This window comes from Prunus avium, chromosome 2 (assembly GCF_965620075.1).
Source record: "Prunus avium chromosome 2, drPruAviu1.hap1.1, whole genome shotgun sequence".
In the NCBI taxonomy this organism is placed as follows: Eukaryota; Viridiplantae; Streptophyta; class Magnoliopsida; order Rosales; family Rosaceae; genus Prunus; species Prunus avium.
In genome coordinates this window covers 29353673-29424261 of record NC_142285.1, presented here as the reverse complement: position 1 = coordinate 29424261, position 70589 = coordinate 29353673, and the positions used below count along the sequence as shown (strand labels likewise).

The following is a 70589-nucleotide window of genomic DNA, read 5'->3' as shown; positions in this document are numbered from 1 at the left end:
AAACCAACAGAACATAACATTATTATGTGACTCTGAAAATATGCCAACATCCCCAAAATCAAGAACAAGAAAATCCATGGTCCATAGTGTCAGCTTACTCTTAGCTGGTGTAGTGGGCGTTCTTGTGTCGGAAGTCACGGAGGCAGATTGAGAAGTTGGAGCCTTTGGAACAGTTCGTGTGCTTCTCTGAGGGGCTGATGCATCAGTAGTCCTGGGAGCTGCGGTTGCAACCAGTGCATCAGAGCCTCCTACATTAAAATAATCGGAAGAAAAAGTTGCAGGAAATCAAAATCAAGCCAAATGAGGAAAACATATTGTAAAAGAGAACTTTGAATTATCACATAAATTTCTGGACTGAAAGAAAATTGGAACTTTGAATTCTGTACCGTGCAATTGGGGCTGTACATGAGCTCCATTCTGTACACCACCACGTTGTGTAGAAGCAATACCAGAATCCAGAGGATTTACAGTGGTTACACTTCCCCTGGATTGCCCTCCTTGTGCATTGTTATTATTCTTCTTATAACTGGATATTTAAAATAAAAATTAGCAAACCCTAATTTCCAACAAGCTCATTATTAAAAAAACACAGAAAAAAATAAAACAAACCCAAATTAAGAATCACAGTCCAAAGCAATTCAATTTGCAAAGATTATTAAAAGTAAACTGAAACTGATCAGAAACAAACAAACCCTACACATATACATATATATAACTCCATATAATACACCTATAAGCACCTGCGGTTGGAGGAGATGGAAGGGGCGGGCCCACCGGCGCCGGCGGCGGTGCCCTTAGGGTACGCGGGTGAGTATCCCCTGTGCTGCTGATTAGAGCTTGCGGATCGCCCTGTTTTCCGATACTGCGTCTCGTTCTTATCCGACCTTGATTGATTGAAGGACATATATTCCTATCCTTAATTCCCAATTTCTCGTTCAAATTTCAGTCCTTTTTGTTCTCTGCAACACACCACGCAGATCCACAAAACCCAAATCAAATCAAACAAACCCTAAAAGGCCAGAAATATACAAACACATAGATATTTATCGTGTTTACATAATAACCCATTTGAATATAGGAGTGGTTAGGGTTTGATTAGTGTACCTGCGGAGAGAGTAAGAGTAAAGATTAGGGTTTTATTGGGACACCATGAGAAAGCGCAGAGAGTGATGAAAACTTAAAACAGAGAAAGAGAAAGAGAGAGAGAGAGAGAGAGAAGCAAAAAATGGGGTGTTTTGGTGTTTTGGTAAGAGAGAAGGGGGAGGAGGAGAGAGAAAGCGTGGGTGATTGTGGTAACAAACTGACCCGTCAGGTGGTCAAAAGGTAGGTTTTTTAGGAGATCAGAAATCACAAAATCGAATGGGTCTTGTTCTTTTTACCCCTCTTTTCGTAATTTAATTATTTTATTATTATTTACTTCTTTTTAGTTACCGTTCAATTTCTCCTTTTTCAAAATATTTCTTTACTACTCAATTTTACCATTCTTTTCTTTCCTATTCTTTTCTTTCCCATTAGGTATCCCCTCTCTCTCACTAAAGTGTTATAACCCACCTCACTAAGCAACCCAAAAATAAAGCTCAAGAAAAAAGGAAATAAATTGAAGAGATTAGTGCATGGAGCCCATGTGCCAATTTAATTCACACGTGTCGCTAATTTTCTATTATATATACGCACACGTAAATCTAACGAGCCTTTATTCTTTTTTATCCTTCTCTTTTATAATTAATTAATTATATTTATTATTTATGTAGTTAACATTGAATTTCTCCATTTCAAAATTCGTTTTTTCTATTCATTCTTACCACTCAATTTCTTTAATATTTTCATCTTCTTCTTTTTTTTCCTAGAGTGTTAGCCTACTGCGCTAAGCAACCCAAAAATAGAGTTAAAAAGAAAAAGAAAAATCACAAACGATTAGAGCATGGAGCCCACATACCAATGTCGCTAATTTTCTATTATACGTACACGTAAATCTAATAAATCTTGATATTTTTTACCCATGTCTTTTTATAATGTAAATGTTTATATTTATTATTTTTCCATTAACATTCAATTTCTTCTTTTTTAAACTACTTTATTTTTTTCTATTCATTCTTACCATTCAATATTTATTTATTTTTTCTATTCATTATTTTGTTCTCTCTCTCTTTCTAACATGTGCGGCAATTTCTTTGGCACCACGCTTTCTCACGTCGACTAACTGGAAGTTGTCGATGGCAGCGATCTCCAAGCCTGCGTTTCTTTTCGATTGTGCTTCTGGTGTTGTTCCTGCGACCATGGAGGAAGGGTCACCAGGAATATCCCTTAAGAACCATCGTGTGATAAAAAGGTGCGAACTTCTCAAGAACGCGATACCGATTATGGGACTGAACATGACGATGGTACGGCGTCAATGAATGAACCTCTAATGGAGTCTGCTATTAACCAGATACCTTCCTTGAATCTTGAGACTGTGAGTTTTAGAGACAAACTCATGAACAAGGTAAACTTGGTTCAAAACGTGGTTATTGATATTCAACAACCAGACTCAGAGTATGATGATCATAATGATGATGATGATACGATACTCTCTTACGGGGATCGAGGGCCAAGCATTAAATTCTCTGAGCGGGTTATGGATTGCTTTGCAAACCATGGCAAAATGCCTTGATTATCAAGCTATTGGGTCGCTCTCATACACATAATTATCTCCATGCTTGCCTACAACAAAAATGGAGTTTGAAGGGAGGTTGGAAATTGGTGGACCTAGTCAATGAGTATTTTTGTGCTTAAATTCCACTTAGATGAGGATTTGATTTGATTTTGACTAGTGGTCCTTGGATCATTGCTGGACAATACTTTGTGATGCAAAAGTGGAGACTTGGATTTTGCCGTGCTACTACACATATCACACGCATGGTGGCGTGGATCTTGGTTTCTGCTATTCAACTGGAATGCTTTGATGTGTGGTCCCTGAAACTCATTGGGAACCTGTTGGGGAAGCTGCTGAAAATTGATGCTTTTACCACCTCTGAAAATCGTGGTAAACTTGCCCGCCTATGTGTGGAGTTGGATTTAACTAGGCCTTTGAATGCGTTTGTTCAAATTAATGATAATTGGTATTGTTTGGATATGGTCACCAAATTCCAGCCAAGTCAAGTGGTACTTAACTCCACTAGGCCTAGCCAATAAACAAATGGCAAAAAATAGATAAAATCCAACTAGTTGGATTTGGAATAAATGACCAGCTAAGTAAATTCAGGATTTGGAGTTGTCTCACCAGCCACTTGCGAGACCTCTTTGTCAAATGATTTTCCAACCAAGTCTCGCAGACCAATTGGGTTTCCAGCCAACTCTTGCAAACCAGCTTGGTTTCCAGCCAACTTCTGCAAACCAGATGGGTTTCCACTCTTGCAATCTAGGCCTTCTCCTCGCGATAGCCCTCTGGGTTTTCCAGCCAAGGCAAGGCCAGGCGGCTGGAGGTTTTCCTCCTTGCACAGCTGGGTTGGGTTTCCAGCCAACCTCAAGAAGTGGCCACGGCGGTCTGCCGGATCTCCACCTTGCAAAGCCAGGCATTCTCTTTGTAAAAATTCTAGCCAGATCTTCTCCTATTAGGCATCTAAGATTTTTCAAGGTCGGATTGCTGCTTCACAAGCTGGCCGGGATCTCTTCTCAGGGACAAGCAGTTAGAGTTCTAGCACGGCTGGAGTTTTGGTACGACTGAAGTTCTGGCGTGGCTGGGGTTTTGAGTTGGCTGGAGAATGAAGGCGTTGGCTGAGGTGTTTGAAGACTTTGGTTTGGCATAAGAGCTCACGTGGGCTCACTTTGCTATTTTTAAAGTTGGGCAAGAGTTTGGAAGCCAAAATGGTCCTTAATGGCCCAAATGTTATTCTTGAATTAATAACATAATATATATATATATATATATATATATATATATATATAAAATATAATAAATTGAAGGCCTATGGACTGGGAGGTTGGAGACAAGAATGAAAGGCCAACTAAGTGGCCTACGAACTCCCTTTCTCTATCTAAATATATGAATGTATTGAAATATATATATATATATATAATTTATATATGGAAATATTGGCATCTTAATGTATAACTATTTTGTCATATATATGTATATGTATCAATATTGAAAACCAAGAAATCATGTAGACCTTGGCCAAGTTTCTTGGATAGACTCATTGAAATTCCAAGTCACCCAACATCGATGGATTATGTCCAGTCAAAATTAGAGACTCCGGAAGCCACATCGTCTCACCAGATGCTAAGCCCAAGTCCTCGGAGGTCCAAGCCCAACCCGTGAAAGTAGGCCCAAAACCTCCGAATGTTTTTATGCACGTGACGAGATCCATCCAAGGAAAGCAATCAAAGAGAGTGGTGTCAATCTGGAACATTCCTAAGGATGAGAGAATCAAGTGATCAGATTTGCAATACAATGATCTCATTCGAATCAATTCCGTGAATTTAGAAAGCCACACAAGGAAAGATTTTGAACGAAGTTGACCTTTGGCCATTTAATGGCCAGCCCATGGGCTGACGAATGCCCCTATATAAACTACATCAAACAAAGAGCAAAAGGACCCCGATATCAGATACAAAAACCTACTTTGTGTAAGTTTAATTTCTTGCATTTTCCTTTACGTTGTTTTAAGATTCAAGTTTATCGCTTTATTTTTAATTGTTATCGAATTCTCTTTAAGTTTAATTTAATTTCAAATTGCTTTATTTTATTGTCTTTATCGTTTATATCGTTCTTATTTCGTTCTTCGTTTAATTTACGTTTATCTATCGCTTTGATTTACTTTATTGCACTTTAATTCTTGTTTTTAAGTTCAATCGCATCTTTTAATTTAATTTGCATAATTATCATTAAAAATAACTCATATGAATCAGAGCTTGTTGGCTAAGATTGGGTGGAGGCTTCATAATAAAGATAGTGGATTTTGGGCTAAAATTTATAAAGCTAAGTATCTGCAAGGTAAGGACATCATGGATCCCTCACAAATTTCAAGGCCTAACTCTTCTTCTACATGGAGAGGTATCCTCCATGGTGCAAATCTATGAGTGAAGGGTATGGGGCAGAGAATTGGCAATGGAGATCAAGTGAAGTTTTGGCAAGATAAATGGTTGAATGATCATCCTCTGCTTAAGCACCATGGTAATGCTTTTGTCGCTGATTTGAATTGTCATGTATCTCACTTCTTTGAGGGAGGTTGGTGGGATATTGACAAACTCAGAATGGTGCTTGCTGAAGAGGTTGTGTAGCAAATTATTAGTATTCTTGTTGATTTTTTTGGCATTACTCCAAACTCTCATATATGGAATCCTACTGCTAATGGGGTCTTCTTAGTGAAGCTTGCTTATAGTCTATTTTTTAAACCATTTCAGTGGCCTGATAGTCCTTGGAAGTTCGCATGGGATATCAATATTCCTCCCAAGTTGCAAATTTTTTTTCTAGCTTGTATTTCAAGGTAAATTCTTTCTAATGAGCAATGCGCCAAAAGGAAACTAACTGTTGATCCTTCCTACAGTTTGTGTGGTTGGCTTATTAAATATGTCTTGCATATCCTACGTGATTGTGCGAAGGCTAAAAGTGTTTGGAGCTTATTTCTTCCAAACAATCTAAGTTCACAATTTTTTCAATTGGATTTTAAGCCTTGGTTAAGGGTTAATTTGTTAACTTAAGTCTCATTGCCAATCTGGAATTTCGTGGAACATCGCTTTTGCTTTTACATGTTGGTATATCTGGAAATGGCGCAATAACAAAGTGTTTGGCGAAGAAGAGGATTTGACTTTTGATATCAGAAATATTATTTTTACTGCTACTCGGGAATGGGTGAAGGCCAGTTCTACTGTTCATACGCCAATTAACACAACTCAAACTTTTCTTGTTTGGGATCCTCCTGATACTAGTCAATTCAAGTTTAATGTTGATAGGTCGTGCAAATGTGCATCTAGAGTCATTGGTGCTAGGGGAGTAACCCATGATGATATAGGGAATTGGATTGGTGGTTTTGTGGCCAATCTGGGGAGCAGTGACATCCTAGCAGCTGAAATATGATGGTTTTTCTTTAGTTATGAAACTTTCTATCCAAAGGGGCAGCTCGAATTTGCGTATTGAAATGGACTTTGCAACTGAAATGGACACGCAATTGCAGTCATACTTCTCCAAAAATCTTCTCTCTTTGTTCTACATCTGATGGCATCTTTGTTGTCCAGTTGCTATGCTCTTATGGGACAAGTGGGTAATTTTGTGATTAACCACAACTACAGGGAGAAAAACAGGGTCGCTAACTGTTTAGTGAAATGAGGCTATAATTTTGATTTGGGATTCGTTGTGCTTGATAAGATTCCTAGCTGGGTTGAGGCTACCTTTGATGATGATTTGTTAAGAGTTCCTAGAACTCGTACTGTCTCTGTCATTTAGTTTTTATGTGTTTAGGGATTAATCTCCTCCCCCCCACCCCCTTCTTTCCCATTTTTCCAAAAAAAAAAGTGTTAACCCACCTTACTAAGCAACCCCCAAAAAGAAGTTCATAAGAAGCAAAAGGCTTAAGTGCTACAGTGCCGCCTGAAACATTGGTCAATTCCTACTAAACCCTCTTAAAGTTAAAGTGACCCACTTTGCCCCCTTGACCAAGGTTTCGTGTGTCACTTAACCACTTTCCGTTAACGCCATCCCAAGTTCCATTAAAATGATGACGTGGTAGGGGTATATTGGTCAATTCAACTGAGCTGACATTTTTCTCACTAATATGAGGTTGTGACGTTTCCTTGTGGACCCTACCTCTAACAACGGAGAAGATAAAACCTCAAATTCATCTGAGATGCCTGGCGCGAACAAAAAAAACTCCAAATTCGCTTCTTCCCTATAGAAGAAGATAAAACCCTAGAAATCAGAGGTTGGGTTTCCACAAAAATTGAAGATCATGCCTGAAATAATTGATGAAGGGGAAGAGTTGGATGTGGTGGCACCACGTTGCTTTTGTGGGAAGATAGCTCGCTTACAAACTTCGTGGACTGAGGCTAACCCACTTCGAAGATTCCATGTTTGTCCAAAATCATAAGGGGTAAGTTTTGTTGTTCAAAGTCTGTGAATTGTGTTATAATTTTTTATTAATTGTTATTAATGGTTGATGCAGAGGACTAAAAAAGGATGTGGGTTTTTTGTTTGGGTGGAGTTGAATTTCCACCTAGAGAGAAGGCTTTGGTGACTTGGCAAAGGGTCATCGTCGTCGAGTCACGTCGCTTCTTCGTTGCCTTCAAGATTTCAAAACCAACTCATAGCGCTCTCCCTCTCTAGATTGTATGCTCAAACCCTAGATCTAAAATCCCCAAATCTCAATTTTCCCTCTCCCAAGCAGATTTCCTCTTTTCAATTTTGAGTTTTCAGAGATTCCTTTTAGATATTGGCTGTTTTGTTAGAGGTGAGGTCCACAAATCCACATAAGCATGCCAAACAATCTCTCAAACGACCGTTGTTAGAGATAGGGTCCACAAGGAAACGTCACAACCTCAGATTGGTGAGAAAATTGCCAACTCAGCTGAATTGACCAATATACCCCTGCCACGTCATCATTTTAACGAAACTTGGGATGACGTTGACGGAAAGTTGTTAAGTGACACATGAAACCTTGGTCAAAGGGGGCAAAGTGGGTCACTTTAACTTTAAGGGGGTTTAGTAGGAATTGACAAATGTTTCAAGAGGCACTGTAGCACTTAGGCCTTGTTTGGTTCATGGGAAAGGAATCTTGAGAATGAGAAATCAATTGCTTTCCCATGTTTGGTAAGTCAGGAATGGGAAATCGTTGTCTGGCACATGGGAAAGTAGGAGGGAAAGTGAAGCCTTCCTTCCTCCTTGGGTTTTACTTTCCCTTCCCATGGGAAAGTAAGGCTAGCATTAAATACACTTTTTTTTGACTAATTTGTCCTTACTAACAATTCATAATTACAGTTTTTATCCAACAACTATTGGTATTCTTTTTTATTTTTTTTATTCATATTTCTTTAATAGGGGTACAATTGGGAAACTAAACAAAATTTGTTTTCCATTCCTACTCAAAACAAATATGGGAAAGGAAATAAAGTGATATTTCCGGGTTGCTTTCCCGGCATTACCAAACATGGGAAATGAATCACCATTTCCCATCCCTTAGGAAATGACATGGGAAATGATTTCCCATCAAATCCATTCCGTGAACCAAATGGGGCCTTAAGCCAAAGAAAAATTATGAGAAGATGGATAGTGCATGGAGCCCACATGCCAATTTAATTGCCGAGTGTCGCCAATTTTCTATTAATTGCACAACAATCAATACTTAATTTTCTATAATCCCCCTCTTTGTTTAATTTTTTTTAAAAATTCTCATGCAATATGTATATATTAAACTAGGAAAACTTTAAAATTAAAAAAAAATTACAAATGATAGTCTAAACTACAAGGGGTGAGAGAATTTCTTCCCCAATTACTTGTACTGAAATTTTTTTTTTTTTCAAGTTATCGATCCCATACCCTTTTGGTTTGTCCCTTATTCTTGATTTCATGAATTCTCCTTTTCAAGCATGGTTTTGAAAACGAATTGGGCTTATATAACACAAAGAAAAGAGGCCCATAGTTTAGTGAAAGGGAGGAAGATACAAATAGTCCAAAAGCATTCGTTGGTCTTATTTTGTTGGGCCTTATTTTGATATACTTAAAAAATGAAAATAAATAAATAAATTATTTTCCTATACAAGTTTACACACTATTTTGGTGCTTTCACACATGCAAACCAAAATTCGGAGAACTACTCAATTACTTGTTAATGAAATTTTTATTATAAGTTAATTTGAGAATTTCATAAACAAATATAAAGGATGGAAAAAGAACTCCTCCACCATGACATAGGCCACCACTTGCACAGGTATAGAAGGTTAAGGGGGACGAAAAGGAGGAAGATGAATAGGAAAAGAGAGCACTTGGTCAATTTCAACTGTGTTTAATGTAAAAAAGTTGGCACTCCAAACGGTATTCAGATTGATACCGTTTATAGATTGCTGAAAATGACCAAAATTAGTGATACATTCCTCGATCTTTTCTTTGAGTTTTTATCACAAATAGTTTCTGAATTTTTCAAAAGTCTTCATTTGAGTTCTTAAACTTTCAAATCAATCAATGTGGTCCTTTAATCTTTTGGTGTACACATAAGTTTGATCCCTCTCATCACATTCGGGAAAAATAGTTGTTAAAACTGTTCATGTGATGAAACTTATAACTTACTTTAAAATGATATTTTCGTCATAATATAACCTATCTACATATGAAAAAAAAAGTAAATCTCAAGTATTTTGTCAATAATGTTATCTACTCTCCTTTATGTAACCTAAATGTAAAACAATAAACGGAACGAAGATGACCTTGTTGAGCAAAAATGTGAGTTTTATGAATAAAAAGAGCTATACTTTGGTGAAAGTACCCCTTTAAGTTAGTCACGCAACTAAATTTAACGAAAGTTTTGTCGAAATGTGGTAACATGGACCAAATTGGTGTGTAGACCAAAAGATAAAGAACCACATTTATTGATTTGGAAGCTTAAGGACTAAAATAAGGACTTTTAAAAATAAGGACCGCTTGTGATAAAAATCCAATTTCTTTTTATCCTTTGTAATTTCAATAGACAATTATATTGATTCAATGAAAATTAGCAAAGAGAAAAATAAACCCTAGCCGCATACAGTCTCCTCCCCCTTCTCTCTCTCTTCTTCCCTCTCCTTTATCAGTTCATTCCTAGTGGAATCATCTCATCGTACGAATAAACCGGGTTATCTCCCCCGTATTTGTGGAGGGCATTTTTCCCTAGCCGATTTCGTGCTAGACTTTTGTTTCCCTTGTGTATTGCCAGGTTTGTCTCACCCCTAGTTGTTCTAGGGTCTTCCTACCAACATGTTGGTTGGATATTTGCAAATTTGTGTAGATCAATCTTTTTTGGCTTATGTTGTGTTGTTCTTGCAATTTTGGGGTTGATGAGGTAGATCTCCATCCAAATCTTTGTGTTGAGGAGTGGCATTGTTGATTTTTTTGTGTCTACTATCAATTGGTGCTTTGGGTTTAGGGGTATTTGGGAGACGATATGACCAAGTGTCCTGGTTGGAAGTTGAGTGCGAGTTTCTTTTCCACTTGCAGGTGTTTCCTATCCCTAACTCCAAAACTGTAGAGAGTTCTCACCTCTCATATGGATCCTCTTATATCTTTTTAAGTTCATGGTGAGTTAGGTCTTCAAGATGTGAAATTGTTTTGCTCATTGTCTTGCAATAGTTGTGTTTTATTGTATGTATCTTTCTATTGTGTGTAAGAGCCCTTTGAGGTCTCTGTTCTTGTATTGCCCTTTCATTAATGAAATTAATGCGGCTGTCAAAAAATTTGTTTTTTTTAAAACTGGCAAAGTTAATTGAGACAACACACAAGAGAGAAACTATAGTAGAAGTTACTGTTGTAATATGAGAATATGAAGAGAGAGTGGCAAGAGAAATGTGGAGTAGTTTTATTTTTAATCTTTCTAATTACTATTATACCATTACTATATTAATTTTTATTTATTTTGATTTCATATAAATAAAGGCATAACTGGAATTTTGTTAAAAATGGCTTAACAAGATGAACATAGAAATTTCTAGAGTGGCTAAAAAATAACATGTGGGAGAGAAAGTGGACAAGGTTATTTGTAATTGTAAAAGATATTATTAATCTTCTTCATTATATAAAGGACGCAAATGTCATTTCATTCTGTGTAGTTCTAATTTCATTCTCTCAATGTAAAATATATGGCGGACGGGTGCATAAACCCTTGGGCTTGGGCTATTTTTGCACTGATTCACCACACACGCGCTTGTACTTCATGGACCCTTGACATCGAAGTATGCAAATTTCAGGATATGCGCATTCAGGAGGTCGTTTTGCCTTTTCCTCCATTATTGTGTCTCTGGCTTCATCACTTTCTTTTGAAAAACCTGCATCCAACATTTTTTCCATTGTTCAAGCACTATTGTTTCTAAAATACTGCAAGATATGCAACTCCTCTTTTCTTCACTTACACTCCCGTTTGTTTTTAAATATTTTTTAATCAATTTTATTCTTTTTTTTCTTCCACTTTCCTATTTTACCCTTGATGACGTGGCAAGTGAGATACTCACTTTGGAGCGGCACTAATGTGTGAAAAAAAATATATTTTTAAACCAAAAATATATATCCCAAACCCCACCCGCCCTCTGTCGCTTCTCCCCTACGCACCCACCCTTCCATCTTCATGTAGCACAGACACTCCATCAAGTTGAAGTGTCGGAGTGTCTGACACTCGGACACGCCTTGGACACGGGTCAACGGTCAAGACACGTGTTGGACACAATCAACTGAAGTCAAGACACGGCATGGACTATTTTTTGAAATCCTAGTCTCCCCTTGGGATTTTGGTGGATTTCAAATATGTCCATGGTGCACCCAACCACCCAGCCCACCGATACCCCTTCTCCTACCCACCACCACCACAATCACCACCGTCACAACCACCCCTTCCCCACCCCTACCTCCACCGATACAATCATCACACCCCATACGTTGAAAAAATTCTCCAAAGTTTGTAGTAAAAAGTCTATACAAATCCATACAAGTCTTTAAAAATCCATCAAAATCAGTGATAAAAGTTGATACAAATCCATGAAAAAAGTCTATAGTAGGAGTCTATAAGATTATCTCGAAGTCCATGTGGAATCTACAAGAGTCAATAGAAATCCATGAAATCTATCACTTAATAAATGTCTATCAAACTGACCAAAAAAAATTAAAAGTCTTTCAAAATCCTATGAAATCCTAATTAAATACACCCAAGTATTTCAAAAATCTAAAGGACAATTTGTGATAAAAACCATAACTTATATCATATTGCAATTAAGCCCCAAACCTTAAAAATGATACTCTTTTTTTTGGCCATCTAAAAGAGATACTCTTTCATTATGTTTTTTATTTTATGTTTTGGGATATATGCTTCATTTAAAACAAAAGAAGCATCATAAGATTGAGGTATTGTATTCTGAATATGGCGTTTTATCTTAATGTGATATTGTTGTACTTAAAAAATGTCAAGCGTCTTTTGCATAATTTATGTTATAAAACTTGAAAAAAAGTGATCTTTTGTAGGAGTTGGGCTTGATATAACTGCAATTGTTTCAAACTACGTCTTTACAGGCATTGTGCCTCTAAATCACAATGCTTTTGTTTGTCAGAGCATCTGCAATGGTTAGAATTAATGCAATTTTATTGCATGAAATTGAACTAAAACAATAAAATCTCACTTGCAATGGTGTGCTTTAGTTCATTGCAATAGATGCAATTGCAATAGAAGGTACTATGTGAGAGCATCTACAATGGTTGTTCAATTTCATTGAACTATTTTGGCATTTATTGAATTGAACTGCATTTTTACTTGCAATGGTACAGTTCAATAGTTTCATATTAGTAGTTATATCTTCTTACATGTTTTTTTTTTCATACTCAAATAAAATTAAATGGATAAATTTAATAACACTAAAAATTGTACCAGTGAAATATTCTCAAATAGATCTTTAAAATGAGACCAATTTTGAATATATTTGAAAAGAAAAAAAATTCAATTTCATGCCAAATTTGCATATTTGGATTTTTTAGAGATGTGGGTCCCATGGTTAGCCTATTGCAATGCATTAACGGCATAATGCATTAAATTTTTTTTTTCTATTTTAATTGGCATCTAGGTCTCATGGTTAGTATATTGCAATGAACTAAATCAAACCATTGAAAGTGACATTTTACTATTTTAGTTCAATTTCATGCAATAAAATTCCATTAATCCTCCTAACCATTGCAACTGCTCTAATGAACCCTCAATTGAATTGAAATAGGCTAACCATGGGACTCACATGCCAATAAATTGAAGTTATTGAACTGTACCATTGCAAGTAAAACTGCAGTTCAATTCAATAGATGCCAAAATAATTGAACTATTGAACAACCATTGTGGATGTTCTCAAGCACCATGTTGCTGCAATAATTTTACCCATTTGCAGCAAACAAATGTTGAAGATTTTACATATAAGATTTTGCCCCTCCGTGTCAACTTAGGGCATCCCAATCATAGTCTCTAAATGAGGCTCTAAAAATGGTGGATAGAGACCCATTTAGAGCTCTGTGGAATATTCTGGGCTATAAAAGTATCTTTCCCACAATGGGGGGCTCTACATCCAAGGCTCCATATGAATTTTTTTTATGATGTAATTTGTTTTATGTGTTAAATTTTGTTGTTATTAACTTAGTTTGTTTTATTGTATGTTTATGTTATGTTAGCTTTTTTTAATGAATATTTCTACCAAAAAAATCAAAATTTGGAGTAGTAATTCTAAAGGTAAATTATAATTAAAAAAAACCAAAAATCAACATTTCTACCCTATTTACAATTTTAAAAAAATTAAAAGAAAGATAGAAAAATTGAAGTAGTAATTCTAAAAGTAAATTAGAACAATTGAAAGCAAAAAATAAGGGAAAAAAAAAAGAGAGAAGGAAATATCAAACCAAAAAGAAAAAAAGAAAAAAAAGAGAGAAGAAAATAGAAAACCAAAAACAAAAGGGGTAGTAAAACATTAAACAAAGCCTTTTATTTGGTTGATGTTAGAAAATAAAACATTAAACAAAGCCTTACATATGCTGCAGCTTTTCAAAATGTGGGACCAGCTTGGGCTCTAGGGGCTCTATCAAAGCCCACAGATTTATAGACATCTCCGGTGGGGCTTTATGATATAAGGCTCAAATATCTTCCATTAGGCCATCCTCAATGATTGGGGCTCTAAAAGGAGTTGATAGAGCCCCATTTAGAGTTCCGATGGAATCTTTTAGGCTCTAAAGGCATCTTTCCGATAATGGGAGGCCCTATATTCATGGTGGACTCTATATTTTTTTTATGATGTAAGTTGATTTATGTGGTTTTTATTTTTTATTTTTTTTAAAAAAACTATTTTACTTTAATGTTTGTTCATGTTACGTTAGTTTTTTTTGTGTGAACATTTCAACCAAAAAAATATCAAAATTTGGACAAGATTTGGAAATCAACATTTTATTTCAACTTTGGAAATCAACACAGCTTTTGAAAGAAAAAAGTGGGTCAGCATGGTGGCAAACATGCTGTTGACAAAAGAAAAAAAGGCAAGTATGGCTTGTTAATACCACTTTGCAAAACCCAAGGGAAGGTATCGTATAGTAGTGTAGCTCGAAAATTCGAGTGTCATATCCACAGAGAGCAGTGTAAAGAAAATAACAGATATGAAAAAGAACAAGTGTGATTGAGAGGTAGATTTATGCAAGATTTGATTTAGAGAAAATTTAATTGATTAAAATACTAAGGCATTGGGGTTCCACTTTTAACATAAGCATGCAACTCTTATTAATTTGATCCACAAAATATTTTCCAATGTAGTTGTTCAAAATAATTAAAGCTCTTTCTAATTTCCTTTAGAAGTATTCTAAGCATAACTTGTATCATTGGCAACAAACTATCAAAAAATAATCTTCATCAAAATTCTATTAATCTAAGTAATTCTCTTCTCTTTTTAAAAGCATGAAAGTTTTTACTACACAATGGGAAAAACATGATTGAACCCATGAAATAGATTATCAAACATTCATCAATTAATTAAAAAGAAAACTACAAGTTCACATTAAAGCTTAAGTTTAGATCAAACTAATAAAAATTACATACTCATATTAAAAGCTTTCTCCCTAGCCTTAGCTACGGAGTTAGTTCCCCATAAAATAAAACTAAAATAGAAATTTAGAACTAGAAGAATTGGAGGAAGGAGAGAGAGCTCAAGAGAAGATTGTGAGCTTGGTGTGTCTTTTTGAAGCTTAAAGACTTCTCTATTTATAGGTCTAAGAGGGAGGAACATCATGATGAATTTCAACACCACCATTCCTCTTTTAATACAATCCATAACTCCCATTTCATCTTGTCTATGTTAGTGTGGTTGGAACATCCCATACTTCTTTTGCTGCTGCACCTCAAGCTTTCTTCACATGGGTTTTCAAAAGTGTTCAATTATGGCTGCCTTTTGATGCCAACTCATGTGGGTTTTCTTTTGGTTACTGGAAAAAAAGATTCTTCTGAACCAGACTTGGTGTAGGAAGGCCTGAGGTTTCAATATGTATCCAATGGGGTTCAAATTTGGATATGTTATAATAGACACCCATTGGAACAACTTTTATGAAGAATGTATTCCTATCTGAGTAGTACAAGTGTACGTTTTGGGCCTTACAAGTTGACTGCCGAAAATAGACTGGAATTGACTTCATTTCTTTTCTTTCATTTCTTTTTGCTTCACATGCATGCACATTCCTTTTCTTTAATAGCTCCAGCATGTACCTATATAAAATCATGATATTAGAATGTAACAATTATTGTCCAATTGATAAGAGTTTGGGTGCCACTTCAAAGAGAGATAACTAAAATAGAGAATTCAAATGAATTAGCCTATATTTCAATGAAGTGCAAATGGATTCGTAAAATGCAATGGAACATTCTAATTGGTGCAAAAATCAATAAAACAAAGTACTAACAACTATAGATTAGGGATAGAAATTGTAATAATTATGTGGTTATCATGGCTTCGTACAATTGCAAGGCAAGTTAGAGACTAAAAAATGTGGGCTGCAACTTTTCTCCTTGCAGGATCCACTTGGTTTCAAGGGCTTCAACCAAGCATATAGATTTAGGTAGTGCTCCGGTTGGGCTTCAAGTTTTAGAGCCTTGAATTTGCACCATTGGGGATGCTTTTTAAGGAGAGTTTGTATTTATGGGAGCCTTATGGTGGTTGAGCCCAAATAGAGCCCCCATTGGGGATGGCCTTAGGGATACTATTTTGTACATGAGCTCTACATTATAGAGCCCCCAAAGAAGTTGAGCCCCATTTAAGGCCCCCATTGAAGATGGCCTTAGAGAACTTTCGTCAAACACTTTCCACACCCACCCTGGAATTTTTTAATTAAAACTTTAATCAAGAGTCACCGTCCAATATCCTTAAAACAACCCCAACTATGCAATTTTTGGGTAAAACACTTGCAGACTAATCAAAGCACCCGATTTCCTTTCTTCCCTTATGTTCTAATGAGTCGTCCTTTATGTACATGATTTTTGTTTACACCAAGTTGGCCTCACCAATGGTAGAAAAAACTTATGTGACGAAAATATCACTGTTTTGCTATTCCCGACCAATCATAATTTGCTATGTGAAATATTTATTCCCCTACACACCATATGGTGATTGGCTGCGAGGATAGCACTACACAAGTGTTTCTCCACCAATGGAGGACCATGTCTTTCCTATATTTATAGTTTTGGTAAGTTGTAAAACGAAGGCCCACCCTGGTTATGTGCAAGTAGTGTGTGATGACAGAGGAGCTGGTGCTGATAATAGCGGCTCAAAATGCAGTGGAAATGAGGCAAATAACGTTTGACTTGGAATTGTTGGATGCTTAAACGTGAAGATTATGTGTTCAAGATGCTCAAGTGTCTAGCGGTTTTCTTAAATGTGTTAGCTTTATTTTGATTTGATGACTTGTTCAAGTAGATTTAGGGTTTATGAGAGCATATATATCCTTGTAGCCTCCGGTGAGCATTTCGTCCTACGAGAGAAACCTTGAGGTTGAGTTATTATGAGTTTCTTGGGTATATTGAAGGTATCTCTGTTTCCTTGTAACATTGGCTATGGACAAATGCCCCTAGTTTACTACACGTCCTCTTAAGTCCATGCCTACTAACTTTAGTACCAAAATTAGAGAAGTCGAACGTCAAATAAATGGTAACGGGTATTGGTGTCCTCAAGAGGAGTTTATATTGTGGCACTTTTGGTGTCAAATATATTAAAACAGTGCTTCTTAGCTATGTTGCACGGACACTCTACTAAGCCCAAGTGTCGGAATGTTGGACACTCGGACACTCCTCAGAAACCCGTGTCCAACGATCAACGCCGTGTTCATGGTCAAGACACTCCACATAGATAGTCAAGACACTCTCAGGACACGGGTCAACTCATACTCAGGATCATCTAATGTGTTAATTCAATTATAATTCATATCAAATTAATAAACTACATTTTGAATTTCACTGTATTGTATTGTAAAATTGGAGTATGACCATCAATATTTGTTTTAATATATATATATATATATATATATATATATATATAAGTATTATTATAATTTTAATTGTCGTGTCCCCGTGTCCTAATTCTTTGAGATTTGCCTTTTCCCCGTGTCTCAGTCCAAACCCCTTTTATGAGCATCAATACCCATACCCATGTATTTTTTTTTTTTCTTTCATTTTAGTAGTGTGTACATAGGAGATTATTAATGAAAACAATAGTCCGTAAGCTATATATCTTCAAGGAATCATCTCTCTTCTCACTATCCTCTCATTTGTCCTTTTTTCACCTTTAATTAAAATTTTAAAGTAAAAAACAAAAACACAAAGAAATGTCACCAAAAGGGGCTAATTAAGTTTTGAAAAGTGTTTGAAGTGGTTAGTGGCGGATCCAGGATTCTTAGGTCATGAGCTCGTAGTGTAAAAATTCTGAATTTTTTTTAAAAACAAAAATAACTTTGAAAAATTGAACGATAGCACTTTCAACTAATCAAACGCACAAAACCTACCTTCCAGTGTTAGAAACGACTTGGACGGAACTTTTCTAGCCAAGTCAAGTTGTTCTCTCTCTGTTTCAATAAACAACAAGAACAAGTATACTGAAAGAATGAACTTCACAGGGAAGAGTTTTGATCAAATTAGCATACCATCATTGTGATCGAGCTGGATATTTATACTGCATCAAGCCCTATTTACAAGGTAGGTATTTGAAACTCAAATTACAACCTTATCAAATGAAGTTGAACAAGTAAAAAAAAACGCTAGCAAGCCTTAGCCAAAGTCTGGAATGAATTTGAATTTGAAACCACAGATAAAAGATTACAATTCTACAAGCATTTCAAAACCACAAGAATTAAAAAGAGATAATACAGAACAAAAAACTTTCAGGCTTTAACCCTTACTAGAAGAGTGTGAAGGACCTCTGGGTTCTCATCTAAGAAACCATCCATGTTATTGGGAATTAAGGGTGGTGGGGGTTGGTGCTTAGTGTTTGAGAGGGAGTGGGAGTGGGAGTGTGAAATAATTTGGGAATTTTTTGGGGTGTGAAGTCGGGTAAAGACTAAAGAGGGGTGTGGTGGTGGGTGCTGTTTTTTTTGGCTCAAAACGACTGAGTTTTGAGGCCAGTCATTAAAAAAAGATGAAGAGCGTGCAGAACGACGTCGTTTTCCAGGCGATTTAAAAACGAAAGAGACTCACAGCGCTGCAGGGACTTCATGCAAAAGGACCTCCAAGCCTATTCCCATGGCTGTCCTTCAGGACTTCTATCGAACAGCTTCTGTGCATGGGGTCGCACCACCAGCAAATAGGGACCTCCAAGCCTATTCCCATGGTTGCCATAGGGTCGTTTGACCCCATTGACCCCATGGTGGCTCTGCCACTAGAAGTAGTCAAGCGGGTTTACCACAGTGGTTATGGCCCTTCCCTCTCCCATACTCAGTGGCGGATCCAGGAATTTCCTCTTCGGGGGTCAACGTATAAAATCTCACAAATTTTTTTAGACAAATCTAGAATACACCATATTATTATTAACCAATCTGCAAAGATTGCTTGACGAAAAATGTGAAGAAAATTAACACAAAAACCATACTAGCTAAGTATAATAATAAAAAAAATAACACACACAAAAACTAAACTAATTAACCAAAACATTCTTTATTACTTAATTAAAGCATACAAAAGCTAAGGACATACAATAATCATTATTAATTAATTTAAAAACATACAAAAGCTAAGTACATACAAGTTTGAAAAAAAAAAAAAAAAAAACAATAACAACATTATGGCGAGCTTCATGATTCCACAATAGAAGACTTTAGTTTGACCCTCTGGATCTCCTCTCTTAGGTTTTCTCGTACCGCTTCTTAGGGCTCATTACTTGAACTTCCAAATATCACTTTCTTAGTTTTAGCAAAACTTGGATCTCCTCACGTATATTTACTCAGTTGATCCAAGGCCTTCAGTTGCTCTTGCATGTCCTTAGGGTAAAAATCTATCATCTTTGATAGCTTTTGATTCTCTTCTTGCAATATTTCAAGCTAGTGTCGCATCTCCTCGAATTAGAAGAGAGAGAGAGAGAAGAAAAAAAGAGGAAAAAAAAAAGGAAAAGATGAGAGAAGGAAAAGAAAAAGAAAAAAAAAACAAGAATTACTATTAAATTAACACATTATATTGGCCCATAGGAGAAACTTTTTAAATAATTTACCCATTAACCATTATCATGAAACCAGGCCTTAGCCCATTAAGTTACTATTTGTTTTTAATTACAAATCAAAACCAAACGTGTTTGACCAAAAAACTTAAAGACCAAACGCGAGTTTCACCTAAACTTAGTGGCTTTACCCACATGACAATGACATCTTCTTGCTTCTTTTTTTATGGATCAGAACACGACGTCGTTCAGTGTGTTTTGAGAAGACAAAAAAAAAGTCAGAAATCCTCATCTTCTTCCTCGCGCTAACAGAGTGCCTCTGCAACGAGGTAGCCGCCTGCAAATCAAGCAATTGCAGGGGTCACATTTCTTATCCCCAAGCCATGGTTTCTGGTTTGCAGGGGTCAATTGACCCCCTTTGCCCCAATGTGGATCCGCCACTGCCCATACTTGGCACCCAGGTTCGAAACTCCAGGGTTGTCTTTCCTCCCAATGTAACCAGAAAAAACATTTTTGAAGTATATGAAGATGTTCTAGGGAAAAAAATTACTAGAGCTGTAATGTATCTCAACCAATCAAATCATATGGCCATGAGTTGGAGAACAAGTCAATACGTAAAATGAGCATGTGGTTGGTTTATATTCAGCTTCATATCACCATCAGCAACCATTAACAAATCTAATTGGGTGGTTTTTTTTCTTTGTTTTTTCTTGTGGCAATGTAATTGAATTGTTGAGGCTAAAAAATTATTTAGAAACATTTCTTGATTTAAGACTCTCATTGATTTAAAAGTTTGTGGAGCTCACTCTAGATAAGAGTGACATGGCAGCGAGAGTGACTAGACGTTGCTATTTTTTCTCTCTCTGCCTTTTATTGGTATTTTGCTAATTTTGCATATGGAAAATGCTAGGGAGACCAACTTGAGATACCAACTTGTGTACCAACTCTCTAATAGAGCGTGAGACCCATTGTATTAGTGGGCTCCACCTCTATTAGAGAGTTGGTACACAAGTTGGTCTCCCTAGCATGACCCTTTTGCGTATACGGCTTCTTCATGCGCTCTAGCCTCAGGAGAAAAATTTAGGAGAGAGTGTTCATGCCATGTGGGTTAATATAAACAAGCCACGTGGTAGGAATAGAATAGCAGATTTTCTCCAGTCACATAGTGTAAGAGTCATATCATCGTGTAATGTTATCAATCTACTTATGTCATAAAATAGGTATTTTTGTAGACATGAGTTTAGCCAAGTTGGCTAGAAAGGATGTGCACCTCACTCTGCACTTTAGTTCGAATCCCCCCTCCCTTGTAATTTATATTAAATTAAAATAGTATATAGTTTATATATAAGAAAAGGCGTATATAGTATTATACTCTAAATTCACAACATATCTCAAAAACCAAATGAGTCTTAAAATTGAGATAACAGAACCCCAAAACTACACAACTCCTCCTTTGTCTTATTTCGTAACACTGCTTTGCCTTTACCTCTGGAGGAGTTCCCATAAGTCCCAAAGCCAAGAAGGCAGTTGAAGACAAGAAGCCCCCAGCAGTGGTTTGTTGAGTATCTTTCTTGTATGTTAGTCTGTTGTTTTCTATGATAGAACTTCAGTTTAGGGATTCTTATTTGAGAACATCCTTGAGGGGTCTGCTATATATTGTATTTCAGTTATCTGAACAATCTATTTTTTTTTTTTTGGTCTTAAACCATGAGGTGGTCCTGGATGGGCCCCAACTATGGGTGGCACCTTTAAGCCTTAATCACAACCCAGACTAATCCCCACTCACACCGGGTCGGCCCGTAAGGGGTAAAGTGTTGGCCAAAGTGGTGACTCCGTACGAGAGCAGGGATCGAATCCTTGACCTCTCTTAAGGAATGAAAGTGCCGAACCACTCACACCAACCACCTTGGTTAACAATCTATTTTTTAGTAGCCTTCAGAGATCATTTTTGCAGAAAATCACTTGAATTTGAAACTATTTAACCACTTAATTAATTTTTTGTCATTTAATTATTTTCTTAAAGCACTATATTCGTCTATTTTATTGCTCACAACTATATGGTGTTCGGTTTGTCTAATTTTTTACAAACATGATCTATGAATAAAGCCCTAAAAATTAAACGGTTCGAATCGCTGAAACAAAATTCGTAGTTGATGAAAGATATCTCTCAGACAAAGTCACTTGAGAATCTCTCAATAGAAGAGAACATAAAAGAGAATTGTATTTTTTTATTCATAGTGGACACAAAATTTTTACACTCATTATTACAATCATTCCAAGCCACTAATCAAAAGACATTAAGTTTGAGAATGTGTCTGAAATGAATTATTGATGCTTTTTAATTAATCAAAGCACATTGGGGATACCTTAATAGATTTTTTTAATGTTTGTAATATCATCTCTCTTCTCACCTACTTCTCCCCTCTGTTTTGTCCTCTAAATCATCGTAATCCAAGTCTGGTGGTGGTATTGCTCTTCCATTGATCCTGGGGCACATCACTTTGTTTTTTGTTTTTTTTTTTTGTTTTTTTTTTTTTTGCTTTTGGGATTATGTGATGGATGCTTACCAAGTAATTACCTCCCTCTCCCCCTCTGTTTCTGTTTCGATGCGATATATTATGGATGTAAAGACCAGATTGGTCAGACATATCAGTGAACCAAAGTAAAGCGTAAAGCGCCACACGACCAAGTGTTTGGCCTCAGCAGCTTACCTGGATGACAATCGCAGACAATAAAGCTCCCTCCTTAACTAATGGCACAATGCAAGCGATTCTGTCTTAGTCCAGTAAAAGACCGAGAGCAACTTTTTCTTTTTCCCTTTGTTTACTTGCATTTTGTTTTGCTTAACCGTTATAAAAGACAAAAGCTTGGTTAAGAATTCGTTGTGTCTTCTTTATTTTGATAAATGATAGGATAATTACATGATACTTTTATAACAGGTCAATACACTATCACAAATACATATATCGTCTTTGACTTCGTCTATCTGAGTCGAACTTGACATCTCCTCTAACCAAGTGAAGACAAATACCGCAGTCTCATAATGTTATTTAAAAGTAGTCGATACATGGTAAAAAACAGCTAGACTAAGACAGATTGGCGTGCGCTGCGAGTTGATATAAAAGCGACCCATGCAGAATAAAACATTAATTAATTAATTATGTATATGCAGCAAAGAAAAGTTAAAATGACAACTAATAATTTGATAAAGCAACATCAGCACAGCAATCAGGCATACAATATCACAAGAACGTACAGACAGCATCATGCTCTCAATAGCTCAAGTTAACTGCAGCGACTTTAGATTCCAAAGAAGAGAAGTCAATAAAACAACTCCAGTGCTACTCTTCAAGCCCGGCAGATTAAACAGAAGTCTTAATTCCTGCCAGAAATATAGATTTCTTCTTTCTTATTGCTGGCAGGATTGAGGCTTAGTACTTCATCAATCTTCCTCAGCATGGCAATAAATTTCGTTGTCATTTTTGGGTTGCTAGGTAAGTATTAACAGTACATCTCTCTTTTCTGTTTTTTGTTTTGTTTTTGAGTTCATATGAATTGATGTAAATATGTATTAATCTGCATGTGTACTTTCAGGTAACGTTATGTCGGGATTAGTCTACGTCTCTCCTGCGTGAGCTCATTGATTTTGCAATTTATAACATCTTGGTTTTGTTAGTTTTTGTGCAGATTTGATTTCAATGATTTTTTGTTTTTGTTTTTGGAATTGATGTAGAAATGTGTTCGTGCGAATTCTGAGGCGTAGATCAACTGAGGAATTTGAGAGTGTTCCTTATGTTAGCAAGTTATTGAACGCCTATTTCTGGGTTTACTATGGACTTATTAAGCCAAACAGCGTGCTGGTGGCCACGGTCAATATTTTTGGTGCCGTTGTGGAGATCGTTTTTCTTACCATATTTCTACTTTTTGCACCACCAAGAATGAAGGTAAGTTTTATCTATTTCTACCATACAAAGTATTTGAGATTAATTAGTGTTCAAGTTGCTCTTGCATTGATCTGTTTCATGGTGGTATATGATCTTAGGCCAGGACTGCCATGCTTGTTGTAGCTCTTAATGTAGCCTTTCCAGCAGCAGCAATTTTGCTTACTCAGTTTCTGCTACATGGAGATCAGCGGATCGACGCAGCAGGACTTTTGTGTTCCGTCTTCAGCATGATTGCATATGCTTCCCCTCTTTCAGCCATGGTAGGAGAAACATCAGCTGATAAGTTTTCAGAATCTTAGACTTGTTACATTTACTCTGGCAAATATGAACTGTTGTGTTGTTCCTCTCGAATGAGTACTGTTTTTCGTATTAACTTACTAACCGGTTGAGATCTATTAACATACTTATGTTAAACTTTGTATTAATGTACAGAAAACTGTGGTGGCACTAAAGAGTGTGGAATACATGCCTTTTCTTCTCTCATTCATCCTTTTCCTCAATGGAGGGATTTGGACACTCTATGCCATTCTTGCAAAAGACTTGTTTGTTGGAGTAAGTTTCCTACCAACATCACCTATTCTATGAAATACTCATTGATTCTAATTAATATGTTGTCCCACACATTGTTCAATCATTTGCAGATTCCAAATGGGACTGGATTTTTATTTGGTACTGCTCAGCTGATTCTCTATGCAATATACTGGAAACCATCTAAGCCGTCCAAGCAAGTATCTGATGATTTGGAGGATCAACAACACATCAGAGAAGCACTCATCCCAGCTTCAAAACCCATCATTGCAGAGTGAAAGAGACATTTACTTCATAGAAGAAGTCACTATTTACTGCCAGAAGTGTTAAATTTTCCATGTATGTTTCTCTCTCTCTCTCTCTCTCTCTCTCTCTCTCTCTAATAATATAAGGTATAGTTTAGTTGGGGGGCAAACAATAAGTTGCCATGCACTTGTAATATCTGATATGAAGCAAAAACTTTTGCTACCCAATTTAGGGGCCCAGGCTGCATTATTATTCTAATCTGATAGTGAATTATATGTCCATGGAAACCACATAAATGAATGGTCATATCATCACTTGGGTTTGTTTTGTTGCATTTTAATTTGGTGGAATCACTTTCCCTGTTCAAAAATGCATGTAGCTAACAATACTGGAAGAAAATTTCTCTATCCAAGTTACCTAAAGATAAAAAAATTTCTCCATACAGAAATCAACACAAATCCCAGAGTGTTCTCCATGATTACTTTTACTAGAAAAACCTATACCTATAATGATTCTTTGATCAATATAATTGAAAGTAGACATGGCAGTGTTTGGTAGGTGATGGCTAAAAAATTATTTTGAACTGTCTGACAAGATCGAAAGAACCACATAATCTCCAGAGGTTAACTTTAAAAAAGAAAAGGCTCAATATATTCGAATTAAAAAATAAGAATCATTGAGATTGGTGATATTCCATGCATTTTAATGGTTTGAGAGAATGTAATAAACTAACATTTGAGAGACAGTAATATTCTCTTTTTGTTTTGCCAATGAGGTATAATTCAATAAATAAAAAATCTCGATTTGCATATTAATAGTCTCATATTCGAACTTTTATAACACATTAATAATGACTATTCTAACATTTGAGAAAACCACCTTCCCCTTCCTCACTTTAACAAACAAAAAAAAGAAAAAGGAAAATCTTTTATTTTTGTTTTGGGTGGCTATGACTATTCTAAACCATGCATAAAGGTACAATTATTACGTGAGACAAATTATAAAACCAACTGGTCTGCCTCTTACCAACTGGTCTGCCTCTCACCCTCTCACCCTCTCACCCTCTATGGGCCCAAAACATGTTTTTTCATCCTGTAGAATAATTTCTTTAATTAAAGTAGAGAAATTGCCAAGGAAAATTTGTCCTAATGGCATCAATCTCTATTTTGTTCAAACAGATTCTAACTTTAGATATGATGGATGACAGTCATTAAATATAAAAAAAATAGAGAGAATTTGAGGATGAGAGTTGAATTTTTGTATTTAACGCTAGAGTCCCGAAGATTTTTATAAAAAAAATTGTGTTCTTTTAGGTTTTTTCTTTATTTGTTATTTTACTTTTTAGTTTCTTTTCTTATTCGTTATTTTACTTTTTGCTCGTTTTTTTTTCTGATTTTGTGCTTTGTTGTAGGCTGCAAGCTTCTGGTGCTAGTGTTGCCAAGGTTTTTTTGATGTGCAGATCGAAGGGGTGTTCAGGCTTCCTCTTCTTTCTTCTCTTTTCTTGTTATTTCCCCTTGAGTTATTCAAGCTCGGGTCTTTTTTTAAAATTATGCATTTGTTCATGTCTCTCATGCTTGGGTTTTGAATAGTATTGAATGATTCAGTGCTATATGTTGTACACTCTTTTGGGCCCCAAAACCCTTGATGGTCATTTCCCTCCATCCTTTGGCACTAAACTAGATCTCCCCCCAACCCCCCCCCAAGGCGCAAAATGGGGTCAATGCCTAGTTGCGACATCAACTGACGTATATGCCCCTAAACATTAGTCGCGTGGGTTGCACGTGATGAAAACTAAGGGAAATTTGTGACATAATTGACGATTAGGAGGAAATTAACATGAACTGAAAGTTTAAGGGGACTCAAATCCAAATTGTAAGGGAGGGCAAAATAGAGCTAAATTGTCTCATACTCCAAACCACGCAAGCAGAACGTGTACCTGACCATGTTTTCTATACAACTTTTCCAATGCATTATTACAAATCAATATCATGAGCTGGACGATATGCCATGCTGTCAACCATAGAATTTTATTATTTTCTTTTCTATCTGCATCAGTTTTTCTCACATATTGACAAAAATCCTCAAATCAAAGCATCAAACATTTAATTTAAAATTTAAAATAAAAGAAGCATCAAACACTAGAAATGAATTCAAGTACGTGTGGTGTGTTCAAAGAAATATTGCATGTCCTATGAATCTAATTAGTATCCCAAGAGATACTGAAGAATCATGCCACAATCCCACATATTTGTCTCTATTTCCCAGAGATTTTCAATGGGTTTGGTGGCATAATTAACTCACTGGAAAATGTACCTTAAAAAACCTCTTTACAACTTCGATCAAGCATTTGTGAAATTCAAAAGACAAGGCCACCGAATGGGAAGGAATGTATTTTTCAAGTGTAACTTAAGGCCCCGTTTGGTTTATGGGAAAGGAGACTTAGGCCCCGTTTGGGATTGCTTTTTTTGGCCAAAAACCTGCTTCACTTTAAAGTTAAGCAGTTTAAGGTGTTTGGTAAAAAAAAAATATCTCGATTATTTTAAAAGCAATGGCCTTTTGGCAGCAGCTTTTAAAAGCAGGCTTTGGGTTGCTTTTCAAAGCTGCTTTCAAAAGAAGCAGAGATGAACATTTAATGAATTTTTTTAATTCCCAAAATACCATCATTCATTTTAAAAAATGATACCACCTCCACTTCCACATCCAACTCCACCACTTGCACCACCACATTCACTACCTCCACAACCACCGCCACCACCACCACCACAACCACCACCTCTTCCACCTCCTCCACCACCTCCACCACCACCTCCTCCTCCTCCTCCTCCACCTCCACCTCTACCTCCACCTCCACCTCCACAACCACCACCACCACAACCACCACCTCCTCCAAAACCTCCAAAACCTCCAAATCCACCACCACCTCCACCACCATGCTGCCACTGCCACCATAACCACCACCTCCACAACCAACATCCCCACCACCACCAGTACCACAACCACCAACTCCATCTTCATCACCACTCCACCACCACCACCACCACCACTACCACAACCACCAACCCCAACTTCATCACCATTGCCACCTCCATCACCACCACCACCTCCACTCCATCACTACCAGTACATGATTAGTACGTAACACTTTTAACATCATGTCCATTTTAGTCATTATTCACAGTTACAACAATTTTATATTAAAATTTACCAAATATTTTTTACACTGCTTTTTGTACTAACAGTACTTCAAAAATATTATTTACCAAACACGGAGCTGCTTTACTTTACAACTAATTATTTTCAAAGCACATCAGAAGCAACTTTTCTTTAAAGTGACAGCAATCCCAAATTGGGCCTTAGGGATGGGAAATCAAGTGTACCTTTTAATCCAGTTTTTCAAGTGTATCACTGGTGGCAAACCCTAAAAATATTAAAGTTAAAATGGTGAGGGAATTTTCTCAAATATTTGCCAAATTTGGTTTCTTTTTTCTTATTCATTTTTGCTTGAATGACTAGATGGCATAAAATGGTTCCTCCACTTACAATGATTCTTGGTGGCTCCCCTCTATACGCCGAGAGAGGGGGTATCATCTGGTCTCGTCTGGTTTCGATTTGACTCTCTAGAGCAATAGCATTGAGGGTTTTGTCTGGTATCAATGGTTTCCTCTTCTACTTCCTCCTTCGTGTTTCTTCCTGATCATGCTTGCCTCGCGGTGGTGTTGGTTCGCTACGATGAATTGGGGATGGCGACCAAGGTTCCTTGGTTCTCCGCGTGAATGTGGGAGTGGTTTTTTGAGTGGTTGTTTACTTCTTGTAAATGGAAGGCTTTTGATGCGAGTTGTTGGTGGTGCATGTGGTGGTTCCAGAGGTGTTTGGAGTCTAGGGGTTGTGGTTTCGATTATCTTTCTCTCGGTGTTGGGCAAGGTTTTCGGCGGCTCGAGTTTTTGGGTATCATCCTTCTACCTATCTCTACGAACTTGTTTGATTATTATGCGATGGGGATTGTGGAGTCGGGTGGTTTTGAAGTCTTTAATGACCTTGAGCAATTTTTTCGGAGATTCCTTGTGCTCATGTTTTCTTCGGGTGAGAGTATTGTTGATAAGGCGCAAGAGACCAGCCTAGAGGGGTCTATCTAAGGTGTCCGCTAGAATGTTTGTGAACTTGGCATTTGATAAACGTTCTTATTTTGATGACCTTCAATTGAAAGTTTGTCATACTAAGAGGCAGTTCTTGGTCCTTCTTGCTTTGTTAGGGGCTCAGATTAAGAAATAAGGAGTGTCGTTTACCTCTTTGTATATTCTTCAATTCTAGGGCTGTCCAAAGGATGCTTTTTTTTATAGGAGCTTTTGTTTGATAGTTTCGTGATGCGATGGTGTACTCATTAAGGTTTTCTTCTTTGCGTTTTTATGGTTTGTTTGTAGCGTTTTTTCTTTTATGTTGCCTCTTTGCATATTCTCTCACCTCTGCACCAACTAAAGAACTATGCTTGGTCATAGGCGGTTTTTCTTTGTCTGGTTCTGGGCCGAGTTGATGTGCTTTATTAAGGCTCTTCTAAGCGAAGGTGGCAGCCGGGGGTGGTTAGGCGGCTGGGTCTGGCTAGCAACTGTCGGGCGGCATGAGACAATGGTTCGGCCAACGAAGGTGGGGTTTTAGGTGGCAGTGGCTAGAGGTGGTCCATGTGCCATCTTAACCTAAAACTAAAAGGGGTAAAATAGTATTTTCCCTGTAAATTTAAATGGGCCACCTTACTGACCTATTATAAAAGAAAATTCAAAAACCCATTCACCAAAGTCCAAAACCAAAATACTTGATTTGTGATATCCTAATTATTAAAGTTTTTATTTTTTTAAAAATTAAATTAATAAACGTTCTCTTATTTCTTGTTTTATGTTAGCATCTCTCTATGTTGAACCAAAAAAAAGAGCTTAGCATCTCTGCACTCAATATTGGCTTCTTGTAAAGAAAATTATGCTATTTATTTCTCAAATTCCTAACTTCAAAAAAAAAAAAATTCGCCTTATAAAACAGTTTTCTTTTACAAGCCATAAAATGTTTGCAGAGAAACTTTTATAACGAAATCATTCACTTACCAAAAAGTTGTGCCACAACCATGTGAGTCGACAACTACGCATTGAACTCATCACTAAAAAGTTGAGACATATGTTGACGTGCTATTAGTGCATAGTCCAAACCATTTGGAAGCTATCACTTTCAATAAAGCTGCTTGGTTTGTGATTGGCATCCATCATTCTGGGAATTCATCATAATAAGAGAATTCATGAACAAATAAGTACAGCTTCCAGAGAATGTCCAAGCTTTAAGGGACCACAGCCAATGCACCAAAAATAATTTGACGTTGATACGTGATACCAATAATTTATTTTTATAATAATGCGTGAATTAAATCTTTAATGATGGGGTATTTTCAGTTGTTGGGAGTTCAAGTTCAATGTGTGTCACATGGGGAATTTTAGGATCCCTCCTACCACTTGTCAAATAGAATATTTATACAATTATATACATAATTATGTCATTTATTCTTCGTTTTCTTTTTGGTCAGATGACAATACATTGGATTTATAGTTTAGTTCTCTATATCTCATAAACCCACCAAACCCATAATCTAATCAAAATATTATTAATACAATGGCAACACGTGTATCCTTTTGAATCATATTGGTTCGTATATTCTTTGGTATAATTGAATTTTATACAATCTAATGAAGGTTTATATATGTGTGTAGAGAGCGACAAAGTCAAAGGTTAATCACCTTTCAACTTCTTATTTTTCGAAAAAGCGACTTTTAGATTTGATACGATACTTATAAAGGGTTTTTAGGTTTAACAATCCTTCAATTTTGACCTGATTCACATTTTGGTCCATCAATTTCCAAAATCATTCCCATGGTCCTTTAACATCACTTTTTTTAGGATAAATAGTCATGCCTTCAATTTTGTTATATTTTATGTTAAATGCAAGAACATAATGGTATTTTTGTATTATTTTTAGTTTCCACCATATGAATATTTATTTCACCTAAAACATACAAATAAAAACTTAAAAACCTTCTTCCTATCCTCACCATCACAAGGAGTTTGGGTATGGTTTGGGTGGGGGTGTAGGTTATGGGAGTGCTATCAGTTGTTACCGGGGTGGTGGGTTAATTGGCTTGGTGTCGGGTGGAGGTTGTACATGGCTTTGTTTGAATATTCAGATGGTGAAAATTAAAAATAATACAAAGATACCATTTTGCCTCTGTATTCAACAGAAAAAGTTAACAAAATTGAAGGCAAGACCACTTGTCCAACGAAACTAAAGTTGAAGGACCACGTGAACAATTTTGGAAAATGAAGGACCAAAATGCGAATCAAGTCAAAGTTCACGGACCATTGAACCTAAAAACCCTCCTACTTATAAAATTGATGATATTGATATTCAAGCGTAACAATAGGTTTATTGTCCTAAATATATTGACGGTTATCATTACCATATTTACAGTCCCGATCTCTTGGACCACAGAAGTCCAAGAAATTGTAGTCACCCACCATTGGATATTAATCCAATAGTTCAAAAAAGTTTCTTAAAAGGAGTGCAAGAGTGAGTGAACCGTTGAATTTACATGAGTGACCACAAATCTCTTGGACCTCTGTAGTCCAAGAGATCGGGACTGATCATATTTAATCCAGAGATTGAATAAGTTCATAAAAATAAAAATAAGAAGAAGAAAAAAAAATTTTGAATGAAGGAAAATGTTACAAATAAGTCCTTATTTGTAGATATGTGACTCATATTTGTGCCTTTTGGGTTACAGGTTGGAGCTGCGATGGTGGATCTATATTTGCGGTGCCAGTGGTCGATACGTGCTTGTGGGCATCAGACTGTGGAGGTCGACGGTGGTTGGGCTGTCGGTTTTGTTGTTTTTGTTTTTGTAATGAAGTGTACCAACAGTTTTTTGCCGTTGTGGTGCGAGTTTGTTAGTTTCTTTGGTTTCTCTTAAAGAGAGTTTCGCTGTATGTGGGTTGCTGTGTTGCTTGGGTGATTCAAGCTTACTGGTTGTGTACCAGTTTTTGGTAGCCCTTGGAGCCGTGCATGGGCAGTACCACATTCTGCCTATTTTATGTGCTCACTAGTTTATGCTTTGGGCTAACTTGGTAACCCTTGGGTCGTTGTTGGGGGAGTACAATGTAAGTTTACCTCTTGTATCCCATTGAAAGTTGTCGGTCATCGGTGCCCTTGGGGGATTTTTGTGTATTTAATGGCAAAAAGAAAAAAAGAATGAAATAATCTTTACTAAGTAAATCTGAAAAACTTTATATTAAAATTTATAAATTTAAAAAAAAAAAAAAAAGTGACATGAGAGCAAGACCTAAAATTGTTGACCACTATATGACCTTTGAACAAGGTTGTTTTGTTGACATCCTTTCAAAATCCCAAGTGGGTCCCCTACCATTTTGTTTTGTCCAAGGCTTGCGTTACTGTCAATGGAGACAGGAGTCGCATAGCTCCAATTTTAATGCAGACGGATGGGATTGGGAGCTTTGTAAAGGATTGGGTTGCATGGTCAAGTTGAAGCTCTTGTGCATTTTTCTCAACAAAACAAATAAATAATGTGCATATTCAAGCTTTGCTTTAACGAAGCATATTGGTCAATAATATTAGAGGTCTCATTTGTCCCCAAGTCACTTTCCAATCAGATTTCAAGGGTCTCTCTCTGCAAACTTCTTTGCTAAGATAAATACGTACATATATTTATTTATTATCATTTACGCAACTTGATGGTTTTGTATCCCCATCAACCCTATCCCAAAACTTTAATTACCTAATGGAAATGTTAGGTGGTGAGTTTTGGTAATATTTTTCTAGCTTTTTCCGTAAGTCTGCCAATTTTGTTACTGAATTTCATACAAGCACTTGTTATATAATTCACAACAGTAATTTTTTCGGTGTGATCATATCATCACGTGAAGTATTGACGTGTTGTTATAAGTTTACTCCAATCACATGTATAGACATACTATATACTTGTACTATAATTTGAGTAAACTTTTAAATCACACGTTAGAATACCACATAATTCCACGATCACGCACGAAAATTTCTTCATCTTCCTTGAATTATGAAAAAGTAGATTCTCAAAAGAAAATTATAATGAAAATTTCTTAAACAGTCTCCTCAAAGCGTTGACCCATTTATTAGTTGTACGTGATAGAAGAACATATTCTTTGTTTTTAGCTTTGACTATAGAGTCCATATTCTGGACGGGTTTTGTTTCGTTTCAATCTGTGTGAGAGAGAAAGATGGAGTTTCTGGAAACACTAGTTATTGTCAACTCAAAAGTTGGTTGAATTCTATTTAATACATACAATGTTGAATTCCACAAGCAAACAATTGCCTAACCATTTAAAGCTAGCCACTTTATTCATATAGACTATAGCAATACCATTTCAAAGAGAGAGAAGCCAAACAAGAAAAGAAACCCGTGAAGTTCTCTCCAACCTTCAACCCCCCAAACCCTTTGAAATTATTTTGAAAGAGAATTGATATTGGTGAAGGTATTTCTTTTATTATTTGAATTTATTGGTTCATTCATTGTTCTTGTCTTTGTTTTTGTTCATCTGGGTCAGGATTGCCCTGCCTTGAATTTCCAGTATTTATACTTCCATTCTGAATTCCCATCTGGGATTTCACTGTTTTGATCATTCTTCTTATTCTGCCAAGCAATTCATTATCTGTGATTTCTTGATTTTCAATCTCTTTTATCAATTTTTCATCAGGGCCTTCCTTATCTTTGCATGATTGCTCTGTTTGCATTCAAATCTAGGGTGTTGCCATCTATTTAAAATTTTTAAATTCTTGTTCAATTTGTGGTTTCTTTGAATTAAACATTTCTTTGGCCAGTAAACATTTTCTCTATGATTATCTTGGTAGTGTTATACAGTTATACTCTTTCTTCTTTTAGCAGTTTCAAACCATTTGGGAATTTTAATTATGTTTGTATGACTGTGCTGATACTTTCTTATATTCATGTGACAATTCAGTGGCAGGCTTTAATTTTCTGAACTTGATTCAATGGCAGCAAAGGAAGATCACATTTAAATCTTAGTAGGGAATTGATATAGGATTTTATGCAATGAAGTGCTTTTACTACTTCAAGGACAAAACAAGGAGCAGGGAACAAAGATCAGCTCCAGAACTGAAAGAACAGAGGAAATCTGATTATTCAGGAGCTGATAGGGTGATTCAGTCTTCCTGCTCAGAAAATTCACCGCGCGGTATACCCGAATTGTATGAAGAGAAGGCTCATAATTTGCGAGTATTTACTTTCCAAGAGCTCAGGCATGCGACAAACGATTTCAGCAGGCTGCTTAAGATTGGAGAAGGTGGATTTGGGAATGTTTATAAAGGTTCAATTAAGCCTGCTGATTCCAAGGGCGATCCAATCGTGGTCGCCATTAAAAAGCTTAACAACGATGGCTTACAGGTATGGGGGTTTAAGCATCTTCCTATTAAATTGAATTGTTAAACAATGACCTCAAGAGTTTTTTTTCTTTCCCATTATTATTTAAAGTGCTTAAGAAACATTTTGTTGACTTATTCTCCTTGAATATTTATGCTCAAAGTAGTTAAACCGCTGTCCAAAATATAGTTAATTGATTTTTTTGGGAGTCTTCTGGCCCTCCTCTCTTTTCATTTCTGTTCAGTCTCTTTCTATGACAGCATTTTTTTCTTTTCTTTAAAGTGATTTTGATGCTATTCAGTGAAACATTTCTTCTGAAATTTGTTTTATATATGCTTATATGGCTCCATTTATTTTTGCAAGAGAGAATACCTAGATTTTGTTTTGTCTTTATGCAGCCAAACCTGTATCTTTCTCTGTCATGGAGAATGACATCCATTAGATAAGATGGTATTTAATTATGTGTATCTTCCTCTGTGTGTCACAAATGTTTCCCCTAGAATCCTTCCATAATAATATGGGGATTAAGATGGACAATGTTTTCTCTTAGCATATTTGTATCAACCTGTTTTTCATAGTGAACCTTTTGTTGGGAGCCACTTTGCCTATTTATGGCTCCTTTTCATTGTTGAGATTTTCGTCTAGTTGGAATGGTAATCATTCCCTATTTCAAAGGATGGAAAGTGATCTAGAGGCAAACTAGAGGTGGATGATATGGATGTTTGTGACTTCATGATCGATTTCTTTCTCTCTTTTTGAATATCATTTCTTATAATTCTATTTTTCATACAGGGTCACAAACAATGGGTGGCAGAAGTTCAATTTCTCAGTGTTGTGGAGCACCCAAATCTTGTCAAACTAATAGGATACTGTGCTGTGGATGGAGAAAGAGGGATTCAACGACTGCTAGTCTATGAATATATGCCAAACAGAAGTTTGGAAGACCATCTATTTAACAAGGCATACCTAGTAATTCCTTGGGAGACGAGATTGCAGATAACACTTGGAGCAGCTGAAGGATTGGTTTATCTTCATGAAGGATTGGAAATTCAGGTTGGCTCTAAGCATTGATATTAACCATTAGTTTCTACATACAATCCCACTTTTATACTTGAAGCTTAAAATCAGCTGTTTCAGCTCCCAGCTTTTTTATCTCATGTTGTTGGGGATATCCAGGTTCTGAGCTAGAGCTTGTTGGCACCGGGCATATATATCGAATATATAGTACTACTACTCATCTCAGATTGTATACTTTCTCCTGGGGCAGATATACATTCACTTCTCGTTCTGGGAGTGGGCAGATGTCCAAATTTAAGAAAATATCTTCTTTCTTTGCATAAGGTCAACCCTGAACTTTTTCATGGCCATGACCCCCCATTCCCACATCGATTTTTCATCTTTGCCCTAACCTCTGCACCCCCTTCCCCGCAAATGCGCTTCTGCATTTACTTTGTGACTGAGGGGTGCCCAAGACCACATTAAAATGGAACTGTTCCATTAGTTTATTCTCTACATCATCCACATGTTATTTTCAGCATTCAAGCTTAGTCTTAACCATTATTATTCTGATTTTTTTCTTATGCTATTGATGAAGGTAATATATCGAGATCTTAAATGCGCGAATGTGTTACTGGATGAGAATTTTAAACCAAAGCTTTCTGACTTTGGGCTTGCAAGGGAGGGGCCAATGGTTGGCCATACTCATGTTTCAACTGCAGTAAGTGCTCTTATTTCTCACTAGCATTTGTAGCGTGCACCTGGTCCTGACTTTATCGCGACTCAAAGTCATACACTAAATTCATGCAATAAACATATTGGAACGTTATCTTGCATTAGTGAAAGTTCTAGAAATAAGGTGAGATTAAGTCTGGAAAATACTAGAAAGCAATCAAGTGAGGGACAAGCCATGCATATAAACACCAACTTTGAAGCAAAGAGCATTTGTATACTGCTTCATACTAAACTTTTAGTGATTGGCTTGCAAAGTCACTGCATTAAATGCATTTAAATTTTAAGGACTATTGTAATGCTAATGGGAATTTGTTTCATGATCAGGTAGTGGGGACATACGGGTATGCTGCACCAGATTACGTTGAGACAGGCCATCTCACAACTAAGAGTGACGTATGGAGTTTCGGGGTGGTGCTGTATGAGATTCTTACAGGCAGACGGTCATTGGAGAGAAACCGTCCAAGAACAGAGCAGAGACTCTTAGAATGGGTGAAACAGTTCCCCCATGATGGCAAAAAGTTCTGCTTGATAATGGATAGCCGGCTTGAAAACAAGTATTCGATCAGCGCAGCAAGAAAAATTGCTAGGTTGGCTGATAGTTGTCTGTCGAAGAGTGCAAAAGATCGGCCAACAATGAGTCAGGTAGTAGACACATTGAAGAAGATTATTCAAGAAACAGAAGAAGGAAATACATCTGAGAGAAGTCCTCAATCGGATGAAAATGAGCAAGTTGACTCGGTAAAAAAGCAGAGCGAATTGGGGGCCTCGGAGTCATGGAAGAGACGAATGAATCACTTGGCCAAACTAGGTGAGCATGTGGAGAGTGCTAGCAGAAGAAGATTCATGTTCATGCAGAGGGCAAAGGTCACTTGATGGTGTTTCATTCAGCTTTGCTGAATCTTGTTTCAATGGCAGGGTTGTTTTTTAGAACAAAGGATTAGAAAACTACTGCAGAAAAAGGTGAAAGAGCATAAGTGAGCTAAATTGGTGGCTATTTTTGTAAAGTTGATAATGCCATCAGACAATTCTAATGTAGGTTCTGTAAATCAGCCTTTTCCACGTATAGGTTATTTAATAATGAAATCATTCTTCCAATTTGGTAACAAAACATAAAATAAAAAAATTTCGGCATCAATTATGTTTCGAAAAATTACTGGAAATATAAATTTTCAGAATATTTTGGAACTTACATATATCATATATACTAGTGCTCCCAATGTAATATTCTTCATAGAACAACTCATCTTAATCTCTTTCGTCATTAGACTTTATTTATTTCAATATGGAATTACTCTCTCGTCCATCTTTTCCCTTTTCATTATTGCTAAGTTGGACAATCTTTTGAGTATCCGGGACCTCCAAAATACGTATGGCTTCCATACTCAGTATCCTTATGTAGAATACTTACGCCATAACAAAGAGGCTTCGTCGCAAAAGTCCGGGGGGTTTGACGTTCTGGGTCTTGGAAAGAGCCAGTGACATCTGCGTATTGCAGACTGCGGATATAACGTGCCTTTCCAAAGTCTTCGTGAGGAAAATGGCCACTCCCCATTTGAGTTGGTCCATGACGGCCATGAATTCTCAAATTGGTCATCACCCCACCCCAATGTATCTATGTAGCACTATCAGCCAACGTTGAGAAAATGCGGAGAGGCCAATACCTTATTGGTTCGCCATGAGCCACCAACATCTATTCTCCACCTTCTGATGAAATTTAAAAGTGTAAATCATCATCAATCAGGATTATCTTGTCTTTGACTTTCACTATAAAACTCATTTTGTCATTTGCATTAATTCCTTAAAGGATCCCTCAATAGAATAGAACTATACGTGTGAGAGTTACCTTCAATATAGTGATATTCATATCGAATTGCGCCCCATTGTATTTGGAAAGAGGTCCGTAAGACAGATTTAAGACAAATTTATGGTTGGTTTGCTCAAAACCATCGCATTGAACATTGTAGCAAGCGTGTCTATATTAATCCTTCTTTCAACCACAAGAAATTTGTTAGGGTCAGGAATAAAAATATACCATATGAATAAACATTATTTGTCCCCTTATAAACTTACGGTCCAGAGTATGAAGAACCTTGGCTCTTTCTGACCTGAATAAACCTACAAATAACCAAACCATTTATTTGTCCCCTTGTGCACTTGTGGTTGCTCGAGGGCTTTTGTATTTGTTTTGGTCCTTATGACTGACGGCCTTTCAGCTTGAATTATGAACACAATCTATCACCTTTTTCTCAAAAAAGAGGAACCCTATTTGGTCAAAAATAGTAATGGCATTTAGTCTTTCTCTATTGTGAGAGTTCAAATCTCATAATGTTAATTATTAAATAAATAAAACATACAAATATATGGTCAAAAGCAAACTTGTATAGTGTGATTGTTAAGAAGAGGATGATCAAAAGAAGGTTGTTTTTAAATATCAACACAATCTATTACATCGCCATCATCACTCTGCCAAATGAAATAAACACTCATAATATAAGTCAATAGCTTGCTTGATGTTGATCATAGAATTTAAGCACAAAAATGACTAAGTATGCACAAAAAAAAAAAAACAAATATTATTGATGGACTACAACGTTAACCGATTCTAACGTATTGGCAGTAGAAATGGTTCTTCCATCAACAAATTCATTGCCCATAAAAAAGCAAGTTGAAAGTATTAAGATCATAATGGAACCACCAATTTTCGTCTGAAGACTTTGATCATAAGCCATTGATTGAGTAAAAGCCAATTAGGCGCTCAGTTTTTCTGTTTTGCCGAAGTTCATATGTGGGAGGATGGTTTTCTCAGACATTTAAAAAAAAAAAATTACAAAAGACAAGAAAACAGAGCTAGAGGGAGAAGCCTCTAGAAACACCCTCAGCCCCATTATCAAAGCCACAAAGCAGGAAGAAAAGAACCTATCCAAACCAGATTCCCCACTTGGAGCACAATGACTTTGGCGCACCATCTTCACATTACCTAATCAATCATCTTCTCTTCCTACTAGAAGAGTAAAACACTAGTAGTGACACGCCTAACGCACATAAAGAAAAGGCCAGCATTGAGACCAACCTAAGGGTCCAAACTAGCCTTTCTTGACTAACGAGCAACACATTGCAGCTAAAATACAGCCCACAAAGAACCTACCTGGGGTATCGCAGTGTTCAGCAAAAGCTCTCAAATCTTTTTGGCACGCTTAGGAGGACAAGGACAACCATTACACACTGTCAAACTTCACGAGCAAAAGAACAAGTGCTAAAAAGATGATCTGAAGTTTCAACATCGTGGGAACACACAAAGCACAGATGAGACCAATGGAGAGAAGGAATTATAGCCAATGCAATTTGCAAACGAGCTCTAGTGTTATAGACTAATAGCCTCTTCACATTTTAATTTTTTTAAACCAATTGTTCTTATTTGTCCAAGTTTGTTTTAAAGGTTTTAGTATTTCTTTTGCTATTTGTGTTTTTCTCTTCTTTTTTTCTTGGTTAATTAACGGCTTTGTTCCTTGAATATCTTGGGCTAAGCTATACATTTGTGCTTGTAGTGTTAGATTTCACAATTCAACATATGTAGCTTGCTAACTGTTTGCAACTAAAGTTATGGGACTGTTTATAAATTATTAAAAAGAATCAACAAAAAGTAAATTTAAGATATAAAACAGCTCGCAGCAGATGTAGATTAATTTAAAGTAATTTAGTCTATCATTCGCATGTTGTGACATGTAAGGATTTATTGCGGCACTCCAATTATTATCATCTCATTTTTCGGGGGGTGGGGGTCGATGCTGGGCGGGGAGGGAGGAGGTGGATCGAGAGAGTACGTAGGGGTTGTGCTGGAGGTGGATGTTGGGTCATCGTGGGGGAAGAAGGTGGCTGGGTGCAGTGGCGTATTTAGGAATTTTTCAAGGAATGGGCGATATTTAAAAAGCTAAAAGCTCAAAAAGTGAAACTAGGCTGGTAAGTGGTAAGTTTAAAGTCACTCACGTGTAGGTAATAACTTACATCTAAACGTTTTATTGCCCAAAACAAAAAACAAAAAAACAAAAGAACTTGTTACAAGCAAGCACGGTTTATTTCAGAAGGGGTGTGCTGTCTTATTTTAAAATAAAAATGTGGTTATTCCTCTTTAAACACATCCACACCGTTTCATTAAAAAACAATTGAAAATGCACTGTTTGATTTTACAACACAAAGCCAAAACAGGTTGTTTTATTAATGAAAAAGAATCACAACAATAATGCAAACGACACCGTTTGTGTCAAATTATTTGAAAAAAGAAGGTCGTCTTCTTCGCCTCGCACACCGCTTCAATTCGACACTTCCTCAATACTTGAAATTTGCAAAACAATGATAGGCTCAGGCAAAACACCTCTGCCTCTCCCCAAAGTGAGCCTGCACGCGAGCTAACAAGCAGAAACAAAACAGAAGACAATTCTCTCGAGCAAAACAAGAACGTCTTTCGGGCATTTACTCGAGCAGTTGGTGGGCACTAGAGCAGAGGGGCAAATCTGGTACCTCCAAGGCTTTTCTGGGCGAAGGGAGGTGCAGATGCACCTCCTTGGGCCTCTGTGGGTCCGCCACTGGCTGGGTGGGGACTGGGGAGGGTGGGCGTCAATGGTCATGTGGCTTATGGAGGTGGGGTTTTCTTTCTGATTTTTTAAATATCTTTTTATTATTATTTTCTTTTAAAATTATGAATTTGTCTCTTAAATTGACGCGAATTTAGATGGACATCCAAAAAATTGACAGTGCGTTCCGAATTGGCCATTTTATATAGTTTAAGTACTTAATTTATAGAAAACAAAACTTAATAGTTAAATTGACAATTATGGTATAATTCAGACGCACAGACAATTATAGTAGAGTTCAGACGCACAACCGCATTTTATATTTTAGCCTTATGGTAAACATTATATAAGTCTTTTTTCTTCCTTCGATAATGTAAAGTGATTAGATATTTTCCGTTGATACAGAAATCAGAAAAAGGTTGAGATATTTTCCGTTTATACAGAAAGCAGAAAAGAGTTGAGAAAAAGCGTAATTTATGATGATTCAAAACGCTTTTTAAGTCTTCAATCAATTTAAAAAGCAAAGAAAAATAAATAAAACAAAAACAAAAACAAAAATGAAATCATAAAACGTGAGTAAAGATGTAATCAAGTCTCCTTGAAACTTTTCAATGTCTCAAAATCCTTTGAGAAGTAAACAAAGATCATTACAAAAAATTTACAAACCATCCTATATACCAAAGGAGGCTCTTCCTTGTAAACATAGACCCAAAAAAATAGAAAAAAAAAACTGAACAGAACAAAACTCTTTGGTGGGTACTTTTGATTTCTTCTCCTTTTCTATTTCCCAATTGGTCAATATTTCCGGATTTTTAGAACACCGATATTTCCGAAATCACCGATATTTAGGACGTTCGTGTACTTTCCTCAATCCCACCGAACCTTTACAAATCACAACCCCAGTGTTTGAACCCCTTGATCAAAATTCACCCCCCCATGATCTTGCCACGGGGAACTGTAGGAGATTATAAACAGCATATAAACTCTCAGATCAGGCTACAGAAACGGTGCCTGTCGTCCGTACACTTTTATCGGGGGTAGGGTTCTTGTTGGTATCAGATTTTCTGAGGGCTCCCCTACTGGAAGAAGAAGAAGAGGACACTTTCCAGCTCTTCTGTTTAGCCTCATCAAACTGTATTTGCTCTTGTCTACAATCTTTGCTACAAAATGGTGTGTTTCCTCTGCAAAATTCCCCCATAGTTTCCATCAGAACATGACCACAATCACACAAAAAAGAAAAAAAAAAAACCTGAAGCTAAAATTAACTAAAAAAAACCATAATTTCTTGGAATAAAAATTCAGGAATTGGGTCATGAAAATACCTGTACATGAAGATGTCTGAGTTATTTCCAAGTGGTTTTCTGCAAAGAAAACAAGCATCAAGGAAATGAGGCTCAATTTGCTGATCTTCATAAGTGGTGTAGGAGAACATGCCAGTCCTCATAGTGAAAAATAAAAATATATTAGAGGAGCTGAGGGCTTGAATGAGTGATTGCTCAAAAGAATGTGAAATTGGGGGGAGGAAATTGATGAGCAAGTGCTGGCCTATATAAAGACTTGTTGGGTGGACTTGATAGAATAAGGTACAAGTGGGTTTATTTGAACAAGTGGTCTACACCAATCACATTCCTTCCCACAGTCAACTTCTAGATTGTTATGCAAAACCTGTGGTTCCAATTGGTTGGAAGTGGAAGGGTATTTTGGTCCAAGAAATACTTGATTAAAGAAAAAACAATTTGGGTGGTTTTGAGATTCCATGGTGTTTCAATCTATTGGCTGCAGTGCATGCATCAGCATCTCTTTCTAAAGTTTTTTTTTTTTCTTCTTTCCTTTATTTTTTGCCACATTTTACTTTTTTGGCATTTGGTCCCTTTTGTGTTGGGTATTTTTAGTACATCCATGAATTTTAGTATTTATTTTAATTGCAGGTTCTTTTCCCCTAGACTATTTGTAATGGGAGAGGTTAATTAATCTAATGGTACCAATTTCTTTTCTGTTTGCAAAGATACCATTTACTATTTTACTTGGTATGAGAATCAAAGGACGGTTTCCTGTTTTTTTATGTGTTCCTCCTTTTAAGAGCAAAGTTTATGCACAAGAAAGATATGTTTAGTTTCAACGTTCAATGTATTTCTCTTCTTCGTTTCTAGACATGTTTTAGTATTAGCTATAAATGGTGCATGTGAGATGTAACCTTAAAATAGGATATGGTATCTAGCTCCTAGGCAAAATCTAGTGGTAGTGCTCTTGGGAACTTGATTGAGGTGTCTTTAGTGGATTCGTTTATCTTCATATTTTACTCTGTTTATTTTTCATCGAGTAAATAAATAGAAGATAAAACTTTCAAATCAAGATTATACAACAAACTTGTCAAATTCACTGACCAAATATGCAACCCATTTCTATCTATTTAGGACCAACAAGTTGATTTTGGCTCTTCAAAACATTTAATTTTGCTTTGAAAGAACAAAACCTACATTGAAAATGCTAAAAACATATATTTTTTCTTGTCAAATAATAAATATATAGACTTTCTTCATATGTTTTTATATTTTATTTAATTTTTTTTTCATAATATTGAATTAATTGAAATTATTAAATAGCAAACAAACTTTTTCAAATTGTCATATACGTCAGCAAAATTTAATTTAAAAAGTTCAATTTGAAACTACCATTGGAGATGTTTTAAGTTAGAATTACATATTCATGGATCATAAATAAGGACTCGTTGTTAAAATTAACCAAGAAATGGAAAATAGGGGAAAATTAGGGGCAGAAAAAGGATTTGCCAAATCTTTGGGACACATGTCAAAAGAAAAGCAATGATATATAACCCGATCTTCTCAAATTACCCTTGTATTCTTTTGGCAATTACAACAGCACCAACAACTGATTACTAGAGTGACACCACTCTGGAGGGCAAGCTTTGTAGATATGAGCAACGCATAAGGGCATTGAAGTCAACCTACAAGATCTTTCCAGAAATTGGACCACTAGCATTTTAAGCAAACACTAGGCCCCGTTGCTCAAAAGAAACCAATAAAAGAATTATGAATTTATGACCCAACCGTGGAGCTGACTCGGAGGCGGACCCACAATAACAAAACCATCGAAGCGTAGGACCCACCTGACTCAGGACCATACTGGCTCTACTTCCCAGGTCCTTGTCTCCCGGGCCCGCACCCACTACCCGTGGCCTGCGGGCAACTGCTACTTTTTCTGCCCGTTACACGTGCGGCCATGGAGGGAGGACCAGCGCAGCGCCATCGAATTATGACACGTGCGACGTGGCAAGTGGTATGCGAAAGGAGACATAATTGCTTGCTTGCTTGCTCTCTCCATGTTCTTGGAACGGCCACGATGAACGAGGTTGGAATCGACGGTAGAGACTGTCCCACGCTCCAAGGTATTCCAATTATTTGGTCGTTCCGTCTTGCTTCCTCTCTACGAGGACCATGCCATGTGGCTTATTGAATGAGTTGTCTAAACTAAATGATTTTCTGTTTTTTGTTTTTTTGCTCTTTTTTTTAATGAAAAAAATAGTTTGTCAATTCTGATTGTTTGGTATTGTTTTTGGGGAGAATCTCCGATAACTATTTAAGTAAGGATTGGTTATGTATTTCTAATCTCGAACGTTAAATTGCATTTATTGAATGTGTCGGTAGATTTAGTATGTAACATACCTGCAATCTAACTGTCAAGATTAAAAATATGCAACTAATACTTAACATAAAATACTTATTAGAGAATTCTAAATCAATCTTGTTTTTGATATGCTTAAAAGCTTTTTATGATAATTAAAAGTGCTTTTGAAATTGTTTGGTGAAAACAAATAGGACTTAAAAATGTTAATGTAATGTAGATTAGCTTTTTCTACAATGTGTTTGGCATTTTCCAGAGCTTTTCCTATCTTTATTTGGTGTTCTTGTGATTTATGATAGTGTGATTTCATTGTTCATTATAATTTGGGGTTATACAAATACAACATTGTTAATAATATAATATTCTCAATCAGTTTCATCGCACACTTTTCCATCTTGTGGGTCATCACATTGTAGAGAAGAATAATCAACTATCAAATTGTGGAATAGCTTTCAGTCCATTTCTGGTTTCCTTGTCTTCAATTGGTTGAAGCTAATGGTTGAAACTTGAAATCCAAGCGAATCAAACAAATAAATAAAAAAAGACCCAACTTGGAGATGCGATTATGAAACTCGTCCATCAACAAATTGAATATCAAACCACCACGCAATTCATTTCCAATTGAGATAATAAAGTCCCTTGTCGTGCTATGCTTGTGTGTTCTTTTTCTTGCTTTTTTGTTTGTTTATTTCTTAGAAAAAGATTATTTTTTTTAGTGTTTAAACCCTTTACACATAATTGCCAACAAATCCATTGACAAATTTATTATTTTTACAACTTTTATATTATATTTCTTTATAAGTTAGATGCTTGAAGAAGATATAAAAGGATTAAAAAAGAATGATGGATTCAATGTCATTTTCCATTCAAGGCCAGGATCTGATTCTATGCCAACTTGTAGAATACAAACTTGAAATTGCCTATTGGTTTCTTTTTGTTATTTGAAATGAAACAAGGATGGTAATCTCTCGTTTCTTTTAAGTATTTGACCAACTCTGTCAACCAGATGACATCAAATTCCAGTATTATTTTTTCATCAATTCCACATTCAACACAGAACTACAAGAAAAAAGTGTTGACACAAATATTGGCTCCAAGAGACTGATCCAAGTGTCGAATTGCAGCACCTTAAAGATGTAACAGCGGGTACAAATGGACTAAATCAAGAACAGAGTGAAAAGACTAGTAAAACTAGCCTGTGAGGGCGGCATTGAGGGCACTATGCACATCAACTCCAATCTGAGCTTCAGCTTTCTCCAAGTCAGTTGAAGCTGAGCTCAGCTTCTGGGTGAACTCTGCAAGCCCCTTCTGGACAAGACTTGCATCGACACGATCAAGAGGGACAGCCTCTACAGCAATTATATCTGCATAAGAGTTCGCATGGATGAATGCAAAACCACTGCTGATGAAATACTTTGTCACATCAGTTCCTTCGTGTACTGATAGGACCCCAGGTTTCAACTCTGCAATTGTTGCTACATGTCCTGGAAGAACACCCATGTGCCCAGTGCTTGCTGGTATGATTACCATGTCAACCTGTTGAGACATGATTCATAAAAAGTAAGATACGGTAGTACAATATTCACAAGTGGAAACATTGTATCGAACAAAATGCAGAAAATTGTAATTCTCTAAACAATTTCGTGTGTGTATAGGCTGCATGTGTATATGTATTTGTAATTTTGTATTCATGCATGCAAGTACTGTATCACTAAACCATGATACTGGGATAGAGGGGCTTGCATCCTAGACTCCTTACCAGAATTCCCAACTATTTAACGAACAGAATGAAAACATTGGTTGTTGCCCACAGGTTTTCATAATTTCAATGACAGCCTTTACCCCCTTCAGCTATCAGTTGCGTCAGACAAGATATACATAATTTTCTTTTGGCATATTTCCTACATGAGCTTTTGAATAATTGGCATTTCAACAATCCCTTCACATACTACTATCTTAACTCCAAATGTCAGAAATGCAGTGAAGAGGATTGTAAAGAAGATATTCAGTGACTATCTTATGCCAACACTATATACGCAAAGTCTTCGATCCAACTGAGGATAAAACCAATAGCAGAATAATAGAAATACCCTAAAAGGAAGAGCATTTGATCTCAAAATGCATCGGCAATTTTTTTCTTTAATTTGAGGAGAAGGGAAAGTGAATTCATTTGGTTTTATTGCTAGAAAATCTATCTTTTGCTTGACATGGAACAGATAAGACTACATTATTTGGCAGAAAAACTATGAAATGCTGTATTTAGGTTTGCTTGAAAAGATTCACACAGCAATAAAAAATAAGGTATGACAAGATTCAAGGAGAAAAAATGGGCAAATATGGAATCTAATTTTCAGTTCTAGAAAATTGCCTTCACATAGCGTATGCCTAAGAGCACTGTATAACACAAATCATAAAGGTAAAAGTAAAAAGAACAAAATGTAGAGAACATATCAACCTGATATATGAGACTAACTACAAAATAAGAACCAAGTTACAGTTGATTAGTTACAGGGATCAGAGTATGGAAAATGTGCAGGCATCTAGATGCTTATATGAAAACTAGGGTAGAAAAAACTAACAATTCAACCGCCAACTGGACCTTGACCAGTTCTTTTGGGCATGCAACCATACACTAGCTCACCCTCCCATGTTACTCAAGTCTTAAGTTGAGAAAAAAAAAATCTGCTCCAGGATCCAGCTATGGGACCCATTTTTTAAAAAAATAGTCAGAAATCCCCCAATCCGCTTCGGGAGACAGGAAACACTAGCAAATAGCTAGATAGGTACCTTTGGGGGTTTCAGAACTCTGACCACATGGGAGCCAACAGTGGGACTGACCAATTCCACTAATCCCCAGCAGGTAGCTATTGGACCCGTTTATAGTTAAAAAGGGTTTGATAAAGGTAAAGGAAATGGAATTTAAGAATGCAGAGCAATTTTTTACGGAAATTGTTGAATTCTTAGTTTAGATAATAAGCAGCATCTGTTTCTCATCATGTTCACCAGTCAACAAGTAATGGAATGAATACTATGAACCAAGCAATTGATGCTCAGAACTGAATGAAAACCAACAAAGTTCCTAGAGTTTCCACAGATTGCGGGAAAGGAGAGGGGGAAACCCAAATCTTGTGTTTCCTGTTGTTAGCAGAATATGAAATGGTCAACTAAGACACAGTGGTGCTAAACCAGTTAAGGCACAAGTACATCAAACACTATAGATCTGAAATTCCATTTCATTTTCTGCCAACATCTCTCAATCACCAAGTAACCAAAAGGTATCAAAGGAAAAACATGGATAACCAAGACTGGAAAATGTAATAAAAGAAATACACAAGTGGTATGGAAGGAGCACTTAGACAGCAATTTCCCAGATATTTTCTATCCGAATTCAGAAACGTAAAAATGCAGAAAATCAATCCACTAAAATTTCATATGCTAACGAACATAATCACAACATTCATGATGGAAGTTTGACATTGACTTAGAATATAGAAAAAAGAATCACAGAGTTAACAACCCTTGTTTTGAAAAATGGACCTTCGATAAGAAACACAGAACACAGTCTCATACAAGAAAGTTACAAGGACATAAATGTGGCATCCTTAGTAAGTACGATTTCGTCAATTTGAAGATATGAACACCTAATACAAGTTTGCAATTCGTTGATTAGTACATTTACTAAAATGACATCTACAAGTTGTAAACTATATTAGAATCCAATTTTCTACATTTATCAGTTACCCATCAAATTCACATATAAATAAAAGCAAAGCCATATAAGTTCACAACAAAATCAAAGTTTACAAATTGATATCGATCTCTAATTAGCACCAAACCCATCTAAACTTAATCCGAACAAGAAAATACCCAAATGAGATCACATCAAACTAAGGATAACCAATTCAACCTCAAAACCAAGATTAGCACCAAACCCAGATAAACCCACACAAAAACAAACAAAACCCTTATCATAAATCTCTTAAATTCAACCTCAGAACGAAAAAATTGCACCAAAACCACAACAAATCTTTCACAAACTGACCTCTTTGGCTGCAAGCTCCGAGTTATAAGGCAGCACAAAGTTGACAGTGAGCTTAGTAGGGATCGAAGATGGAGTTGGAGGCCGAGGCTTCATGAAGGTCAATGGGGTGTGGGGTGGCTCTATGATTGGGATCACTTTCTTCCAAGCATCATAAAACGACGTGTCGGCTACTGGAGTTTCTGAGACATCCGTGGAGAAGGGTCGGGCCCGGAGGGAGATCACAGGTCGGGTCAAGAGGGCGGTGGCGCGGCGCAACATGGTCGCAGAGTGAGGGGTCGCTCGGGTCTCGCAGGGTCGGAGAGAGAGAGTGAGTGAGTGAGTTTAGAGAAGGGTTTGGCTGGTATTTCGGAAATGGCTTCGCCGTTTTCGGATTGTGGAAATGGAGACTGGGTACGGGTTAATAGTCTAGTTTTGTTGAGGCCTTTGTGGGCCGAGTCACTGGGCTTTTGCATTTGCATGTAAGTCTGGGGAAAGTACCCATTTTGGGCCCATTGAGCTCATTTTGGTCAAGAGAAATTTCTCCATAAATTTAAACATGATAGGATAGGGTGGCCAACTGGGTCTAACCCAGTGACATCTTTAGTAGTGCATTTGTGAAAAATCGTAGTTTAGACTAACGTTTGTATTAAAAAAATAAATATATATATATATGATAGAGTGACAAGAGAATGATTGTGTTAGTATAAAAATGATTGAATTAAATACTATTGTTAGAAGGGAAAGAAAAAAAAAACAGAAGCAACTGACATATTTGTATGATTGTAAGATAACGCAAATGATGTATTTTAAAGCTCTGGGTTATCCCAAGTGGTGAGAATGGGTGGGGACATTAGTTAGTATTAAGGTTAGGCTATGGTTCAATTCCTTCTATTGTAACCTAAAAAAATGTAGTTTTAGATTTAAGATGGGAGTACAAAGAGACTTCAAAGAAGACGATGTTTTTACTTTTTTACTTGTAATGTATGTTTAATTTGTTTATTTGCCAAAGAAAAAAGAGTTGATATTGTCATTATGATTATTCAGAAGGGTTACTTTCTTTTGATGAACAAGAAAGGGGAGATTTGAACTTCTCAATTGCATGGGGTCCCTATAAATTATTCTTTAACGATCCAAACCGTCTATGTTTTAAAGTCTTCATTCAAAGATTATCCTTGCAAAAAAAAAAAAAAAGACAAATTGGAAATCATGAAGACACTAATTTTTCTTTTTATTTATTTATTTATTTTATACAAAATAAAAGAGTCACTACAATGAAAAGCCTCTATTGTAAATAAAGTGTCTACAAAAGACGGAGGAAGATCATGAAACCATCTAGTTGCGATTAACAAAATCGATAAGAATAACTCTTTTGTTCCTTCCTACAGAACTCTATTTTTGGGAGTTTTACTAAAGCACTCTATTTTTGGGATCCCTACTAAATCACTCTTGTCGGAATTACTCTCACCGAGAAGAACTACGATATGTGGAGTCAACTCATGGAGATGCATATCGCAGCAAGAGAAAAATGGGGTCTATTTGTGGCAAAGAGAAGGCACCAGTCGAGATAGATCCCAAGTACAACAAGTGGTATGTTGCAAACCAGAAAGTCAAGAGTTGGTTGTTGACTTCTATGACACTAGAAATTATGAAGCGTTACATCTGCCTGAAGACGGTGAAGGAGATTTGGGATGCTCTTTCAACAACATTATTTGATGGAACTGATGAAGTTCAAGTGTTCACTTTGAACCAAAAAGCATTTGCTACCAAACAGAATGGAAAATCCCTAACGAATTATTTTGGGGAACTGATTGCCATTTTTCAGGAATTGGATCACCGTGATACAATAGTTATGTCTTTTGATCGTGATATCAAGGCACATGCTAAGTCGATTGAAAGACTAAGAGTTTATATCTTGCTAGCTGGATTTGATGTTGAGTTTGATCAAGTTAGAGGAGAAATTTTGCGGAAGGACCCTGTACTTGGGTTTCGAGAATTCTATGCTTATGTTCGCTGTGAAGTTGACAGAAGGGAAGCCATGAAAAATGAGGTTGCCCAGTCCGAAGTCGTCGCCATGGTAGGGTGCCGTCCTTCTCAAACCCGGACCGGCCACGACCACCGAACCTGTTAAGATCGGGTTCCTCAGGTCGATGGTGGAGGGGTTGATCGTTCTTCCGCAATGTTAACCGCTCCTCTCGCCCACTACTGATTGAAAATGCCCTCATTGTGGTCAAACCAAGCATTCTAAGAATCGATGTTATGAAATTATTGGCTATCCTGAATGGTGGGACAAGACCCGTGATCCTAGGTATAACAAGTCACGTGCATCTGTTACTGAAACGAAGGATGATTCTAAATATGTAGCTGAACAATGGTAAGGCTTTAAAGGTTTTTGCATCTATTTTGAATAATACATGGATAATTGATTCTGGCGCTAAGAGATCGTATGCCTTTTAATTCTAGACATGTACAAACCTTAAAGTCATCCCCACAACCCTTGGTATCTACTGCAGATGGTAATTATACCCTTGTTATTGGGGAAGGCACCATATCCTTTATTGCTAACCTTTCTTTAGACACCGTACTTGTTGTTCCTTCCTTGGACTATAACCTTTTATCCGTTGCTAAACTTACTATGGCCTTAAATTGTATTGTGATTTTATGGCCTTTTTTTGTGTGTTCAAGGACATTCGGACTCGTAGGACGATTGGTTATGGTGTTAGGCGAGGGAAGCAATACTACTTGGACTTGACGTCAGAAAACTCCAGCCGATTGACTCAAGCTTTATCTGTGGAAGGTTCTTAGGGGAGAAGAATAAAGAATTTGAAATATGGTTATGGCATCGTCGTCTTGGACATGCTTCTTTTAGTTATTTACAAAAGATATTTCCTAAGTTATTTTCGAAGTTTGATGTTTCTAGATTTTGTTGTGACATTTGTGAACTGGAGAAAAGCCATTGTACTTCCTTTTCACCAAGTATGAAGAAAAGTTCCTTTCCATTTATGTTGATTCATTCTGATGTTTGGGGTATGCTCTATGAAATCGAAAAGTTAAGTGAACTTGTTGTTTCAGAAATTTCATAAAATGGTTGTTGTGTTCAGTTTAAGACTCAGATACAGGTGCTCTGCAGTGATAATGGCGGTGAATATCTGAACTCTGAATTGTACAAATACTTGGATCACCATGACATCATTCAGCAGACTACATGTTCGTATACCCCACAACATAATGGAGTTGTAGAAAGAAAAAATCGGCACCTCCTTGAGGTTGTTTGTGCATCTCTACTTGAAGCTCATTTGCCAATATCCTATTGGGGAAAAACTCTTTCCTTTGCAGCATATTTGATCAACTATGTTCCGTCCCGAGCCATGACGACTCTCACTGCTTGCCCTCCTATTCTAAGTCTTCCACATTGCGTGTTTGGGTGTGTTGTTTTTGTCCACATTCATAAGCATCAACGCAGTAAGCTTGATCTCCGCCTTGAAGTGTGTTTTGTGGGTTATGCATCATATCAGAAAGGGTATCATTGTTATCATCCACCTACTTAGAAAATGTATGTCACCTTGGATCTTGTGTCTCATGAGAATGATATGTTCATCTCATCGGAGTCTTCATTTCAGGGGGAGCACCAGAAGGAAGTGTAGACTCTTGATTAGAGCTTCGTGAATATAGAAGCAGTGAATGAATTAGATTTAAGTGGTAGTAACTTGGAAATAACTGGTGATTCTCATTCACATGAACATGTACGTGAATGACTTGGATTTAAGTGGTGAAATGCATTCACAAGAAAATGAAGACGAGATGGGCAGTCCTCCTATGTCATTGACTACCGTAGAGCCACCGTCCTTCTTTCCGCCACCTCTGTCTGCTTTTGATACCCATAACCATTCATCCTCAGTCACTAATGCTAGCAACAACGAACCACCTAGAAGTCGCCTCCTGAACTGTATTAATAGAGGTATCCTGAAATTCACTTATGAGGGCGACCCAAGGTGCAGTGTCAAATATCCTATGAATAATTATGTGTTTACCGTAGAGCCACCGTCCTTCTTTCTGCCGCCTCTGTCTGCTTCTGATACTCATAACCATTCATCCTCAGTCACTGATGCTAGCAACAACGAACCACCTAGAAGTCGCCTCCTGAACTGTATTAATAGAGGTATCCTGAAATTCACTTATGAGGGCGACCTAAGGTGTAGTGTCAAATATCCTATGAATAATTATGTGTTTACTCATCGGTTGTCTGAATCAAATAAGTCATTTGCATATCTACTGTATCTATTCCTAAAAGTGTGCAGGAAGCTTTAGTTGACCCTCGTTGGCAAACAACGATGAACGAAGAGATAAAGTCCTTGAATAAGAATGCTACTTGGGAGATAGTTGATTTGCTAGTTGGCAAGAAGCCTGTGGGATGTAGATGGGTTTATACAGTAAAGTACAAGGTCGGTGGTGCTATTGATCGGTTCAAGGCAAGGTTGGTAGCAAAAGGGTACACTCATACATATGGAACTGATTACAAGAAGACTTTCGCTCCAGTAACTAAGATCAACAAGGTTCGAGTATTGTTGTCCTTAGCTGCAAATTTGGAATGGCCCTTACAGCAATTTGATGTGAAGAATGCATTCTTGCATGGAGACCTGATAGAAAAAGTGTATATGGATCTTCCACTTGGGTGTGATGTTCCAAAAAAATACTGTCGAAAAGCGTGCAGATTGAAGAAGTCCCTGTATGGTTTGAAATAGTCTCCACGAGCATGGTTTGGTAGGTTTGCGAAATCTACAAGGGAGTTTGGTTACAAGCAGAGTAATTTGGATCACACTTTGTTCCTTAAGTAGAATTAGGGTAAGCTTGTAGCTTTAATTGTGTATGTTGATGATATGGTATCTGTTGATGAGATGGTGGTGACAGGAAATGATCCAGAAGAATGAAAAACGTTACAGGACTATTTGTCCAGGGAATTTGAGATGAAAGACCTTGGTTCTCTAAAATACGTTTTGGGAATCGAAGTATCACGATCTAAATCAGGAATTTTCCTGTTACAAAGAAAATACAGGATAGATTTGTTGCATGAAATTGGCATGTATGCTTGTCAACAAATTGCTACACCAATGGAAGAAGAACTCAAACTTGAGATTGATCCAACCCAGATATCGGTTGATAAAGGTCGATATCAAAGGCTTGTTGGGAGATTGATGTATCTGGCTCACAAGAGGCTTGATCTTGCCTATGCCTTCAGTGTGGTCAGCCAGTACATGCATGATCTTGGTGAGCAACATATGAAGAAATTTATGAGGATATTGCGATATTTGGAGGGGAGTCCAAGAAAAAGAATTTTGTTTACAAAGAATGGCCCATCTCAGAGTTGAAGGTTATACATATGCAAATTGGGCATGATCAGTTGATGATAGACGCTCGACGTCAGATTACTTTACTTTTGTGGGAGGTAATCTTGTTACATGGAGGAGTATGAAGCATAATGTGGTTACTCGGTCAAGTGCAAAAGCTAAATATAGAGGTATGGCACTGGAAGTTTGTGAGATCCTATGGCTTATACTGTTATTACAAGATTTGGGTTTTGCACCTAGTCAACCAATGAAGTTATTTTGTGATAATCAAGCTGCCCGTGATATTGCTCATAATTCGGCTCAACACGATAGGACGAAACATGTTGAGGTTGATAGGTTCTTTATTAAGGAGAAGTTGGAGGATAAAATTGTTTAAGTGCCCGCAATCAGGACGGAAGACCAATTGGCTGATATACTTATGAAGGCTGTATTGAGTCATGTTTTTTCGAAGTTCTTAGACAAGTTGAGCATGAGTGATATCTATGCACCAACTTGAAGGGGAGTGTTGACTTTTGTATTATATTTTAGGTAACTCCTTCTAATATTATATTTCCTAGTATAGACTTGTAATTACTCCATTTGATAGTGGGATTAGGATTGTAACACTATGTGTATATATATCCCTCTTTGTGAGATGAATAATACATAACAATATTAAACCAAATAGTATTCTTCTTTTTCCCACACTTTCAGTCGTCTCACTATGAAAAAGTCGCTTTTCGATAGTGTAGTGTCGTGCATGATATGAGTGCCCTTGTGCTGTCGGAGCCACTAATATTTGGTAAACCCTAACCCTAGTGCGCAGGGCCGGCCCTGACTTTTGGGTGGCCCTAGGCCATAAACTAAATGAGGCCCCTTTCTTAGTATACAACTGCAAAAAAAAATAACAAATAAAACGATTTTACTTCGTGCGTTATGAGCAAATAAAAAAGGTAGTATGCATTATAGTAGGACATATCTCTATAAAAAAAATTCGGATTAGATATTTAATATCATGAAGGAAATTACAATTTACAAACCGATGTTCCAGCAACCAATAGCCCAAGGAAAGAGTTTGTTGTTTGCTTCTATAATGGGACTCTATGTGTTTTGTTCCTATTGGAAATTGAAAAATAGTTTGCTAGATAGGAACAAATATAAAGAAAAATTCATAAATCTGATTACCTTTAGAAATTCTCAAGCTCCTCTCCTCTTGGTCACCATCAATCTCAAAGTCAAAGATCAAAAAAGAAAAATTGTGAGTTTTTCAGTGAGAAATCGATTCTTAGGGTTACAATATGAGAAAAGAGGGATTAGAGAAACTAGAAATAATGGATGGATTGAAGAGAGATTGGGAAAACATAGAATAATATGGTGGTGGATTAAATAGAGAGTATGTTCTTCCATGGAGAAACTAGAGGTAGGCACTGCGTGGGAAAAGAAGGAGGAATCGTGTTGGGGTTTCTTCTCGGAAAAGGAAGCGTGTTTCCTCATTTAATTTTATCGTGTGTTTTTTTTAATAAGTTGGGCCCCAAAAATTTATTCCAAATTCGTGAAACGTCCCCCAAATTTTTTATATATTTTATATTTGATGCTGGTTTACATATGTAATATAAACAATTTTGGGGCCCCCTTAATTGGAGGCCCATGGCCATGGCCCTTCCCTCCCACCCCTAAGGCCGGCCCTGCTAGCGCGCTAGACTTGTTGTACACGACACTCTCCTAACGAGAGACCTTGTTCATGAAAAAGAGTTTAGTTGTTGAGTTAGCCCCATTTTAATCTGCTACTGCTTTACAAACCAGCTTGCCAAAAAAATAAAAGAGAAAAAAAGGGGTTTTTGACAACAAGACAAGCAAAGGATACATATATGATATATGATATATCCACTAGCTAGACATTCGAGATGGGCTCATAATTACAAGAATTAAAGCCCTATATTTGCCCTTCTTAGAAAGCACACAGAATACAAAAAAGAGTGTTGGTGCTTTTCAACTTGTTATGATGAACATGTGTAGAAACAGAAACAAGATGAGGGGCCAGTTACTTGCACATACGTACATTCCATGGAGTGCAATGCAAGCTCCACATCTTTGCAATAGGTGTCAAAATTATCGTGACATACAAGGGAGTTAGCAATAACCAAAAAAGGATTCCTCATATCCTTCCGTACAGTTTCCATCGTAAGCTTGCGCAAGTGTAGCTTTGCAATATGCTACACACATTCGATTTCGGCAATTAAGATCACATGTCTTTGGGTAGTCTTTCTTTGTGAACACCATTTGAGTACATGTTTGGCCCACCCCTACCGTGAAACAAATGAGTTAAATAGAGCAAGGGTTTTTGACTGAAATGGTCTCCCAACACAGTTACGTAAAATGCATGCGCAATGCATTTGCACAAATGTATGATAATTTATACTGACAACAAAGGAGTCTTAATTAGTAATGCCTTTCCTTTTCTTTAAATCAAACAAGAGAACCTGATTAGAAGAACTTATAGCATAAACAAGTCTACAGTAACACTTTGGAAACAAATTAAAATTAGTAAAACCACCATCCTCTCCTTAATTCATCAACGTAGGAATAGAATTACCAAGGATGATGAAAAAGAAGATGGTAAGGAAGTAATAAACAGTTTTAGGAGCACTCTTAGTCATTTTTTCCTTTTCTCTTTGTAAAATAAGAAACCTAAGAAGAGCTACTTAGAGCACAAGCTGCTTCATACCGGCCGTCCACATATCTATTGATTGATTCGACATTATTTTGATATAAGTATTTTTTTTTCTCTTGGTAAAATAAGATACCTAAGTAGAGCCTTAAACTGTTGGCTGTTGAGTAGGTCATAAAGCCAAAACTAGCTAAAATAACATAAATATGGCGTTAGAACTTCTCAAAAGACATCTTAAAATTAGCTAGTTTACTCATCTCTCATTGGTTGCCTTGGTTTTATATTTTGGGGGCCAATCTTATACTTATGTTACAAATTCTACCAAAACTTAAGCAATACTGAGGGTACCCAAAAATAAATTACCCTTTTTTTTTCTTCTAAGCCACATCTATTAATGTGGAACTCGTGATATTCTAGGACTCAGTGTACCTATTTCAACCAACCTATTTTTTGTTCGTGGTATTTCTTTTCACAATATTAGTATGGTTTAACTTCAAATTCTCCTTAGGCCATCTCTAGTTATTGAGCTAAATGTAGTCCAGGGCTATAAATTTAGCCCTCCAAAATATTAACTTTTTAAAGGAGAGTGTAAAGCTAAATTTTTCCATCTCCGCTCATGCAATCCACTACTATGTATTGTTTAATTTAATTAAACTACTATTTAAATATATTTTATTATTGTATTGTTTATTATTTCGAGTGACACGAATTTAAATACATTTAAAAGGTTAAAAGAAAAAAGGGTTAATTACTGTAGACGTCCTTGAATTATGGCCCCAATTGCAATTGGGTCCGTGAACTAATTTTTGAGGCAATTACATCCTTTAATTAGACAATCAGTTGCAATTGGGTCCTACCGTCCAACTCTGTTAATTTATCCGTCAAAATGAGGGGTAAAAGCGTCCTTTCGGGTTCTTCATCCATCATTGACCCCAACTCACCTTCCTCATCCATCATCAACCCTAACAACCCCACCTCCATCTTCACAAGTTTAGAAAAACGAAACACCTAACACCCACATGCAGGTTATTCGAAAATATCTAATCACAAACACCAACAAAACCCAGTTCACAAATTCATCAGTTCAACAAACAACAAACAAAAGGAGAATTTTTCAAAAGCTTTCGAGATATGAACATCTAAAAAGAATTAGTGCAAAATCGGAGAAATAAAATCACAACAGGATCATTGAAGTTTCTGCCTGACCCTTATTGAATGGACTTGGATTGGAAGCTTGATGCCTCAATTTTCCACTTTGGGAGCCTTCCTTTATTCCACTGTTTAAATTAAAACCTGCAATTGCAATTGGAAATTAATAACCCAAAACTAAAATGGTTTGATGATAATTGCAAATGTAAATGATAGCAAGAGACAATGAAGCTTTTCACTTACATGATCGGTCTATGCTTAATAGTGAATTGGAGGTGGGGGAGATGCATAAATGTAAACCGGTGGTGGTGGTGACTTCACAGGAGGTGGAGGGGACTAGTACATGTATGGCCATCACGAGCTCGGTGGTGAAGCTGGAGTTGCAGCACCTGGCGTAGATAGCGAAGCAGGTGCAGAAGCTGACGACGTTGGATTTGGCCACGGCGTTCATTCTGGAGCCTAGGCGCCGCCGCTGTTACGGCGGCAGCGGAGGAGGAGAGCTTGAGCGGATGGGGTTGCGGGTGGGTTCTGGGTTCTGCGGGTTGGAAGATGGGGGGTGGGTTGCAGGTTGGGTTTGGATTTGGGTTTTAAGGGGGTGGACTAAGGAGGAGGGGGAATGGGTTGCAGGAGAGAGGGAGAGACAGAGAGGAAGAGCTGAGGAGAGAGGAATTTGGATTTGGATTTTTTATTTTTAAGTTTATTTATTTATTTTTATTATTATTATTATTTTTCAGTTTTTTCAGTTTTTGTTTTCAGTTTTACAAACTGTATATTATTTATTATTATTATTTATTTAACCCGAAAAGACGCTTTTACCCCTCATTTTAACGGATAAATTGACATAATTGGACGGTAGGACCCAATTGCAACTAATTGTCTAATTAAAGGATGTAATTGCCTCAAAAATTAGGTCACGGACCCAATTGCAATTGGGGCCATAGTTCACGGGACGTCTACAGTAATTAACCCTTGGCTAGCTGACATCAGTGCGCCTTTCATATAAGCCTTTGGATCTACAATTACATGAGATGTTTTGTGCTCACCCCCACGCGTGATGCTTTCTCTTACTGGAAAACACATGCACTGGGCCCACACACAAATTTGGCATGGGCTATAACTGGTCTACAAGTGGCCTGGTTGGAGGGCTAAAGGGCTAAATATGGCCCTCCAAATTTGGCCCTTTTTTTTTTAGAGCTCATGGCTAGAGATAAGTTTTGCATTATTTTAGGGCTACATTTGGCCTATGGCCGATGGCTCGAGATGGCCTTATCAAGTGATTACAAAAAGTACCAATTCTAGGTGAAATCTATCGTTCATTAGACCCTTGACAATCAAACATTCGGTTAAATAAAGGGTGCTGCTTTTAATCTTTTAATACTTTTTACTATAACATACAAGGGAGTATAAGTAGACAAAAGAGGAGAGGACCATACAATTTCCAATGAAGAGAGTGTTAGTGGACAAAATATGAGTGGGAAAATCAACTTCCTAAATAAACCACGTTGCATTTTCTGGTCATGAGTGAATGACATGTGTCTTTGTAGAAGCAATGAAGCAATTTGAGCAAGTCGTCGTATAGGATCAAGTGCCCAATATCTCAAGGTCATGCTCTATCGTGTGAAAATGTCAATAGAAACTAATACTATAAAAAATAGGATATGAAGTTAAAACCCATCTAAAATTCACTTCACAATTCTATAAATAAGATTTAGTCAAAACCTGAACAATCATGAATCAAGAATCCATTTTAATTGCCAAATGAAAGAGTACATGGTTCCTAGTGCACAGTATGTGGAGCTCAGCATAAGGGGTATAAAAGGAAGCTTATCACCAAGAATGATGGGATGCAGAAACTGACCCGAAATTTCAACAAGCAAAATACCAACCAGATAACTCCAGCCAACCCACCCAATAACAAACCCTTCTTTATCTTTTTTCTTTTCAGATTTTGCCAGTTCAAGTGATATACGCTTAGCGAATTGCGCAGAGAAACCTAACCACATAAGCATGGAATGCAGCAACAGCAACAGCACCTTTATTGGATACTCCTGGGCTTCAAATAGAAGTGGGAACAGCGAGTAGCAGGACACTGCATAGCAAACATAGCATAGAAGGATAGAGTACATTAATGTACAAATAGGAAGCTCAGAAACCCCCTATCAAGATTAAAAAAATAACCCACATATCAAGATTTATGTTTGAATGCTCTTAAAGTAACCCCACTAGTTTCTATGCGAAGAAATGAAAGCATACCAGTTGATAATAAGAAGTAATGCCTAGCATCATCCAAACTCTGTACTGCGACAATAGCAAGGGGGATGACAAAGTGGAGTGCTGCTTTCTCATGAACATGCCACCCAAAAAGAAACCCACAAGTGTAAGCATAGGCTACCCATCTCGTAATCCTCACCGGCCGTGGATGCCTCCAAGCCTTGATGAGACAGGGAGATAATGCAAGCAGAACCAGGATAAAAGTTGTGACAGGGGTGATCTACCATTTCATAAATTCAAGTACAAAAACTCAGATCCCGCAAACATTAAGAAGATGAAAAAAATAATAATAATAAATAAAAAAAAGTTTATTTATTAAGTAAAACAACCTAGTCCTGTGTAAAATAAACGGAATACACCACCTCATCAATCAGCAGGACTTAACATAGTACAGAGGGAAAAGAGCTTTCTTCGTTCTGCTCAGTCAGATGTTTAAGCTTAGGGAAAAATAATGGCATATGGACTCAGTGTGATTGCTGGACCACCACAAAATAGTGCGAAAGAATTAAACTGGGCAATGGAAAGTTTTTAATTATTGAATTACTTTGGTAGTTCTTCGACACAAGGTTTAGAGAAGAAGGCTGTAACCAGCACAGCCTAAAATTACCACCTAGTTATAATTATGTGAAGTTGAACCAAGGCTGACGTGTGAACAATCAACAAGCAATACCATCCAATTTAGGAGCTTTTTTTTCTTCGTAATTTGTTTTGACAGATTAAGGAATTAGGCTATTTAGAAAGTTATTGTTATCCTATTATATTCCACCTCCTTCCAGTTTACCATTGAGAATTACCTGAGGTAGTACAGCAAAAGGGGACAAATCCCCAACTATCCCACCAGTGAATGAAGCTGCTGGTGCCTGAATGTTGAATCCAAGTCTTCCCAGCAAGAAAGCAAGCACTTTATCTAGTATGATATAGAACACCCAAAAATTTGGTGCCCAATATGCATGACAAAGTCCCCTTCCAAAAGGAAACATGCGGTGGATGACTTGTTGCATCTGCAAGGTAATTTTGAATAATTAATACACTATGCATGAATAAACCATGATGGCTTCATCGGTTGATCAGTAAGAAGAAATTTAAATGGCTCGTTGAAGATGCATTCAAATTGTTACAAGCGCCATGAGCATAGAAAGACCAGGAACCAACATTAGTGCATAACCAAGCATCTTGACAAAGCTTATTCCCTCACTTCATTTTGTTAAACATGAGTTACTGTAAAGTGGGTGGAATATCATTGTTGCCACAGCTAATCTTTTCATCAACATTTTCATGGAAGGAGTGTCAATTTTCAGCCCTCTCCCTAACTACGTTTAATTCATAGCGTGCATTAAAGGGTAACAGAAGAAATAGGGGAAATTTGAAAGGCATTCCGTCCTATAGAATCAAAATCATCAATAAGCAATGTCAAGAGAAGGATATACACGGTTAATAGACTAATGTTGCAAACTGTATTAGTTTCAAATGGTGTAGTATTTGAGAAGACCGTCACTGCTATAGAAAGACAAAAGTTACAATAAAGGGAGATCTACAACTAATAACATTACTGATCACAATTATTCCACTACAACAGTATAAAAAATAAGCTAAAGCAAAGCAGCACTTCAGTCATAAAAAAGTAGCTAGAAAAGAACTACCCAAGGGATGCCCAAAACTGAACCCTATAGGTATAGCACAAGTATTCCACCTCCTCACCCCTTTCTCCCTAAAAACACCTCCCATTCTTCTCCATTCACACAACCCAAATTAAACTGTAAATCCTTATGATCTAAAATGTACAATGTTAACTTTTGCTAGTGAACAATATTCAGTCGCAAGCTCTGAAAGAATATATGACAGAATTGCAATTGATATGCTATATTTTGCTAGATTCAAAAAAATAAAATGCAGAACCGATCACAACAGAAGTCTTTGCCCCAACATAAATTTCATGCTCCTAAAGGTCTAACTAAATCACTCAAACCAACTTTTAGGGAGAAACAGATAGAAAGCTAGTGTAGCCTTATTTGATTGTTACTTTGGTGTGAGCATTGATTCCGTAATGAAGGTTTCAGTTTACCAACCTAATCAATGAAACTAACTTCTAGGACACACAGAGATGGCTAATGATGTCCTGGACCATTATATCATGGTTGATTATTTAATGAGACCCATGGGCACAAGTATTCAATTTCTAATATTCTATCTTGCCAAACCCCACATAGCTGCTTCAGTTAAACAATTTTTTCGGGCTGCTCTACTTCAAACATTTGATCTGTCTGCATTTCTGACAGCAGAAAGAATTCATTTTGCTCTTTAAGAAATAATGTGAAAAACTTTTAACATTAATCCTATTCACTGCCTGTCAGTATTCTTTCAATGAAATCTCTGTTTTTTTTTTTTTCTTGAGGACCTTTCCTATCGGATGCTAGGACTCGAACCCAGGACATTGCCGAGAGGAGCAATTGTTCCAAACCACTACACTAGTGGGTCCTTTGCATGAAATCTCTGTTTTTACTTGTGTTAATTGGACAACAGATGAAACTTAGTGGCTTTCCGATCCTAATACAAAAATATTGATTAATCAACATGACAGGAGGAAGCCAGATGGTCTCAACACAAAACAGAATACATAGAATTGGCACACCTAAGAATTCGCTCACTATTTCTTTCCTTAGTATAACATATATTCAGCTCTCATAAAAATCCCATTTGCAGAGGAAAAATCCCCAGTCATTCATTGCTTTGGTGTTCACACATGCAAACGTTAATATGCTCTGAGATTTCTTCATAAAAACAGATAAGAGTAATACGAAGATGATGGCCAATAACCATCTAAAAGACAAATTTTCAAAGCCAGAGAGATTACCTGCCCATGATAGACAAAGGGTCCATAAGCCACTGCAAAAACAGCCACAACAATAGCTCCCAAAATGAAAAGCCGCCAGAAACCTCTCACAAATCCTTTCCAGCAATAATGCCTCAACAAGTAGACAAAATAAACTGGTGCCGCCACAGCAAACAAATGCTTGAAGCACAACAACACAGCAAAAACTAGTCCACCCATCAAGTCCCTCCCTTCCTCCAAATAAGAAAGCGAAATCAACAAAATCCCAAGTAAGAATCCATTGTACTGAAAATGCAAATGGTCCACAATCACAAGCATTGGAGACCAAACCACCAGTACCCAGATCAGTTTTTGCCTCGTTGAATCCAACTTCCTAGTCAATCTATAAACCCCATACAAAAGACACAAATCCGAGAAGAGAACAGAGATTCTTTGGAAATAAAGCACTGTGTTTGAGCTGTAATTCAAGCCCTTTTGGAGGTGAACAATTTGTGGGTCAATGAGATTGGCAAAAATAGATAGGAAGCGCTCAAAGTAGGCAAAGAATGGAGGGTAGTCAAGGGTCCAAGGGCTGGTCTCGTCAAAGTACCATTGAGAGAGAGGCAGAGAGTGGGTTGTAGCAAGCCAGTGGCGATGGACCTCAAAGTCTGTGCTTTTGTAGGCTGGGATCAGAAGCAGCTTTACGCAGGCGGCTGCGGCGAAAAACCACCATAGCTCTGTCATGGGCTTGCTGGGTTTTGGAGGTTTTTTCAGTTGCGGGGTGGTTTGTGCTTCCATGGATTTGAAACTTCAGAGAACAACCAGGAATTCGATTCAGCCAAAACTGAATTCAAGAGAAATGAAGGAGAAAGAAAAGAAAAAAAACCTGAGATTTCAATGCATTTTGAATTTCATTGCTATGAACTCTAACGAGGAACCATTTTGTCTCCGCATTGGGTTCGATCTCGATTGAGAGACCCAAAACCCCGACAAAAGCTTTTGAAGACGGCTGCTTGGCTAGGCTTTGGGCTAGGTGACCAACGGCTGGGAGCTGTGGTTAGGCCTAACCGGCTAACCTGCTGTAGAATATTATATGAATATCAGAGGAAGGTGGTTAGGCCTGTGTGCGTAAATAACAACTTCTCTTCCATGGAGATTCCAGTGCATTGTCACATTCGGGCCGGTTTGGTTCACGGAACGGATTTGATGGGAAATCATTTCCCATGTTATTTCCCAAGGAATAAGAAATGGTGATTCTTTTTTCATGTTTGGTAATGCGGGGAAAGTGACCCGGAAATATCACTTTATTTTCTTTCCAAGTAAGAATGAAAAACATTTATTTAGTTTCCCAATTGTACCCTATTAAAAATATGAAAAAAATATGTTAATTTTATTAAACTTTCCAATTTAGTTATTAAATATTGCACCAATGTCCTATTGATAGTCCGAATATGCAAAATTTCAGTTTATGGCCTTTGGTGTTGGATTAGTTCTTTCTTTTCCCCAGTCAGTTTTGTGCTTAAAAAAAAAAGCGTTGGACTTCTTCAGCTGATCAATACAATTTGCTAGAGTTGGGTGTTCAATTTTGTTGGAATTGGGGGTATTCTTATCAAAAAGCAGTCCATATGCAGCTACAACAGTTCATCTACATATGAATTTTTTTTATAAAAAATATTATACTTTTAAAAAGAGTAATCAACATACTTAAAAAAAGAAAAATAGAATTGACTTCAACATCATCAACATTCTAAAAACATGGCTTTATATGAATTAAACATAAAACAGTTAATCTGCAACTCTCAAACTGCATAGATAGCTAGCAGAACATTGGATCACAATCACATGATTCAGAAAACAAAACCAACTGAAGCATCATCAACATTCTAAAAACAAGACTTTATATTTATTATCATCATATTAATCTATATATATAAAGCAAAAGGCAGAGAATGGTGAAACATTCAAAATACCAGGAAATGCCCTTGGTTAATGCAAACATTAAGAATTGAAATTATTAATTAAATGAGGATAATATGGTAATTCACACCTTTTTATATTTAAAAAAATTAAAATTAAAAGAAAAATCGGATAATGAATACTATTTTTATGGAAAACAACTACCCATTATCTTTTTTAATTCTAAAATAAATTTAAAATTAATAAATAAATATATAAAAAAACTTCTCGCACCCTTGGGTAATTACTTGTGCGTTAGTATGGACACTCATTTAATTGCTCCAGCTTTTGTTACTTAAAGCGTTTAATCGACAACCAATTTCATCTTAGCTGCAAAGAAAGCTCAAACCATGTCCTTTCAAATTGCACAATCAATGCTCAATGATTGCTTGACCTTTCTTCCTTCCCAAGTTTTAATAACTAAATTGGATTTCAAAAAACTTTCTATAATTTAATTTTTTTTATATTTAATTAAACCCAAAATTCCTATTAAAAAGTAGAAAAGGAAAAGGAATCAATAATCTAGAATATTAGATATAGAATTACAAGAACATGAAGAAGAAGAGGAACGACATGAACAAGAACATGAACTCAAACTCGAACATGAACATGAATGCAAAAAGAAACGTTGAAGGTGGTTCACATCCATGTTTGGGACCCCAATGCCATTGATGAGTCTTTTAGCGACGAATAAAATTACCTAGAATAGGAGGAGTTGATAATGATCTCAATACTTGTTTTTTGGTTTTTATGAAAAATTCTAGTACAATGCTATTATTTATAAGTTAGCCTCTCTTGCTCTCACGTGTTTGTTGATAGTTTCTTATTTTTATTGTATTTTATCCTTACTAGCCTCCCTGCACACGCGGAAGCGCGTGCGAGAGGCTTTTTTTAATCACACGTGCTACGCGCGACTTCCAAAGGTTCGTAATTTTTTTTCCATAATTGTATTTATATAGATGTCCGTTTCAACAGTTTCATATTTTAATAGGATCCATTATTTGATTTTCTTTTAATTTTAATTTTTTTAAATATGAAAAAGTGTGAATTTACCATATTATGCTCATTTAATTAATAATTTCAATTCTTAATGTTTGCATTAATCAAGGGCATTTTCTGGTATTTTGAATGTTTCACAATTTTCTGCCTTTTGCTTTATATATATAGATGCATGCACATTCTTTCTCCTTAATAGCTCCAACATGCACCTATATAAAATCATGATATTAGAATAGAATGTAACAATTATTGCTAAATTGATAAGAGTTTGGTTGCCACTTCAAAGAGAGATAACCAAATAGAGAATTCAAATGAATTAGCCTATATTTCAATGAAGTGCAAATGGATTCGTAAAATGCAATGGAACATTCTAATTGGTGCAAAAATCAATAAAACAAAGTACTAACAAATATAGATTAGGGATAGAAATTGTAATAATTATGTGTTTATCAGTTGGTCTTTTATTTTGGCATGCACAATGAAATGGTGTGAACCAATACTACTACTATGAATATCACAGCATGTTGTATTCTATTTCTCCTGTTTGTAATTTGCAGCTTCACCTTCTTGTGAAACATGCGCTTGTGTTTCCTATAGTCTTTCGGTTTCTGATGTATTAATGCTATTTGAGGTTTAAGTTTTAACCTTCTGTTTGGGCCTTATTCTGCGCACAAGACCCTGCCGGTATTTGGGCTCTCATCAAATTGAAAATTAGGCTTTGTTTACCACAAATGGTGAGTGACCCATACTGTTCAGAATTTGGGTTCTTATTAATTCAACTCAAAAGCACAAGGCAGAAATCAGGTATTTATAGCTTGGTCATCATTCTGTGTTTGTGTGGTAGAAGATTGATTCTGCACCAGCCTCAATCATTACCCCGATTGGTACTCCTCAGGAAAACGGGTAAACACCTTCTTAAAACGGGAAAAAGGCATAGTTTTGGAGAAGTAACTAAGTATGCTATTGGATTTAATACATGTATTAGAAATTCTTTTTTTTAGTAAATTAAGTATGTTCATTTCAATTACACAGTGGCTCAGGAAATTGGAGTTAGGATGAGATAGGGAATGGTATGCGTGAGCATCAATCCAGCTAAACTAATGAGACCGGTGGGTTCAAACAGTAATTATCGGCCCTGAGTAGTTTACTCAGTCAACGTAAAATTGAGTAGTTCGTGTTTATACTTTAATATGGATGATACCTTATAATTTTTTTAAAAAAAGACTAATAAACTAATTAACAAAAAGAGTCGGTAGGATGCAGAAATCACAAGGTGCAATAAAACAAAAGAGTAGATGATTCATATGAGTCATCAGATTGGGACTTTAATTATAGAAGTTAATTTGGGAATCTGCCAAGGGTTGGAGGGACTTTGTCGTACATAAAGCGGAAGAAAGCAGATTTAATTTCATCAATCCAAAGAAAGAGAAGAGAAGGCAAAACAAGAAAGAAAAAGAAAAAGAGTTGGTTTAATTGTTTTCTTTTGGAGAAAATCATGGCTGAGGCTGTTGTTACAATTGTTGCAGAAGGCATTTGGTTCACACTTGCTCAACTTCCTATATATCAAAGGAAATAATGTTTCCTTTAAAAAATGGAAAAATAAAAATGTAAAATCCTATGGTTGGAAACCACCTCTTTCCAATTTTTTTAAAATTAACTTTGATGGGGTGTTTGGATTGGTCCAGGCCTTTTGTGTGCTCCCAAAGTAAAGAAACCCTAAACCCTAAAGTAATTTAGCATGTCATTATGTTACTGGTTGAGGATAGCAAAACAATGATATCCTCGTTACAAGTAAGTTTTTTGCCTCCTGAGAGAAAGTCTCATGCAACGGGCACCGTCAGATTCGACCAGACCATCATCAACTAGGACATTTTTTTAAATTTATTATTAATATTGTACTTTGTAAAATGACAAACTTACCCTTTTAATTGATGGAAAATTGGATGGAAGTGTAGAAACTTGACGGTAGGTGTTAAATTGGCAAAAAAATTTATTATAAGGGCTAAATTGGCTGAAAAAATAATTCATGGTGGACATTTCGACAAGTGTTATAGTTCAGGGGGGTTTTCGGCACTTTACCCTTTTTTTTAAAATTAAAAAACTTTATTGATTTTTTGATAGTTGAGTGTTGAGAGAGAGAGAGAGAGGTGGAGAGAGTTTTTTTTTTCAATTTGTTTTTAAAAAATATTTATCATGTGAGAGAGGAGAGAGAGAAAGGGGACCCACCTTTGCACTTAACAGAAAACCAAACGGTCGAACTGACGGAATGTGTAAATTGGTCTAATTTTAAAACGTTAGGGTGTAAATTGACAAAATTGAAACTCCGTTGCCCATTTCAAGAATGACCCCAAACCTTTGGAGGGGTGAAATGATGTTAGCCCTAGTTGTAATATCCGAAGAATTCAAAAAAGAAAAAGGGTATACTAGTAATTTGCCCCCTAAACTTGTACCATATTTTCAATTAACCCCCTATCCCTTTTTTTTAGAAAATTAAGGATATGAACTTTTTTTTTCACCAATTTCCCCCTTGCCGTCCAAATCCACAACATTTCATCCAATTTGCCGTTAAATATGAGGGTAAAATAGTAATTTTGTACGTTAAAATAACCCTAAAATTGGATGAAATGTTGATGATTTAGACGGCATGGGGGAAATTGGCGAAAAAAAAAAGTTCATATCCTTAATTTTCTAAAAAAAAAGGATATGGAGCTAATTGAAAGAAAGGTACAAGTTCAAGGGGTATTTCACTAGTAAACCCAAAAGAAAAATAACAAGAAGAAACCCAAAATAAGTTTGCTTCCACGACTTCAACCTTGCTGGGCTACAATATTGAGCTTCAAATCCACATTGAAAAGGACCAGGAGGCTCGGATATGTCGGCCCTCAACAATACCTCAGGCCCATCGGCTACTTGAATTCACTGCAAGCACGGCATGCCCTGCTGAAAATTCTTCGAAGGCCTTGCTGACACATCATCGCATGCTTTGGTTATTACTTTAACCAAAGGTCAAAAGTATGCTACCACTTTTTGACTAAAAGAAAAGCATTCTACCATAGGCATGGCTATTTTTATATTACTCAATTTACTTAAGTTTACAATGTAAATAAGGAAGTACCCTCCATTTGGATTCAAATAAAAATACTAAAAAATCAAATTCCCACCAAATCAAAATATGAAAAATCAGTTTTAGTACAAAATAAGATTTATGCTAAAAATGATGGCTCATTAAGTCAATATATACTTCATACTAAAATCCCATAAAATCACGTTTTCTTATTTGATGGTAAGGAATAAAAGCCGCCAAAAATTATCTTGAGAAAATGATTATTCCGAAAAACTATTTTTTATACTTAGCCAATATTTTTACATAAAACAATTGTTCATGTATTATTATTTATTGTTATTAATGAAATTACATCATGTTGGAACTCATTGTTGTCCCACATCGGCTAGAGGGCCAAAGAGAAAGTAGTTTAAATAGAAATACCAATTTCTAACTAACACCGAGGCCTTTTGTGATAAAACCTCACACCTGAGGATTGTGCAGGTGGTAAAGTGGGGACAGTATCGGTGTTGTTGGAGTGGGCCCTCGGCCCGTTAACCTGGAAAATTTGACACATCATACGGTCAAGTTTTCTATCTACTTAGTATGTGTTTGGGCCTAAATTTGGGGCGCCCAGTCCAAAATCAAAAGGGCCACGCCATTTTTGACAGCCACCAAATGACTAGGGCCAAAAAGAAATATGCAAAATTAAAGGCCCAGAAACTATACAAATGGCTTGGGCCCTGGAAGAAGCAAATTAAGCCCAAAAAACAGCTTTACCATTTCTCTCGAAAGCCCAGGAACAAGGCAAACAGAAGGAACCCACGTGACTATCTGACGTTGAAAAGTCAACAATTTCGACTAGATATTACAGGGAGTTGATAAAGATATTCTTTGCAGAAGGATTTCTCCAGTCTTTTACAGGGAAAGTAGGATCAAAATCCTTTTCTATAGACAGAAAAATCAGCAGGCATCACTTCCAAGAGATAGGCAGACTACATTTTCTAAAGAGATAAGTGGGATACAGAGAGTTGTTCATCTGGAAAATCAAACTAACCATCACAGCAGTCTTGAAATCGTAAAAAGGAAGAAAACAGGAAGTGATGGCTTTAGAAAACAGACTGTTGACGGTTTACTTGCTACAAAAGGATAACTTCCCTTTTTTAAAAAACACTTAGAAAATAGAAATATCTTGTTTTAAAGAATATGCCGCCCATTTCTTTTTAAAGGATTAGAAAAAATCCCACTCCAGCAATGTCTATAAAAATGAGAGGAGGTGAACAGTCTACACTATCAACAAAAACCCAACCAAAAACTTAGTCAAAAGACAAAACTCTCAAGATGATCACTTGATCCCAGAAAGTCTTCAAATAGATTCAAACGAACCCAAAGTCTGAAACATTTCAATCTCAAAAAGCTTCACGACAAGCTTGCAGAATCATCCTACTTTTTCCAGCCAAGACAGCTAGAACATTGCGTCTGATTGGAATCCCAGTTCACAAAATAGCAAAACGAGATTGCTCTCGTTACAAATTTGGTTTAGCAAAATCAAGGCAAGCAGAGTTTGAGTTTTCACAAACACGAAAACCTCGACAATTTTATGGAGAGCCCTGACTAAGCAGCACAGCTATCACAGTACAGTTCCAGTTCAAAATCCAGCTACCTCTGCCCCCTTTCAGATTGGAGAAGACCCAGTCCTGCCCATCCAAAAGCCTTCCAATGCTTGAAATAGATTAAAGCTCTGCCAAACTCAAGCTTTGGTATCGATTTGCAGCTGAAGCCTAGCAGTTGAAGTTGTTGAAAGTCCAGTCCAGCACAGGCGTACCCAGTCCAGCCCAGGACAGAGGCGTCTACCCAGACAGAAATGGGAGCACAGCCCCATTTTTCTCTTTTTATAGTAAGTTTTCCCTTTTTAAGCTTTGTAAAGGGGAGTTCTGCCTGAAAGAGGTTCACTCTGTTATCATTCATTCTGGCCAGAACTACCAGTTTTATACTGTGAAAAATTGTGAAGTCCTTACCAGTCTAAGGCATAGAAAAGAACTTACTTGGGAGATATTCCTCACCCAAATTCACAATCGTTTGTTCAAAAGTCAATAGCTTGCGGCGCAAATTATTTTTACTCTCAAAGTCTGTTAGACTTGAAAAATTGCTAACGGTGGCACGCTCGACACACAAAGAAAGTTAATTTGTTGAGAAAATGACCTGAGTTGGGTTTTGGCTTGCTGGTGCACAGATCTTAAAGCAGCGTTCCATCTGCATATCCCTTGGTCCTTCAATGCCTCCACAACTCCAACACTTGCTGCCACAATAGCCTTGCTTGCACTTGATGAACTCATCACGATTATGATTTCTTTTCTCTTCTTTACTGATCTCTCTTTGATGCTTTGAACTTCTTAGTAGTGAATGTGAATGTTTGAGTGTATTGATGAAGAAGATCTTGAGTGTTTTGTACATGCAGATGCAGGGGGTATGATGTACTATACAGGGGTAAAAGGGGGAATTTAAGATTTTGGAGTTTGGATAAGCAGAGTTTTGTTGCCTCATGGGCACATGTTTTTGATTTAAATTATTGTATTTAGGCCGGCAGTATGGAAGTGAGTGAAACCAATTATTGTATCAAAGCTGCTTTTGTGATCCAGATTAGTATTTTGAACAAATACTTAGTTTTAATGTATCTTGACATGTTCCCATTTTTTACGGAGATATGTCCTATTATAATGCATGCTACCTTTTTATTCACGCGTTACGCTCTACATAAAATCATTTTATTTGTTTTTTCTCAATTGTATACTAAGGGAAGGGGCCTCATTTAGTTTATCGCCTAGGGCCACCCAAAAGTCAGGGCCGGCCCTGGTCGCAAGCATTTTTTGTTCTTTCCTCCAAGTTACCTCCCTCCTGAAATG

At 36.8% G+C, this 70589-nt stretch overlaps 6 protein-coding genes across 10 annotated transcripts in view; 2 read left to right on the top strand and 4 right to left on the bottom strand.

Moving 5' to 3' along the window:
• The window catches only part of EIF4G (eukaryotic translation initiation factor 4G), an 8517-nt gene extending 7232 nt beyond the window's left edge, over window positions 1–1285 (bottom strand). Inside the window, exons 1-4 of the mRNA XM_021967072.2 lie at window positions 1105–1285; window positions 741–959; window positions 387–526; window positions 99–248 (exon numbers count right to left, since the gene is read on the bottom strand). Of these exons, the coding sequence (XP_021822764.2) occupies window positions 99–248; window positions 387–526; window positions 741–904 (454 nt within the window). The 5' untranslated portion in view covers window positions 905–959; window positions 1105–1285. The remainder of the gene's footprint in view (window positions 1–98; window positions 249–386; window positions 527–740; window positions 960–1104) is intronic.
• A 21282-nt stretch (window positions 1286–22567) lies between these two features.
• Window positions 22568–25691, top strand: LOC110764149 (bidirectional sugar transporter SWEET17). 2 transcript variants are annotated; one of them, XR_002527862.2, is made up of 7 exons: window positions 22568–22829; window positions 22930–22966; window positions 23069–23279; window positions 23378–23539; window positions 23712–23831; window positions 23921–24146; window positions 25465–25691. XR_002527862.2 is itself a non-coding variant. In XM_021967066.2 (6 exons), exons 1-6 carry the CDS (start codon window positions 22793–22795, stop codon window positions 24083–24085), a joined length of 732 nt encoding a protein of 243 aa, XP_021822758.1. In that variant the 5' UTR covers window positions 22568–22792; the 3' UTR covers window positions 24086–24387. The 2 variants fall into 2 exon arrangements, 1 of the variants encoding a protein (XP_021822758.1); XM_021967066.2 differs by lacking the exon at window positions 25465–25691 and having other exon boundaries at window positions 23921–24387.
• A 6752-nt stretch (window positions 25692–32443) lies between these two features.
• Window positions 32444–36334, top strand: LOC110764170 (putative serine/threonine-protein kinase PBL19). 4 transcript variants are annotated; one of them, XM_021967085.2, is made up of 5 exons: window positions 32444–32603; window positions 33090–33532; window positions 34301–34561; window positions 35103–35225; window positions 35564–36334. In XM_021967085.2, the coding sequence occupies exons 2-5, from the start codon at window positions 33182–33184 to the stop codon at window positions 36110–36112; spliced, it is 1284 nt and encodes a 427-aa protein (XP_021822777.2). In that variant the 5' UTR covers window positions 32444–32603; window positions 33090–33181; the 3' UTR covers window positions 36113–36334. The 4 variants fall into 4 exon arrangements, with proteins under 4 accessions (XP_021822777.2, XP_021822780.2, XP_088105450.1 ...); XM_021967088.2 differs by having other exon boundaries at window positions 32446–32603; window positions 33128–33532; XM_088249324.1 differs by lacking the exon at window positions 32444–32603 and adding an exon at window positions 32618–32975 and having other exon boundaries at window positions 33128–33532.
• A 4050-nt stretch (window positions 36335–40384) lies between these two features.
• Window positions 40385–41337, bottom strand: LOC110764169 (senescence-associated family protein (DUF581)). Its single transcript, XM_021967084.2, has 2 exons — window positions 41130–41337; window positions 40385–40988 (listed from the first exon to the last, which is right to left on the bottom strand). The coding sequence occupies exons 1-2, from the start codon at window positions 41249–41251 to the stop codon at window positions 40799–40801; spliced, it is 312 nt and encodes a 103-aa protein (XP_021822776.1). The 5' UTR covers window positions 41252–41337; the 3' UTR covers window positions 40385–40798.
• A 3119-nt stretch (window positions 41338–44456) lies between these two features.
• Window positions 44457–47876, bottom strand: LOC110764155 (ATP synthase subunit delta', mitochondrial). The gene is made up of 2 exons (XM_021967071.2): window positions 47492–47876; window positions 44457–44985 (listed from the first exon to the last, which is right to left on the bottom strand). Exons 1-2 carry the CDS (start codon window positions 47747–47749, stop codon window positions 44641–44643), a joined length of 603 nt encoding a protein of 200 aa, XP_021822763.1. The 5' UTR covers window positions 47750–47876; the 3' UTR covers window positions 44457–44640.
• A 10408-nt stretch (window positions 47877–58284) lies between these two features.
• Window positions 58285–62882, bottom strand: LOC110764171 (ALG6, ALG8 glycosyltransferase family). The gene is made up of 5 exons (XM_021967089.2): window positions 62575–62882; window positions 61731–62496; window positions 59674–59880; window positions 58862–59099; window positions 58285–58697 (listed from the first exon to the last, which is right to left on the bottom strand). Exons 2-5 carry the CDS (start codon window positions 62484–62486, stop codon window positions 58336–58338), a joined length of 1563 nt encoding a protein of 520 aa, XP_021822781.1. The 5' UTR covers window positions 62487–62496; window positions 62575–62882; the 3' UTR covers window positions 58285–58335.
• Window positions 62883–70589: the final 7707 nt, after the last annotated feature.

Excerpts from the sequence above, each read along its gene's own strand:
- LOC110764149 (XM_021967066.2), top strand. The coding sequence starts at position 22,793 with ATGGCAATAAATTTCGTTGTCATTTTTGGGTTGCTAG. Across the intron at positions 22,967-23,068 it reads TTAGTCTACGTCTCTCCTGC|AAATGTGTTCGTGCGAATTC; the intron begins GTGAGCTCATTG and ends GAATTGATGTAG. Across the intron at positions 23,540-23,711 it reads CTTCCCCTCTTTCAGCCATG|AAAACTGTGGTGGCACTAAA; the intron begins GTAGGAGAAACA and ends ATTAATGTACAG.
- LOC110764170 (XM_021967085.2), top strand. The coding sequence starts at position 33,182 with ATGAAGTGCTTTTACTACTTCAAGGACAAAACAAGGAGCAGGGAACAA. Across the intron at positions 33,533-34,300 it reads TTAACAACGATGGCTTACAG|GGTCACAAACAATGGGTGGC; the intron begins GTATGGGGGTTT and ends TTTTTCATACAG. Across the intron at positions 34,562-35,102 it reads ATGAAGGATTGGAAATTCAG|GTAATATATCGAGATCTTAA; the intron begins GTTGGCTCTAAG and ends CTATTGATGAAG.
- LOC110764169 (XM_021967084.2), bottom strand. The coding sequence starts at position 41,251 with ATGAGGACTGGCATGTTCTCCTACACCACTTATGAAGATCAGCAAATT. Across the intron at positions 40,989-41,129 it reads TCAGACATCTTCATGTACAG|AGGAAACACACCATTTTGTA; the intron begins GTATTTTCATGA and ends GGAATTTTGCAG.
- LOC110764155 (XM_021967071.2), bottom strand. The coding sequence starts at position 47,749 with ATGTTGCGCCGCGCCACCGCCCTCTTGACCCGACCTGTGATCTCCCTC. Across the intron at positions 44,986-47,491 it reads CGGAGCTTGCAGCCAAAGAG|GTTGACATGGTAATCATACC; the intron begins GTCAGTTTGTGA and ends ATGTCTCAACAG.
- LOC110764171 (XM_021967089.2), bottom strand. The coding sequence starts at position 62,486 with ATGGAAGCACAAACCACCCCGCAACTGAAAAAACCTCCAAAACCCAGC. Across the intron at positions 59,881-61,730 it reads CCTTTGTCTATCATGGGCAG|ATGCAACAAGTCATCCACCG; the intron begins GTAATCTCTCTG and ends ATTACCTTGCAG. Across the intron at positions 58,698-58,861 it reads TTACTTCTTATTATCAACTG|TGTCCTGCTACTCGCTGTTC; the intron begins GTATGCTTTCAT and ends TTTGCTATGCAG.